General features: G+C 35.1%; 9 protein-coding genes and 2 pseudogenes across 14 annotated transcripts; 6 read left to right on the top strand and 5 right to left on the bottom strand.

The window, feature by feature from the left end:
* The first annotated feature begins 511 nt into the window (after positions 1–511).
* Positions 512–6,599, top strand: LOC140805912 (plasma membrane ATPase 4-like; annotated as a pseudogene).
* Positions 6,600–12,011: 5,412 nt separating this feature from the next.
* Positions 12,012–14,259, top strand: LOC140805910 (uncharacterized). Its single transcript, XM_073162276.1, has one exon. The coding sequence runs from the start codon at positions 12,143–12,145 to the stop codon at positions 13,943–13,945; it is 1,803 nt and encodes a 600-aa protein (XP_073018377.1). The 5' UTR covers positions 12,012–12,142; the 3' UTR covers positions 13,946–14,259.
* A 530-nt stretch (positions 14,260–14,789) lies between these two features.
* On the bottom strand, positions 14,790–19,255 carry LOC140805909 (VIN3-like protein 2). Of its 5 annotated transcripts, none has more exons than XM_073162273.1 (5): positions 18,948–19,255; positions 18,776–18,862; positions 17,100–17,778; positions 16,175–16,479; positions 14,790–16,071 (listed from the first exon to the last, which is right to left on the bottom strand). In XM_073162273.1, exons 2-5 carry the CDS (start codon positions 18,795–18,797, stop codon positions 14,912–14,914), a joined length of 2,166 nt encoding a protein of 721 aa, XP_073018374.1. In that variant the 5' UTR covers positions 18,798–18,862; positions 18,948–19,255; the 3' UTR covers positions 14,790–14,911. The 5 variants fall into 5 exon arrangements, with proteins under 5 accessions (XP_073018374.1, XP_073018373.1, XP_073018376.1 ...); XM_073162272.1 differs by having other exon boundaries at positions 18,969–19,254; XM_073162275.1 differs by having other exon boundaries at positions 17,100–17,750; positions 18,776–19,255.
* A 5,806-nt stretch (positions 19,256–25,061) lies between these two features.
* On the bottom strand, positions 25,062–28,740 carry LOC140804677 (uncharacterized). The gene is made up of 8 exons (XM_073160766.1): positions 28,522–28,740; positions 27,947–28,325; positions 27,619–27,857; positions 27,425–27,513; positions 27,198–27,271; positions 27,068–27,118; positions 26,792–26,868; positions 25,062–26,063 (listed from the first exon to the last, which is right to left on the bottom strand). Exons 1-8 carry the CDS (start codon positions 28,664–28,666, stop codon positions 25,594–25,596), a joined length of 1,524 nt encoding a protein of 507 aa, XP_073016867.1. The 5' UTR covers positions 28,667–28,740; the 3' UTR covers positions 25,062–25,593.
* Positions 28,741–31,276: 2,536 nt separating this feature from the next.
* Positions 31,277–35,611, top strand: LOC140805619 (NADPH--cytochrome P450 reductase-like; annotated as a pseudogene).
* A 606-nt stretch (positions 35,612–36,217) lies between these two features.
* Positions 36,218–38,549, bottom strand: LOC140805908 (uncharacterized). 2 transcript variants are annotated; one of them, XM_073162269.1, is made up of 2 exons: positions 38,408–38,549; positions 36,218–38,327 (listed from the first exon to the last, which is right to left on the bottom strand). In XM_073162269.1, the coding sequence occupies exon 2, from the start codon at positions 38,251–38,253 to the stop codon at positions 36,445–36,447; it is 1,809 nt and encodes a 602-aa protein (XP_073018370.1). In that variant the 5' UTR covers positions 38,254–38,327; positions 38,408–38,549; the 3' UTR covers positions 36,218–36,444. The 2 variants fall into 2 exon arrangements, with proteins under 2 accessions (XP_073018370.1, XP_073018369.1); XM_073162268.1 differs by having other exon boundaries at positions 36,218–38,549.
* A 1,009-nt stretch (positions 38,550–39,558) lies between these two features.
* On the top strand, positions 39,559–40,825 carry LOC140804594 (DNA repair protein XRCC3 homolog). The gene is given in 3 exon segments (XM_073160655.1): positions 39,559–39,994; positions 39,996–40,437; positions 40,439–40,825. Coding segments are annotated over 3 exon segments (843 nt in total). The 5' UTR covers positions 39,559–39,623; the 3' UTR covers positions 40,469–40,825.
* A 660-nt stretch (positions 40,826–41,485) lies between these two features.
* On the bottom strand, positions 41,486–44,283 carry LOC140805907 (protein YIP4b-like). The gene is made up of 3 exons (XM_073162267.1): positions 43,610–44,283; positions 41,972–42,046; positions 41,486–41,859 (listed from the first exon to the last, which is right to left on the bottom strand). The coding sequence occupies exons 1-3, from the start codon at positions 44,111–44,113 to the stop codon at positions 41,599–41,601; spliced, it is 840 nt and encodes a 279-aa protein (XP_073018368.1). The 5' UTR covers positions 44,114–44,283; the 3' UTR covers positions 41,486–41,598.
* Positions 44,284–45,134: 851 nt separating this feature from the next.
* LOC140805618 (uncharacterized) lies at positions 45,135–45,509 on the top strand. The gene has a single exon (XM_073161877.1). The coding sequence runs from the start codon at positions 45,135–45,137 to the stop codon at positions 45,507–45,509; it is 375 nt and encodes a 124-aa protein (XP_073017978.1).
* A 4,106-nt stretch (positions 45,510–49,615) lies between these two features.
* On the bottom strand, positions 49,616–52,471 carry LOC140804633 (CASP-like protein 2C1). Its single transcript, XM_073160707.1, has 3 exons — positions 52,250–52,471; positions 51,988–52,132; positions 49,616–50,015 (listed from the first exon to the last, which is right to left on the bottom strand). The coding sequence occupies exons 1-3, from the start codon at positions 52,414–52,416 to the stop codon at positions 49,749–49,751; spliced, it is 579 nt and encodes a 192-aa protein (XP_073016808.1). The 5' UTR covers positions 52,417–52,471; the 3' UTR covers positions 49,616–49,748.
* A 1,819-nt stretch (positions 52,472–54,290) lies between these two features.
* Positions 54,291–56,277, top strand: LOC140804593 (small nuclear ribonucleoprotein SmD3b-like). Its single transcript, XM_073160654.1, has 5 exons — positions 54,291–54,587; positions 55,552–55,604; positions 55,672–55,738; positions 55,825–55,881; positions 56,066–56,277. The coding sequence occupies exons 1-5, from the start codon at positions 54,429–54,431 to the stop codon at positions 56,126–56,128; spliced, it is 399 nt and encodes a 132-aa protein (XP_073016755.1). The 5' UTR covers positions 54,291–54,428; the 3' UTR covers positions 56,129–56,277.
* The last annotated feature ends 4,671 nt before the right edge of the window (positions 56,278–60,948 follow it).

Genomic DNA, 60,948 nt, shown 5'->3' with positions numbered 1-60,948 from the left:
GCTATAACTTATCGGCATTTAGTTGGCGATTTGAGATTTCATGTCCATTTTATTACCATGAATAATTCACATAATTTTTTTTTAAATTTTTTTTCTTTAGTACTTTTAATGGTGTTAATTATCATTTTAATTAATACAGGCCGTGTACTTTGTATTTAGCATTCTTAATTAAAAGAATAGTAAAGATATCTATATTTCTATATATAATTCAAATTAAAATACAAAATTATTTTCGTCGAATAATTAGCAAGTTATAAAGTTGAATTATCAGTGAAAGAAGGCGTCGATTGAATTTAATAATTGCTAACGACTATTCATATGAATAATTAAATTAATAGACAAGAATATATATATATATATATATATATATATATATATTTATATATATATAATAAGCATGCATGCATGAGTATTGAAGGCATGATCGAGGCAGGTAGGTTTGAAACATAGGGAGGGTAATATATTCGTAGAGTGGTACTAATTGTATATAAATACCAAGCATGCCTTTACCCCTTGCTTCACATTTTTCTGGGATTGAAACATATATTCATCCCATCTTATTCAATAAACCAATATGAGTTAAGCATTTTATATATATTTTCATCTTTAATTTGTTTTCTCCTCTCTCTCTTTGTTTCATTCAAAGGTCGATATATAACCGAGGAGGAGGTGATCTACGGCCGCCCCGCGGTGGTGAAACATGGGAGGCCTTAGTCTTGAAGAGATAAAAAATGAGACTGTTGATCTGGTAATACTTATACACACACACACACACACACACACATATATATATGTATATATATATATATATATATATATATATATATATATATATTTATGCAGTACTGTAATTAATTACGATTTTGGTTTTAGATAGCTTGATCTTAATCCATCTTTTGTGTGCATGTAACATTTGAATTTACTCGATTTTATGGGAGTCTACAAAGATTACAGCCATGTTTTAAAATCCGTAACACTCGACGTAGGAAATTATTCCATGGTAATTTGCTTCGAAACATACTATAATAGATTGATTATTTTCACAAGACATAAATCATATAAAATACTTTTTAAAAACCAAATATATTTATTGTTGGATGTAATAATTGTCCTTTTAGGTAGAACAATCAAAACCTAGTGTTTGAGCTACTATACGGTTTAAAAATATTTGAGTTACATCGTTACTATCAGCTATAACTTTTAGTAAAACGGTAAACTTTCGGTCCTACAATTGATAATAATGTTACATGTTCGATTCTCATTGATTGCAAGGAGTACAATTATTGGAAGAGACAATGTTGGATTCAATAATTGTCCATATTGGGTAAAACAATCGAAATGTTGTGCTTGAACTACTATATGACTCCAAAAAAATTGAGTTGCACCATTACCGACTATAAAAGTGGCAAACGTTCGGTCCTATATTTAGGACGCACACAAACACACACATATACAATACATGCATAATTTCTAGCTACATGTGTAGTGTAAAATTGAGAAGTCCTAGATTTTAATTTTAAGTATTTACAAAACTTGGCTAACATCAATTTTTTTAAAATAAAAAATCGAGATTAGTCGGGATTATAATCTTAAATAATATGTGATGGTGTCTAATAAGCGTCCAATTGTAATGGTAATAAAGTATGATTATTATTGTTCTTCATAAAAAAAAAGTATGATTATTATTAATGTTATTAATGGGGGTTGGCTCCTCATTAACTGAATATTTACCAAACCCTAATGTTTGACTGCATAGAGCTCGTAGTTGTATTAGTATATAAAGTCTTCCAAATGGGATTTTTTTATTATTATTAAAGTTTATTTTTCTAATGGATTTACGAATTTATTATAACTTGTGATGTTTATTATATTACATAAAATATATATAGAATTTTTAATTTTTATTTCGTCACTGATTATTTCGACGATTTTTATTAAAAATTTATTTTATTACGCCCTTGATTAATTGAAATACGTGCGTACATACTATTTTTATATATATATATATATATAAATAATATTGTAGCCCAAAGAAACAAATTTACCCCTTATATTAAATGTATGATTACTAAAATAAAAATAAAATTATAAAAAGGGAAACTTAATTTTAATAAGAATAACAAGAACTATTAAAAAAATGTGGGCCTAAATGGCCATGATATTAAATTAATACGTGTAGTACAATGCTTTCTTATCCAACAATATGTATGTAATTAGCATGACTCTTAATTTTTTTTAATACATTAACTTTCAATAATTAATTTTAACTAAAATAGTTAAACCTAAAAGAAGAAGAAGAACTTCGACATATACATGCATGCAGTATATTACATCTAACTAAAATGAAATATAAATATATGTATACACATATACTTACAAAAAAGGGCTTATAACAGGAAAAAGTTCCGATTGAGGAAGTGTTTCAGCAGCTGAAATGCAGCCGTGAGGGATTGAGTTCCGATGAAGGAGACAACAGGATTCAAATATTTGGACCCAACAAGTTGGAAGAAAAGAAGGTCACTTACCTCTTAATTTTGATCGTATATATTTACGCCAAGAACATGCAAAAGTAGTTAAAACTTAATTAGTAATATCTGGATGATTTTGGTTCGCACAGGAAAACAAAATACTCAAGTTTCTTGGGTTCATGTGGAATCCCTTATCATGGGTCATGGAAGCCGCAGCTCTGATGGCTATCGTGCTCGCCAATGGCAACGGACAGCCCCCAGACTGGCAAGACTTCGTTGGGATCATTTGTTTGCTGGTTATCAACTCAACCATAAGTTTCATCGAAGAAAACAATGCCGGAAACGCTGCTGCAGCTCTCATGGCTGGTCTTGCTCCCAAAACTAAGGTATAAGTCACAGAATAAACAGCTTCAAATAATATTACAGCTACAACGTCTGAGTTTCAAAATTCTTCGATGGTTGGTTGATGTCATGATTATAGGTCCTAAGAGATGGCAGATGGAGTGAGCAAGAAGCAGCCATTCTAGTTCCTGGGGACATTATAAGCATTAAACTCGGAGATATTATCCCTGCTGATGCTCGTCTTCTAGAAGGCGACCCCTTGAAAGTTGACCAATCAGCCCTCACTGGCGAATCCCTCCCGGTCACCAAGCATCCATATGATGAAATCTTCTCCGGTTCGACTTGCAAACAAGGCGAGATTGAGGCAGTTGTCATCGCCACCGGAGTGCACACATTCTTTGGGAAGGCAGCACATCTTGTGGACAGCACTCATCAAGTTGGACACTTCCAGAAAGTACTCACTGCGATAGGGAACTTCTGTATCTGCTCCATAGCTGTTGGCATGCTTGCTGAGAATAATCGTCATGTACCCAATTCAGCACAGGGCGTACAGGCAGGGGATCGATAATCTGCTCGTTCTTTTGATTGGAGGGATTCCAATTGCTATGCCTACGGTTTTGTCTGTAACGATGGCTATTGGATCCCACAAGCTGTCACAACAAGGTGCTATTACGAAGAGAATGACTGCCATTGAAGAATTGGCCGGGATGGATGTCCTGTGTAGTGATAAAACCGGGACTCTAACCCTCAATAAGCTGACTGTTGACAAAAGCTTGATTGAGGTATTTGCAAAGGGAGTCGATTCGGATCATGTGTTGCTTCTTGCTGCAAGGGCATCGAGAACCGAAAATCAAGATGCTATTGATTGTGCCATAGTTGGTACACTTTCTGATCCCAAAGAGGTATCTGCTATTTCAAATGTAGCCATGTAATAAATCAGGCTCCTGCATAACGAGTGTACTGATATGACTTGCATTTGATTTTAGGCAAGAGCTGGTATCAGAGAGGTGCATTTCTTTCCCTTCAACCCTGTGGACAAGAGGACGGCTTTGACTTACATTGATTCCAATGGGAATTGGCATCGAGCTAGCAAAGGCGCCCCTGAACAAGTATTCTCTCATTTTCTCAGCCTTCTTGACCCACTGCTTCTCAGTCTACAAACACTGATTACATCATGTACTTTCCTCTTGATTTGACTCAGATTTTGACTTTGTGCAACTGCAAGGAAGACTTCAAGAAAAAGGTTCACTCTGTTATTAATAAATTTGCTGAACGCGGACTTCGGTCATTGGCTGTTGCTAGACAGGTTTATGTCGAAACATTTGACAGATTTTAAGTATATTATAATCAAAATATTTGTTTTTGAGGTAAACGTTTTATGTTTTTAGGAAGTTCCAGAGAAATCGAAGGAAAGCCCTGGTTCTCCATGGCAATTTGTTGGACTTCTGTCCCTATTCGATCCTCCGAGGCACGACAGTGCAGAGACGATCCGTAGAGCTTTGCATCTTGGCGTGAATGTGAAAATGATTACAGGTAAGTAAATGTTTCATCACCTTTGATGATTTGGTGCAACTTCAGATGTACCATTTCATATATGTGTATTGAATTCTAGGTGATCAACTTGCCATTGCGAAGGAGACTGGGCGCAGGCTTGGAATGGGAGTTAACATGTATCCATCAGCTTCTTTACTCGGCCAACACAAAGATGAAGCTATAGCTGGCCTTCCCGTGGAAGAACTTATAGAGAAAGCTGACGGCTTTGCTGGTGTTTTCCCTGGTATGTTGGTATTCAGTTTTTGAGACACGTTCTTTGTACTGAAACATGAAATCCATACGTTTCTTATTGGCAACCAGAACACAAATATGAAATTGTGAAGAAGTTGCAAGAGAGTAAGCACATTGTTGGAATGACCGGAGATGGAGTTAATGACGCTCCCGCTCTAAAGAAAGCAGACATTGGAATTGCTGTTGCTGATGCCACCGATGCAGCCAGAGGTGCTTCTGATATAGTGCTGACTGAACCTGGTCCTTAGTGTTATTATCAGTGCCGTGCTGACAAGTAGAGCTATTTTTCAGAGAATGAAGAATTACACCTGTTAGTTATCTTTTACGATTAAACTTGTTGGTCCACGAAATTGCAAATGTTTATATCTTAGTTCTTTTTTCTCCCACAGATTTATGCAGTTTCTATCACCATCCGCATTGTGGTAAGTTAACTGTGGCTACTTGCAAAAACATAAAGACAGTAGCCACTTGCCATATGGCATTTGATGGCTCAATGTCTTGTGCACTTTTTCATGTTCTGTCGGTTTTTCGCAGTTTGGCTTCATGCTTATTGCTTTGATCTGGAAGTTCGATTTCTCTCCATTCATGGTTTTAATCATTGCCATTCTCAATGATGGTGAGATTCAAGCTTTTCGAGTTTGGTATCTCATTATTTATCTGCAACCACCTTCTGGAAATGTCTTCTGATCGATCACTAAATGAATATTCCCATTTTTTAAGGTACAATTATGACAATTTCGAAGGATAGAGTGAAGCCATCTCCATTGCCAGATAGCTGGAAACTCAAAGAAATCTTTTCAACTGGGGTAGTAATCGGAAGCTACCTTGCAATGATGACTGTTATATTCTTCTGGTTGATGCACAAAACGAGCTTCTTCCCGGTAAAGTTTGCACCGTCTATTTGTTATAGGTATGCAGAAGTAACCGATCGAATAACATTCCTGAGACCATGATACCAAATGCAGGACAAGTTCGGAGTAAAAGACATTAGAGACAATGATCATGAAATGATGGCTGCTCTTTACTTGCAAGTGAGTATTGTTAGCCAGGCCCTCATATTTGTTACCAGATCACGAAGCTGGTCCTATTCTGAACGCCCTGGTCTCCTGCTGATGACTGCTTTTGTGATCGCCCAGACGGTATCATAAATTTTCGCTTCACCCTTAAACTCGAAACCGATTAAACATTAGGTGCTATTGAGTCACTAGTGTAACTTGTGTAGGTTGCAACTCTACTAGCTGTATATGCTAACTGGGGTTTTGCGAGAATAAAAGGCTGTGGCTGGGGATGGGCAGGTGTGATCTGGATTTATAGTGTGGTCTTCTACGTGCCACTAGACTTCATCAAATTCGCTATCCGTTACATCTTAAGTGGGAATGCTTGGAAGAACTTGTATGAAAACAAGGTATGCTAAAACTTCCCTGTTCAACTTAGCAAACACGTAGCAAGATTTTTCCTAACCTTTTTTGATGAAACAGACTGCTTTTACAACTAAAAAAGATTATGGGAAAGAGGAGAGAGAAGCTCAATGGGCTCTGGCTCAAAGAACTTTACATGGACTACAACCACAAGAAGCCACTAATGTGTTCAATGAGAAGAACAATTATAGAGAACTGTCCGAGATCGCAGAACAAGCGAAAAGAAGAGCCGAGATTGCAAGGTAAATGCAAATTTTGCTTCTGACCAATCTCTAGTTAAATCTTTCTTGATAAAAAATGAAGAGTGTGACTCGATACAAAACATGTTTTCATCCTCGTTTAGGCTTCGGGAGCTGCATACTTTGAAGGGCCATGTCGAGTCAGTCGTGAAGCTTAAGGGGCTCGACATCGAAACCATCCAGCAGCACTATACCGTCTAAAAAGAAGGAATTTGATTCAGAGCATGAACATGGCTGGAAAAACAAGGATACTATGATTTTGAGAACATAAAAAGAGCCTTTCACTTGAAATATGTTGTCTACTCATCTATAGATATGCTTTCTGATGTATTTGAGAATGACTGTTTGGAGCCTTTATGAAAGCACACATGTATAATAAGATGTATCATCTGTCAGGTTCATATTATAAACTAAGAATTTATCTAGTCCATATTCATTTATCGTTAAAAATTATAATAGGTTTTTCAAATTTTTATCAAAATAAATTTTCTTGAAAAAAAATAAATTATGAGATGTATTTTTTTTCTACAAAAAATTTATTTCTGGGCTTTTTGATTAAAAAAAATAAAATAAAAATTGTGGAAAACTATAGGAACAGTTAAATATTGAAAATTTAGGTGAAATCAAAGGGGATTTATGTAGGAACGTCATTATATTGACTAGAAATCATTGCTCACACGTTATATGTGCATCACAGATTATAATTTTATATAACTTTTTTAGTAAATTAATTTTTTAAAAATAGTATAAGTTCACTAAAATTTTCGTGACTAACTCATAAAAACAATATGAAAAGAAATGAAATAGTAATACTGATAATAAAATATAACTCATAATATTTAATTTAACTTTTTATGGAATTTTTTTTACTTTTTTATTTTTAGAATTTATATCATAAATAATAAATTCTATATATCGATATTTTGTATACTAATACTGATGACTATTAATTTCTTGTTAAATACAGTTTTAGAATAATAAATAAATCAACATATGTAATGAAATACATTCAAATAAGATTATATAGGTAAATATCAAATAAACTCGTATAATAACTATTAAATATATATTTCAAATTATTTGTATGATTTTCACCTATTAAAATTTGAGATATAACAAAGAGATAAACTTTCTTAAAAAAATAACGTTATTTTTGTATTTATTTAATTAATTTTTTTGATTTCAAAGTAATTAAATAAAGATATTAAATATCATATGTAAAAACTCTGACACTTTGACAGATACTAATCAATGATAATTATATTTATTATAAAAATTATGTCGTATATTGTTTTTACAGTAAACAATTTAATGTTTTTTTTATTGCTCATTAAATCTTTTTTCATTAATTACATATGCAGCGTTTTGATTGATGGTTGATTTTACGAGCAAATACATGTAATTTTAGTCATACAATTTAATAAAATAATCATGCTTATAATATATATATTTGTTATAGATAATTTTTTAAAATAAAATTTCATATTTTTTGAAATTGTATTATCTTTTAAAATCAAAATCAAATCAAAATCAAAATTATATATGTATTACATTATAAATTTTCGTATGGATATTTATTATCTCATTTGAAAAAAAAATAGATGCGACTATATCATTTTTTTTACAATAAAGTAATTTTCATATATATTAGGTAATGAACGATTTTGGAAAAAAAAAAACAATTTATATATATCATCAAGCTTCTAAATACGAATTATTGTTATGTTTTTTTTTATGTATCTTATTAAGTTGGTAATCCAATAGGGAAGCTCCAAAAAATGCTCCTTCACCACGAGGTCTTACCGATATAAGGTAGATTGAACGCCTTCAAATCTGACATGCAGTGAGGAATGTTTGTTTTCTAGTTGTGCTCCAACTTTATAATATCGTGTACATGGGAAATCGCTTATTGTCCACGTCAACACAATTCTAAGAATGAAAGTTTTCTGGCCGTGAATGTCGTATGTATCAGTACCATTAGACCAAAGTGATTGAAGTTCGATAATTAAAAGCTGAAGGAAAACATCAAGTTTATCTTTTGGGTTATTCGGGCCAGGTTCAATCACAATGAAGAACATGTACTCTTCTTTCATACACATCCAAGTAAAATGTTATATGACGTCAAAATCACAAGCTACGATGAATATTGTTGACCACTTTGACCAAAAGGTTGGAATCAATCAATTGAAAGTACTATTTTTACATTTCGAATCTATGATGCAAAAGATAGATGTGTGGCTTCAAAATGATGTTAGGCTGCCAAATTGGATATGGGTGTATCATTGTTTCACCATCATAATGATGGTCGTGGGGACATCACATATGTGAGGTTGTAGCGTTTGAAACATATAGCCTTTGTAGAAGAAGGTGATTTGAAAGTAATATATCTTCTTGCATGTAGGGATGTAAATGAACCGAACTGTTCGCGAGCTTTTCGGATCTCGGCTCGTTAAAAAGCTCGTTCGGGCTCGTTCGTTAAGCTTATCGAGCCAAGCCCGAGCCTTATTTTGGGCTCGACAATTTTGTTGAGCCGAGCTTGAGATTAATGATGTTCGGCTCGTTAGCTCGTGAACATGTTCGATAATAGGTTCGTGAGCCCAAAATTGAGCTCGGCTCGTTTAGCTGGCTCGTGAGCTCGAGCTCGAGCTCGAGCTCGGCTCGTTTAAGTGGTTCACGAGCTTGGCTCGTTTAGGTAAATCGTGAGCTCGAATTTGAGATAATTAATGAGTTATAATATTAAAATAATTATGTATGATAAATAATAATAATAAATTAAAAATTATTAAAAATATGAATGTTATGGCAATAATGGCATATTCCCGTAACCTCATCCTCATATATTCCAAATCCCAAACCCTATTCGGCTATTCCCGTAACCTCACCTATTCTCCCCGAATCCGCGCCTCCCGACCTCCGCCCGCCGTCGCCGAGGGTCTCCGGTCGTAGCCCAGGTCCGGTCGATCATTATCGAAGCAGAATCGGTAGATTTGAGCGTGTATAGGTAGCGAGACCCCTTTCCCGTCCACCTCTAAACTGCGTACGATTTCCGACGATTCTCCGTTCTTTCGCCGGCGTCGAGGGCTGAAAATCCTTGTACCGTCTGGGTCGACTTTGATTGAGACGTGAATCGAGAGTTTGGAGATCGTATAGGTCGCGAACCCTAGCTCTGATTCTGGTTTGGTTTCATCTCCAAATACAGTGGGCAAAACAATTAGAGACAAAAGTTCAAAAGTTTCAGCCTCTCAGGTGTGTTTGAATATTGCTGCTACGGCAATGAATTTAGTCTACTTAAGAAACTCATATTTGTTGGATTGTTAATGCAATGATATAAATATCTGTTAATGCAATGATATAAATTAATTCTAGCGTATGCACTCTCACTCCGTAGAAATTAATTATAGCGTATGTAGAGACAAAAGTTCAAAAGTTTCAATCTGTTATTGCTGCTACGGCAATGAATCTAGCGTATACACTCTCACTCCTAATTAATTCTACATATGATTATAATATATAATCTTATTATTTAAAAATATTATGGTTTGAAAATAATTATACTTTAAAGTAAATATATAAAAAAATTAAAATATTTTAATATAATAAACTGAATATCAGACATCAAAGACAACCGACTAGATATCTAATGTCGCCGCATAGAAGAAACCTTAGCATTGTGAGGTCCAAAAATACAAGGTCACGTACGTGATACATTATATAGTATCATATTATAATATGATATGGTTCAAAATTATATAGGCACACGTAATTCATTATATTTATATATATATAATATTCATTTATTCAAAATTCTAAAGTGTATCTACAGAAATTAGAATGTTATAACACTAGTAGAAAAATCAGATTTTACTTCGGCAGGCTTTACTTCGGCAATAATAAATTACGAAGTAATACATTACCAATAACTTCAGTAATAACACAAGCGAAGTAAAATAATATATTTTAATTCGGATGTTTAAAAACACGGGCTTCACTATATTTTTTTATTATATTTTACTTCGGCATATCAATGTTGACGAAGTAAAAAAATAAGAAAAATAAGTTCATGCTGAAATAATAAGATTAACCGCGCAGATTAACAAAGGAAAATAAAATATACTGAACATTTAGCGACGGTTTATCGCTAACAAACCGTCGCTGATTTAATCAGCGACGGTTTTTAAAACAATCAATCTGTCGCTATTTTTTTCGCGCATATGCGCGCACACTTCAGCGCATATGCGCGAGTGCCAATGTTCTCGCATTGTAGCTACTGGCCTCCTCACGTATATGCGCGTGTTAAGCGAGCTCGTTTCTGTTCAGAAGACCTCGCACATATGCGCGCGACAGGCGCGAGGTCTTCTGAGCAGAAACGAGCTCGCTTAACGAGCTTGTTTGACGAGCCGAACCCGAGCCAGACTCATTAAACAAGATAAACGAGCCATTAACGAGCCGGGCTCGAGCCAAGCCCGAGCTTCATAACTTTCGAACGAGCCGAGCCCGAACTTCAAACCAAAGGCTCATAACGAGCCCGAGCCGAGCAAATAGTTTAACGAGCCGAGCCCGAGCCTGATATTGTTCGGCTCGGCTCGGCTCGGCTCATTTACATTCCTACTTGCATGGAATTTACTTCTTCGCATTCTGAGATCTATGCCTACTATGTTTATATCGCGGATGTTCACATATCTTCCACTTATTTAAAGCATTCTCTACATCCCAATAAATCATGCAGTTATTATTACAAGCATCAATCTTCTCGGCCGGTAATATGAGTTCTTTAATAAGTTTATTTGTAGCGTAAAAACTCTCAGGAACGTTGTTATTAGCAGGACATAATTCTGACATTAATTTACACATGCCATTGAAAATTTTTTTAGACATATTATGTTCATGCTTCATCTTTAATTTAATAACCTCGCCGAAACGAACAACAAAGAGTGGCCGTGTGAATTTCCATCTCAGATCTCCTTCTTGGCTGATTTAATTATTTCATACAATGATTTTGTGTAGTTGTTAGGATTTTCTGGAGCATCATCAATATGGTTTGATGGTTGGTTTTCTTCATCGAAGTTGTAATTTTCATTTTAAATTAGTTTCTTCAAAATTAAAATTATCTTGAAAATTATTATCGAGCACAACAAAATCATCAGCTGCAATCATTCCTAAGTGAACTTTAATTGTATCGTCATATAAATACGTTTTGTTTTGGATATTTTTTGTGATTGCACGGACAAAGTACTTTGCCATTCAATGAGCACTCTACGTGACTAAAGACAAACACAACAAATGACTTTACATCAGTACAATAATTTCTAGGTTAAGAAATAAATTTGAGTATTTATTTAGATGACCAACGTCCCGACATAAGAACTCCAACAAAAGCAAAGCTTGAAATATCAGATCCATAAAAAAACATCAATGCTAAGATCAGTTAAATAAATCGATGGCTAAAAGAAATTAGTGGGCACATAAAGTGAATCTATTGTGAGACAGTTCTTTATCTGTGAGATGGGTCAACTCTATCGATATTCACAATAAACAGTAATAATCTTAGCATAAAAATTAATATTTTTTATGGATGATCCAAATAAGAGACTCGTCTCACAAAATATGATTCGTGAGACCGTCTCACACAAGTTTTTCTCAATTAACTTATGTGACAAAATATTAAAACGGCATCATATAATAGGTGAATTATAATAAATAAATAAATTATTAAATATTTATATTGTAAAAATGAATAGTTTAGAAATAAATTTGAGCATTTATTTTAGATGCTGTACGCCGTCGTCTCCAAAGTTCTCAATTGTGGTAACAAACCCCAGATTGTAACCCTAACAAAACCCTAAACAACAGTCTCTCTGTGTCCTAGAGCAGATAACCACCTACCACCTCGATGAAGAGACCCCGAGAACCCAAACCCATACTACCTGCCCTTGCATCCGCCAGTGGCCCTGCCTTGATCAAGTATTTGGCTTCGTGCAACACCACCGTCAGATCTCAATCCCTCCGCCTTATCCAAACGTGGCTGGAATCTCAACCCCACCAACTCTCCGACTCTGACATCAATAAGCTATGGAAGGGCCTCTTTTACTGTATCTGGCACGCTGACAAAACACCTAACCAGGTCGCACTAATTGATAGACTTACTTCTCTGTTTTTGTCGCTCCAACCCTCGTTTTCTTTGAAATTTTTTCGTGGTTTCTTACTTACCCTTCGCCGCGAGTGGTCTGGCATAGACCGCTTGAGGCTGGACAAGTTTTACTTGCTGATACGCCGCTTCGTGAGGGCGTTGTTTGAGTTGATGAAATTGAGGAAATGGGATTGCGAGCTTTTGGGGAAATACTTGGGGGTTTTGGAGGATGATGGGTTCTTGGCGGAGGATAAGTTGCAGGGGAATGGGGTGAATTATCAAGTGGCGTCTGTGTATCTGGAGGAGTTGAAGGGGATGAAGTTTCCGGTGACGCATGAGGTGGTTCATTTGATTTTCAGGCCTTTTTTTGCAGTTATGATGAGAAGTAAGGATAGAATTCTGTTGGGGAAAGTGAAGAGTTGTGTGTTTGATGAATTGGTGAAGGTAGGAAAGGGGTTGTTGGAGAAACAAACGAAAGGAGTTTCTTGCAAGGAGGATGACGAGGCTACGTTAGGTGTGGTTGCTCTGAGGATGGGATTATCAGGGAGGTTATATGAGATTGGTTCATCAGTAGAGTGTGTTCAGGGGAATAGGAAGATGGTTTTGGGGTTGCATGAAGAGTATCTGAAGTTGGAGAAGGAGTTAGAATTGTCTGGGATTGAAATTATGATACCCGAATTCAATAGACTTAGCGGTGCTGATGGTGATGATAATGATAAGGTGCCTCAGTTGATTCCAATTAGCTCTAACAGTAGGAAAGCTAATGGTGAATTGAGGGAACCAGACAGGGTTGAGGATTCACAAGAAGTTGGGATTCACTCTGATGCTAGAATCTCGAAGAAGAGTAAGAAGGCAGGAAAAGGGATGAATGGAAATGGTAAGAAGGCTGAAGGGAAGAAGAACAAAAAGAAGAAAAGGGAAGAGGACACATCTATTTCTGAATTTGGATCTATGGTAGCTGAACATGTCCATGTTGTTGTTTCTAGTGACATGGAGAAGAGGAGTAATATTACTGATTTCGAGGATAGTCGTCTGAGTGATAACTTGGAAACTGATGAGGCAGCAATTAATATGGATGAATCCGTGATAGCAAATCTTCAGAAAGAATTTGAGAAAATTGCAGCTGAAGCTGGTTTTGACGGTGATGAGTATTCAGGTCTGTCTGATACTCCCCTTATTTCAGCTGAACATGGTACACCTGCAAAAAAGAGGAGGAAAAGATCAAAAAGTGGAGAGGGTCCGGGGTCTGGTAATCCGAATGAGGCTGGAGATGCAGAAGCTGATGCTTCTGGGAAGACTGTGGGGAAGAGTGCCAAGAAAGTTAGATTTGCCATGAAGAATAACTTGGTGTGGAAGACACATAACCCATTACCTCCAGAAAGCTTGAGATTACCTCCAACTGTTACTCCAAGGGGTAGTGCGTTAAAGAAGGGGGTCCCTCCAGGGCCCATTATAGAGATGCCTCCTCCCAAGGAAAAGGCAAAGAAGAAGAAGAAAACGCAGAAGTTATTCAGGAGTGCCACACTGGCAATAAAACGGAAAAAGATGCAGACTGGTTCTGCTTGATGGCAATTCAGGTTGGAGGATCATGTGGCGGATTGATTTTCTTTTTTCCTTGATTTAATCTCTGTTGGCTTGAGGATTAAAACTGGATTCAGCTTTTCTGATACTCTTGTGTTTGTATTCTTTAATTCTGTGATTCTCTTATGCTACCACCTTGACAATTCATTAGACCACAAGTCTGGTGTCATGGTTCGGGATATAAATTATTGTTTATTTTCGATAAATTTACTCCATTTGCTAAGAAACAAGCAGTAGATTAATTTTCATCATTGAAACATAGTTCCAGAAACATGCCCATCTGGATTTACATGCTTCCACATGCCTGTTATTTTCTCTCGTGTTTCCAGATTTTACGCGCATTAGCTATAGTTTAGTCGGTCAACTTCTAGTTATTGATTGGGCTCAAAAAGAGAATGAGGTTACCGTATGTTATATCTACATTGTGTTTTTGAACCGTTTGAAACGGCTTTATTGTTCCAAAAATCATTCTTCAATAGACAAAGATTCAGGCTGTTCAGTTGTGTCCCTACATGGCTTAATGAAGCTACAGACGTTGAGAAATTTGCAGCTGATTGATTAATGCGAGGATTGTATATCCGGCAAGAATTAGTGTTTTTTTAAAGATTGGATTTTGATTCAACCCAAAAAAATTAATTGACAACCTTTAATTTTTAAAATGCGCTTCCAAGCCTTAGAATCTAATACACGCAGAGGTGCCAAAAACCATTTATAGGCCTATATTTCAGAAGCCAATTACATAACGATGATGCAACGGTGCAACATTCTATAAAATGGCAAATATCTATAAAGGCGATGGAAGAGTATAAACTTAAAGTGAACATGTAGAATGAATAAAATCCTAACCACCAAGTATGAATCAAGGTAGTTCAAATGAAGAATGATAAATATTTCTAAATTAGAAGAATACTGTTATAACAAATTTGGCAGTAGAATGACATGTTGAACCTCTCAGTGCCATAGCTTCAAGCAAAATCCAGTCGGTACAGTCGAGCGTCTCTTGTTTGAAACAGCATCAGAGAAGGTGTCAACAAGTTGCCCAGCTAGAGATGCGGGATCTTCAACAAATGTATCTATGAATACCTTCACAATTCGTATCTCTTGAGGGGTTGCCCTCAGACTGTACCAAGTCAAAAACTTCTGTCTAAATGTTGTCTCGATATGTCCATCACACTCCAGCCATCGGATCACCTTCACATAATACTCAAAATCCTTGTCTCCAACACCTGTGCCATCCTCATCTCCACTTTCGCCACTTTTCTTCTTTGATGAGCTGCCAGCTTGAGGCTCCTCGGCCCTTGTGGACTTAATCTCAATATTCTTGTCGCTAGTTTTAAGTCTGTTGTTTCTTCCAGTTCCATCCTTCACGTTCTCTAACTTGCTAGGAGTGACAGGTAAACCAGCTTCTGAACTAGTATCCACGTAAGGCACATATTCTAAGCCAGTTCCGGAAGGAATATTGGACCCATTTTGCACATGGCCGTTGCACAATTCTTTGTTTTTGAGATTCAAAGCAACACTGTCTGGTATGCTGTTGATTTTGTCCGCTCCATGATCTTGATTCAACAAAGAGACTGCATCTCTAGTAGTTTCTTTTGTGTACATGCCAACAGAATTAATGGAGTCTCCGTGTAAATTCGCAGAAGAAGATTTATGACCATTCCCACAAAAAGGCAAACAATTATCCTCTCGATTCTCTACACTGCTAGGAATGCCGATACAAGTTTCATCTTCCACCGAGGAAGGATTGGAAAGACTGCTACAGTTAGTAGCTGGACTGAGACTTCTATCAACGTCCAAGCTCTTTTGCACAGTTCGCAACTCATCTTGTGAACTTATAGTTTGGAACTGGAATTCATCAAACCCCATCTCTTTATCTGTACCAAGTGTAACGACCTTGAGAAAATAAGGAGTACCAGGGCTAAGACCAGAGAGCAGAAACCTTGAATTTGGCACTGACAATTTGCAAGTAGGTTCCACAGGATAGGCTGTATCATTAGCTTTCCGATGCCACAAGGTATAACCCACTACATTTTCCGAATTTCCATTATCAGAATTCAAGATTACAGCAAGTGATGAAGTATGGAAGTCTTCGAATCTGACAAGGTTTGCTGCAAGGGTAACACAATGTAGATATAAGAAATCGATGGTTATCTTCTGCCTCGAATGAAGCTAACATCAGAGGAAGATAATATCTTTTGGAGGAGAAAGTACCAGAAGGCATGTTAGACGATCGGTCGGAAAGTATTGAGTCCAGTGATTCCACTGCAAAAGCACATAATCTCTGAATATCTGGTCCTGTTGAGAGTCTGTTCACAATCCCACGAGCCATCTTTACAGGTAAACCTGTTAAAGGACCCACATCTTCTTCAAGCTTCTTCACCGCTTCATCAATGATTCCGAATAGATTTTGATACCGTATAGTACCAGCAAGAATTTTCTGGCTTAAAGAGAGCCTATAGCACAATATGTCCACTCGCCTGGTCTCCTTTGCCACCACAAGTTGCTTTCTCCAGGAGCTGCATTATTTTTTATAAATCGTCACTATTTATCATTTTCCTTTCCACCTTCTTTCTTGGTTTCTATTCTTTTTGCATAGGATAGGTTGGAGGACGCGTGAAACAAAAAATCTAAGATCAGGTTAAAGACGTAACACAATCATTTGGAAAGGACAAATTAAAAAACTAATAGAACACAGAGAGAACGCAAAGGCATGTGCCCCATCTTCATGTGACCAGATCATTTTTTACATCAAAAAATTTTTGTTGAACAAATAATATCCTCACTTGGAAGGCGTGCTGAATTACAAGATGGACAAGTTAAACCACTTCAACCTCTACAAGGAAGCTTACAAAGAAAACAAAGGGCTCCATTCCACCAAGTATGGAGACAAACTGAATAGTTCCAACCATTTACTAAAAAATAGAGCATTAACTAGAAAATAATCCAATGATGCAAGCATGACGCAGAACTCAACAAAATACCAATCACACCAGCCAGAGAATTCAGAGGCCTCACCATTTGAACTAATAGCAGTTGAATATTGATGATGAAGTACTGCAACCTCATTACGGTTGAATATAAAAATCCTATAATTATACAAGAAACAGAAAAGATAGAAACAAGATCAGACATTTACCTTAGTAAATCATTCACTTTTCCACAAGATACGCAAGAGAAGCTTCCATCAAGCCCCTTATCCCTCCTACCAGTAGAGATGCCTGAATTTTCATGGCTGAGAGCACATTCGAGGTGACATGTCATACCACATGAAAGACCATGAAAGGGTGGGTCAGAAGAGCAAATCAACCACAGGCTAGGGTCCTTGTTGTCATCATACTGGTGACAAATACAGCATGAACACCGTTTGCAAAACGAATCTCCGCTTCTTAGTTTAGCCTTGCATGCCGAATTCTTGCAGTATATGGTATTACCTGAATTGATCTCAAGTGCATGGGTTGGGGAAATATTTGCTGCAACGACCAACCGATTTGGGTGGTCGGCTTTTCTTTGCCTCTTGGGGGTTCTTTCACCATTTTCTGATGAGAGCTGCACTCCAGAAACTTTTGCACTTCCATGCTCCTGCAACTTCTTTTCGTGTACAATTTTCAGAAGGTGTTCTATTATTTTTGACTTCGTCAAGCCTGTGTACTTCCTTTCTTTTCCGAGCTCAGCACAAAGAATCTGTAATATCTCCTGGCGGCTCCAAGCCTGTAGCATTTCAGGGGCAGTGTCTGTCCAGTTTGACATTTCATAGACAAGTTCTCTCTTTTGCTCCGAACTCAGTTTACTGCAATTTGATGGATCAAATCCCAATGCTGGATCCAAAAGAAAAGGCTTCTTATAAGTGGCACTCGCATAACATGCCATAATGACATGAGAAATATCAAACTCCAAGTAACATGAAACTTTATGATATTAAGTCAGGCAGAGATACTTCAATAAGATCAATTACACAACATACTTTGCCAATAGCATGAACTCTGTTTCCCGAGATTTAGTCGAGACTAATCTCATTGTCATATTTAGTAATTATCCAGATAAAAAAAACAAGTGAATTCTGAGCCACACAACTGTCTTTGGGGAAAAGAAAAAGCTAACACTGGCAATAATCTTTCTTAGACCACCCCATTCCAGAGAGAATGGCCAAAAGACAGAATAATGGAAGTCAAAATTATTAGCGTATAGCAATAGAAGATTAAATGAATTACAAAGACTTTATAGATCCAATCAGTCATACATTTTAAAGACATGCGAACAACATATCCTCATCATTGACTTCCTCGATGCCCCCGCGTTAGCTTGAGGGGTGCCACGTTCATCATTCAGAACCAATTGAAACGCAAAATATTTCAACGAATTATACGTACCATACATTTCAAAACTATAAGGTTACCATCTTCCTCTTTTGGGTAGACAATAATCAACCCAGAAAAAGATTGGTGGCATTTCATTAGCACTTTTTAGTCCCATAACGTTTTTATGAGAAGGATGTAGACCCACAATTATCACATGTTCATCATCAACTTTGTAAAATTAAAAGGAGAAAAGAATAAAAGACCATGTATTCATGTGCTTGAGTCATGTATGCTACTCCGTCGGGAAAAAAAATACCCAAACATTCAATCGATTCACAAGGCACAAAATCACTCTGAATCAGACAAGCAAACAGATCAACCATGAAATGGATTACCCATTATCCAAACAATCAAGAAATTAAAAGATTCACTATTTTAGCATGAAAAGCGTTGAAATCAAAGGAATATGTTTCTTTTGGCTGGAGAAGAAACAAAACCAAAAAGAAAGAATCTTTACCCTCCAACGAAGAAGCATCCATGGCTAATATTTTCAACAACAGAAAAACTATACCCACATTACCACCAAAAGGTCCGTTTCACAAACCTGAAAAACAAATTTTTTTTCTTTCAACCCCACATACTGACATAAAGAAACCCATTTGTTGCGAGTGTATGTATTATATAAATACAAAAAAAAAAAAAAGAGATACAATTGCCAAGACGAGTTGGGGTAGAAATCGAGGGCAAAAGCAAGGAATCCATGAAAATATGAGTCTTTAACGTGGGCCTTTCAGCATCCGAATCACCACCATCAGTGTACATATACATACATCTATGCACACATTTATCGTGTATATGGAGTCAAGAATGAAGGAGAGAAATCGAGGTCCCGGCCGTTGAACACAGATCAGAAGAATAAAAAAATAAAAACAAAAAATATATAATAAATAAGAGTGCAAGCCACAGCAAAGCAAAAAAGCGGCTTCAAATGGATGCCCTTCTACCTAATCCCGCGACTGTAAACTTTGGTGGTTATTTCTTTTAATTATTCCCAATATTACTTTCCATTTTCTAAATAAAAAATATTTTTTTCATTTTTACTAATAAAAAATTAGATTTTTGTGTTTTCTAACCCCAAATTTTGATTATGATTTTGCTCAATTTAATTTATATCCTGAAATGTTGATTCAATTTCTTGATTACGATATTTTAATAAATAAATTAAAAAAAAGTTTGGAGAATATTTGTGTATAATCCAAAACTACATAATCAACCCTTGTATGATTATTCAATAAGGATATTTTTCCTGTTTTATTAAAAAGCTAATATTATCGCATTAAAATTAGGGATGTCAATAGATACGGGTTTTACCTAGACCCGCAATAGACCTACGTGTATAGGATAGGTTTGAGCATACTAAATGGATCATGGGACGGATCTCAGATCCAATTTTTCAGACCCGTTCGGTGGGTCATGAGTCCTATAATACCCGCTCATACCCACCTCATATATTTGGATATAAATATATAGGGTTTTAGTTTTATTAATTTTCATTTTTTTAGTAGCTCACCTCAATCATAACGATATTATTCATATGTCAACTGTTAATCTGCTTTTAGCAATAATGGAAAAATAGTTGGTCATCATCTTAGTAGACTCAATCCAACGACCTTGAAAGCATTGATGTGTTCGCAAAGATGATTGTGAGGTGAGGTGAAAGGTAAATAAGTCACAGTGTTATTTTGTTATGAACTTTCATTTAAATTTTTTCATTGTACTTTCTCTCTTTAGATTATATTTTTTTTTACAATTTGGAATTACAGTTTTATTTTTTCAATGTACTTTATCTATTTAATTTTGTAATTAATTCTTCAAGTAGTTTACCAACTTGTCCCACCATTCTTGATGAAGAGGAAAATGATCCCGAAGAATGTGTCTGAAATATTGTCTACTCGCTGATTTTATATTGATCTGTTTAAATTATGTTATGACTTATTTTTGTGGATGTCAAGATTTTTTTGGAGAGCTACTAACTCTTTTTTTATGTAATTATTTATGTCGTGAAAATATTTTGTTTGTTATTATTAAGTGTGATCAAAGACATGGATTAATTTTCCACAATGTTGTATTTAGACGCTTGTCTTTTCATAATTCAGTCATGTGAGAAGAAATATTACTTTTTTATTTTAAAAAAACTCGGGCCTCACAGGTCTACCTGGTCCCGTTTCGTATTCGAGGTGGGGTGGGATCCGAATAATATTTAACCGGGGTTGGGCGAGTAATGAGTCAAAGCTTTTTTCATGACGAAAGTCTTGGTTATTACTTCTCCAGGAGTTTGACCTCGTTGATATCTCTAATTAAAATCACTTATTCACAAAACATTTATTTTTCAAAAAAATTAAAGTTTATAATTATTTTTAAAACTTTAAATATTAAAGAAATGATCCTTTTTTTTTTTATCATACCATGACATAACCAGTGGTTAATCTACGCCCTTCATCTATTATATCATTTATAATAAGGATGTCAAAAACTTATGTGAAATGGTCTCATAGTTCGTATTTTGTGAGACATCTATCTTATTTGGGTCATCCATGAAAAAGTATAACTTTTTTGCTAAGAGTATTACTTTTTATTCTGAATATCGGTAGGGTTGACTCGTCTCACATATAAGGATTCGTGAGACCGTCTTACCAGATACGTACTCAGCAAGGATTTAACACATAGGAGGTCTTTTGAAAATTTTACTTCATATAATTTCATCCAAATATAACCTTAAAAAAATATTTCAAATAAATAATATTGAGTATACTAATTAAAAAAATATTATTTTCAACTAATTTTTAGAAATTATTAAGCTGCGTACCTTGAGTATTAATTATCCGGCAGGTTCAACTTTCACGACTTTAATGTTACGAGTAATAAAATCTTAAAATAAATAGTTTTGTGGTTAAATATTATTTGATATTTCAAAATTTAGAGCCGTAGGGGTGTGGTATTCGAAGAAAAATCGCAAAATATAATAGTTTTTTTTTCTGATTTTGTAAGGGAGTGGCCTTTTTCTGTGGCATGTTCCAGAAATCATTGGTCCTTCTTTTATATAAATAACCATATTCACTTTAAAAAAATAAATAAATAAATAACCATATTCAATAATTTTTAAAAACAAAATCTAAAACAATTATTTTGTCTTATTAATAATACACCGTATTTGTATTAATATTTAATATATTTTAAAAATGTGATATTTATGTATATTAATAATTGATTGACCTTGGAACAATTGGACCATCACCTTGGAAAACGCAGCTAATAATTAATTTCGATTAATCTTTAGTCAACTTAAAACTCATGCATCACATTCGTGGATCTAAATCAATCTTTAATGCAAAATATAATTGTATAAATAGTAATTTTTTATCATATAAGATTTATTTATAGTATAAATATGTCACAACAATATTTTGTTATTTTTGCAAATTTTGTTCTATATTTTGTTTTATGGCAAAAAGAATAGTTTTCAGGAAAATGATCATTTTTTGGAGAAAAAAATAAAGTGAGTTTTATACTTTTAGAGAGTATACAAATATCATAGGAGTATCTGATATAATATCATACTAATAACAACGTGTACATCTAAATTTTTTATATAATCTTTTTTGTATTAAGTAAATATCGAGTAGATCTCTTGTGACATAGTTTCACTGATTTATATGTGTGAGGTACTCGATCTGATTCATATTTATCATGAAAATATCATGTTATGTCTCGTATTTTTTATAATCTCGAAATTTCTAGAATCTATAGGTACCATTTTATTTACAATTTTAAAAGAAATTCCGATATAATAGCTCAAATATTAATTCTCAATCGAAGAAGGGGCCATTGGCAAAGCAAGTCTCATTCATAAAATTCGTCGATACTAATTATCCAAACAATAATATATAGGAATCTCTCACGCATAATTTTGATAGGGAGATTTCACATTTATTTATATTTTATTTTATTTTATTTATATTATATTTTGTTGTATTTGTTGCCTCCGATGGACCAATAGGGCGTGGAACCTTGCTTTTGTTATCCTTTTTATATTTGATTATAAGCGTGGGACCTTAATTTCAAAGATTCACCATCCAATATGCATACTTATCTAATGTGTCATATCTTGTTTATTTCTTTCGACGTCTCTTCTGGTTTTCGACTTTTCTCCGTCTTTTTTCATATGAATACTATGGTATTTCACGAATCTTTATTTGTAAGACAGATCAAAATCATATTGATATTCAAACTATTATCATAAAAAGTAATATTTTTTCATGGATGACCCAAGTAAGATATCTGTCTCACCAAATACGATTCGTGAGACAGTCTCGTACAAGTTTTTGCTCGTGATTTATTGTGTTTTGTTTATATATAAAGTTCAGTACGTTTAATTTTTAATAATTCGTACCAACGAAATTTATTTGAGCAAAATATAATTAGAATTTTATTATCAAGTGAAGTAGAGATTCCGTATGGGGTTTTATCGCCCATTCAGCCGTGGACAGATGGCCAAGTCTCATTTTCAAATAATTTTTTGAATGATTCTTTCTTCCAATTAAATCACGATACGATATTTTAGATAGAACTTTGAAGAACCAAAGACTTTTAGCCATTAATTAGTTAACTTGCCAAACTGTTAGATGAACTAATTTCCTCTAATCATTAAACTTACTCGCCTAACTTTTAGATGACTATATTTATTACATGGAGAGACAACATTTTTTTTTGAAAAAAAAAATTTATAAATCCATCTACTTTATCCTTTCAAGTAAATAAAATTTAAAATATCGATTTTCAACCGAAAAATCGAAAGAAAAGATAAAGATACAATGTCTAACTTAGGATTCACAAGAATAAGTAAGAGTATGTCTCTTGTGAGACGGTCTTACGAATCTTTATCTGTGAGACGATTCAACCTTACTGATATTCACAGTAAAAAGTAATACTCTTAGCATAAAAAGTAATATTTTTTCATATATGACATAAATAAAAGATTCATCTCACAAAATACGATACTAAGCTCAAATTTTAACTTTTTTCCTGAGTCAAATTCTTTTTTTATATTGCTAGTAATGGATACGTGACTCCCACTGAGTGGAAGAAATCATTTATGAATATTTTAATTAAGGTATATGTAGTTGCGGCGTTGCTATGAAAGTTGAATAGACCAAAGAAAACAATACTAAATTAGGACCAATACAATTTAAGGCTATGCCCAAAATTCTGACAGAGTTGGAATTTGACAAGCAATTTTTTTTTTTTTTTATAAGACGATGAGTTTATTTTTTGACAAATAAAATAATGGATTTTTCTATTCTACGTCCGAAATGTTTTTCTTTTCTGTTGTGGCTAAATTTTAGTGTATGAATCATTAAGCATATCATTAATATGTGAAAAACTAACGATATCAAGACTTGAGATACAAGGAGAGTTATTTCGATAGAGCATTAACTACCTCTTTCTTTTCCATAATAATAGAATACAATAGAAACTGACAAAAGCTTGTGTGAGACAAATATCTTATTTAGGTCATCCATGAAAAAGTATTAATTTTTATGCTAAGAGTATTACTTTTTATTATGAATATCAGTAGGGTTGACATGTCTCACAGATAAAGATTCGCGAGACCGTCTCATAAGAGATCTACTCAATAGAGATGCATTCCTTGGTTTTCCGTGCAAGACTCAACAAAAATATTGGTCAAATAAATAAGCTTTGATATTGGGTTCCTTCTAAACTCGTGAAAGTTCCACGATTTTGTCAAATTCAAATATAACGAAAAAAATAATAATAGGAAAAGCGACTGGTAAACACTCACCGAGTCAATTTAGTTCCAGTCTGACCCAGTTTGGTCACCCAACTGAAGGCTGAAATCCTCCATGAATTAAACAGGAAAATCTCAAATTTACTATGATGTTTTCATAAATAAATAAAATAAAGATTTATTTCTCTTATATTTAAAAGTTTTCATACGTAATTTATATTATGAATATTTAGATTTCGAAAACACGAGGATGTCTTAATTTGACTTTAGCAAGCTGGATTGTCGTTGAACAGAAGCAGAGCCCAAATTCCATTCCAGCTTTATGGGAGAATAAGCAGGTCGGTCCAAATAGTTTTTGGGCTTGTCGAGCTATCGTTCAAATCATCCTATGATAGTACTAAACTCAAATCTCTCTACTTTAGAACAATTGCCTTTTTCCCCCACTTCATCACACCACTCATACTATTTTGGGTTTTTTCTTCTTCTATTTATAGTTAATTAGTTACTCTGCGTATGTGATGTGTTTGTGCACAGTCTTGTTTATTATTATCGATAGATTAAAGTGAAATTTGACTAATTATGGAGAGACTAAATTGATATTTGAGTTGTTGAAAAAAAAGTGATGTTAAATTTGTTGAAATTAAAAACCAAAATGTAATATTATTATCATATAAGAGTAAAGTTGGAAGAAAAATTTGATTTCCTTCTTAAATGGTTACTATTATATCTTCAACTTTAATAAAATAGAATAGATATTATATTATTTTTTTATGACTGGAAAACTCGCAATTTATATAGTTCGTTGCGGGATAAGTGAAATTCTAATTTTTATTACTAAAACACGATAGAAGCGCCGAAAGCACCCCATTGAGACAAGAAAACACAAGGCTAATTTGAATCCCTTGATCGATTCAAGAGAGACAAAAAGTTTGGAATTTCTTCATTGAAATTTTTTAAAAAAACCTTCACTCATCAATTAAAAACCATGCAAAACAAATTATTTCTTCACTCGTACGTTTTCCTCTCAAAATCGAAATCCAAAACAAACATTGAGAAATACTAAAAAAAGATGGAGAGAAGTAATATTCAAAACAGAACTCAACGACCAAAAGATTCAGTCATAGTACAGTGGCAGTGTGTATCCACTAATTATTTGCTGTGAAATGATTGTCAATCCCATCGTGTTTACCCATGCATCCCCATGCAAAAAGCGAAAGTAAATCAATTCCATCTTTTATCCTTTTGACCAATCCACTTCTCCTTGTATTCCAATCAAACAACACGCTATTATTGCATCCTTTTGAAATTTCTGAAAACCCCACCTTCCCAATTTCCGCTCTCGAGTTCATTCCAAGCCAAAAATCGGAGTTTGAAAAGCTGAGATGTTTGGTTTTGCTTGCTGTAACAGATGAAGGGATTGATTATTTATCCAACTCCCTGTCCCATTTTCGTAAACTGACGTAGTTTCTGTTGTACCATTGTTCCCATTTCCAGCAATACGTGTAGGATCCGAAACTGAAACTGGATCATCAGTTGCACCATTGCCGGCCGTGATAGTAGTTACCTCCGCTGACATCGAAGAAACCCTCGTCGTTGATGCTGACGAGTCCTCCAGGGTTCAACTCTTGACAAAGGGCGGCAGGATTAGGGTTTTTGGAAGGATTTTGGTACCCCAAAGCAGTCCATAAACTTGATGGTTGATCTTGTTTCATGGGCAATGCGAAATTTATGTTTGGTGCTGAATTATGGGAATTTGAGAAAGAGGTGAAGTCCCTGTTGTTGGTGTCTTGATCTGATTGTAATACTCCGTCGATGATTTTCGGATCGGACAAGGAATCCGACGAGGATTTAGACTTGTTAGCTACGCCTCCGACAGGAAGACTGCAGCTGGCAATGCTCTGGACATCATATCGACTCATGTCGAAATTTGTGACTGCGTTTAAGCCTCTGAATTTTATTGCAGCAATGTCGTATGCCTCTGCCGCTTCTTCTTGGGTACCTTCAGAATGCATGCATGAAGAAAGAGTTTAGAGAATAGTAAAATATTCTTAAAACAATAATCACAACAATAAAAACTAATAATAATCAGACATGATTCATATTTCATACTAAGCACAACGTTAATCTGGTGATATTTTTACCTTGTTCGCCTCGATCATAATTCAAACTGATCAATCGAGGTTCGAACACACAGAGATAAACATTAGCTAAATAAATATTTAATATGCCTTAACCACAGTAAAGAATACTATTTCACGACTAATAACGACTCATCTTGTTTATCAATTATAAATAATAGACCCATCCGGTCGACAGAAAAAAAAGATTTCAGACATATATATTTAATTTTAATGAATCAAAAGCGTGTACCTTTCACGAAAAAACACAGAAGGAAAAATTTGAAAAAATTCCTTAATTTATTGGTCTCATTCAAAATTATATGGCTGCACCGTTTTGTAGAGCCAGGTATTGATTGCCACGTACATATCATTTTACTATTAAATAATAAGGATAATAATTTCGGCTCTATATTGCAGGCTTTATCATCTTTTACGTAGCGGCCATCCACCGCCGTGACAACCAATGACAAACACCGCGAGAATTAAAAGTTCGGTATTTATTAGCAACTTGCATGTGCCATTCAATATAATATATATATATACACACGTAAATAAATATATTCTTTAATGGAGAAAATTAAAGAAAAAGTAAATTAAATGAACGCACTGAAGGTTCCAAGATAGAGATCTTTATTGCCTGCAACTCTTCCGATACGTGCTTGCCACCGGCCATGCTGGTGGTGCCTGAAAACCCATAATTTCCGGTCACGAGAATTTACATGTCGCAAATGTAACTAGTTTATCTAGTTTTCTGAGCAGATCGACGGTGGCAATATGCTCAGTAGAGTCGTTAATTAGAATCTCACGGTACGGTGCAATGCACAATACCAGATCCATTCTAGCAATACAAGAACGTACACATTTATGCAAAAAATGAACAAACCTTGTTACTCCTCTGTACATGGAGGCGCCCCGTGAAAACCCACTACTTCTTCTGTAAAATATGCAGCTGATCAAGCTAAGCAATGGTGAAAAGATTGAGTACTAAAAATGATTCTTATAATCTTTCCAACCTGCGAAGAGAAGCAACAAATTCTTGCCTTGTCATGCTCTTCATTTCATCAATTTCCTTCTCGTAATCTAGTACCTGCAGCAATCATGAAAAGATTAAAGTTAACATCAAGTAACAGTACGTCCTTTATTTTCATTGCGACAACTATAACTATTCCAATTGGGGTAATAAATCAATAATACAGTCTTCATATCTAAGATGCATGTGAAATGATTTTTTTGACTTAACTGGAAAATTGGTGGTGGTGGTCGGACCCCAGTACTTAATGGCTGCAAGATCGTAAGCTCTAGCAGCTTTTTCTTCTTTATCATACCCACCTTTGCCAAGTAAATGATTCATCAGAAAATATTAGTGATAACGTAACATGAAAAATAATTGCAACAAGTTAAAGTTGAGAAAGGGGAATAATGATGAAAACTTACCCAAATAAACTGAAAATATTGCAAAATCACGAACGCATGAAGCATAGCCACAAAAACGAAAAGCCATTAAAAAGGGAAAACAGAAAAGGTGTACATAAATTAAATAATAATCTGTAGATAATAAACGTAAAACCCTAACGACGAACATAGACACACCTTGTCTTCCTTTCCGACTTTGTCCTTGTCTTCTGCAGCTATTGTCCCACAAATGAGCTTCGTATCTACCAGTCCATCTATGCCTGAAAATGTCAATGTACAAAACAAAATCAGATCGTTCTACATGTGAATTCAATTCTTTAACCTGATACGCATGTGCGCGCTCGTTTACCTAGTGACTCCTCTATAAATCGACGTGCGCTGGCTGAAAGTATCAACCGCCTTCTTCATCGGAGGCTCAGGCGGCGGCGCCACAACCATCTGCCAAGGCTTGTGTGTGTCGGCGCTGATCCTTTCTTCATCAGAAAACCCACGTAAGTAACTGGCAGCTATATTCTTGAAGTCTAAATCATCGTACATCTGATCTATCTCCTGAGCTCCATCGCCAAACTGAGGCACATCGGCACCAGCAGCAGAAGCAGCGCCGCCAGAAGACCCGCCCAAGAAATCCTCCAGCTTGGGTCCGCCGCCTCCAAGCACTGACAACTGATTATCTGATGTTGCACCACAGCTTCCATTTTCTTGATCACTGCTAACCACAACCGCGGCACCTAAAAACCAAGAAATAACAAAGCGTATATGTAACAAAACACAATCAAATAAATGGTTGTCACTTGTTCTGATTCATTCTCGTCTAGTTTAATAAATAAAATAATTATTTGGCACTGGTTTTGAGGGTTCATATTTTATGCACATTAAGTATTTAAACTAGAATACATATATATATATATATACACACACACTCACTGCTGCTGATCAATAAGGGTTGGAAAAGGGAGTTGTTGGAAAGAGAGAAGGCAAGCCAGTTCTGATGATCATCGGAATTAGAATCCATATCCATTATTAGCAGAGATGATGAATGAGATCTCTTCGGGAAATAGCGTAGACACATACCAATATTGTAGAGATGGGGAGATATAAAGAGGGTGTCTCAGGAGAGATTCGGACTGTGTGAGGGGTTCATATGCAAATACGCAAAGATCGATATAAAGGTGGTGAAAGAGAAATGTGCACGACCAACGAGGCTCTCTGGTATAAAATTCATCTCCCTTTTTTGCATGAAAATTAAGGGGGCCGACCCCACACGTCTAAATTCAGAAAATTAAATTTTATATAAATTTAATTGTCTATCTCGGATATATATTTGATTTTATGATTATCGATACACAAAAATATTTAAAATAGATAATAACTTCGTGCCCTAGTTAGAATTCGGTGCTACTGCAAGGCCTTAAGTTGTAGCTAGCCTGCTACATAAGCATATGAATATATATATTTATGAACATATATATATATTATATATATATATGTATGAAAGAAAACATGTTTGAAGCGTGACTTAGAAAGTTAAAGTCGAGACATAAAATTCAAGAAATTTCGGAAAAAAATACAAAAAAAAGGTCCATACGCAAAAACCGGTAAAAAAGTAAAGTGGAATGAGGTTATAAATAGGCAATATGATTTTCAAAATTTAAAATCGCTAGCGACATAATTATTGGCAAGTTCGATTTATCATCGCTAAATTAGCGTTTTTTGTAGTGATAATATCAGAGTGATTTGAAAGCTTAGCATATTTTTTTCTCTATTAGTAGAAGAAATTGTTCTTGCTTTCAGCTTATACACACACATATATGGGTTTAAATTTTGCGGGATAAATGATATATTTTAGTATATATAGATCCGAACAAGAGAGTGATGGGTCGCAATATATTTTAATGGATATATGAAATGCCAGCGGCCTGTTTGTTAGTGGGAAGCAAGAATGAACAAGGGAGACACAATCTCCAATTATTTCCGCCTCTTTATTCCACCATTCCAATCTTTCCTTCTTATTTTTCTTTAATAAAAATAATAATAAAGGAAATGGATTTTAATAATGAATAGGTTTTTTGTGAGATGATCTCACTGATTTTTTATTTGTGAGACGAGCTAACTCTATCGATATTGATAATAAAAAGTAATACTCTTAACATAAAAAGTAATATTTTTAATGGATGACCCAAATAGGAGATCCGTATCACAAAATATGACCCTTGAAACCGTCTCACACAAATTTTTATCCTTAATAATTATTCTTGTTCTTATTTGCAATAAACTAAAAAGTAAAACCTAAAATACCATTTTTTTCCAAAATAAATTAATATTATATTTTATGTACCGTAGAAAGTGAAATTTGAAAGTAAACTTTGCCCCAAGATTGATGAGAAAGCTCAACAACAGATCATTGAATAAACGGGAATTTGGTCTTCAGTCCCCAGTCGTCGATTTTTTTTGTGTTCAGTCCCTGGATACTTTTTTAGTACCTACATTTCCACATGAAGTGCACCACATTTCCACATGAAGTGTACTACATTTTATGTATAGACATAGTACCACAATTTTGTGGATAGAGAATGAATCCAAAGAAATGTTTTGATTGGAGATTTTTCACCAACTTCCTCTTGAATAAACTAATTTAATAATAATTTTTTTATTTAGAGCTGGGCTTCGAGAGTCCAGTCCTTACTGGGCTTTAATGGCCTTAAAAGTGTAATGGACCATTTGAGTGGGTGGATAAGTAGCCCAAATCTTCTATTTCAGAATGGATAACATATAGAAGCCTAAAATGTATCTTTCAAGGTTCAAACTTTGATTAATATTTTTTTAATAAATAAATTTCCAATTAAATACCACTTTTGTAGACAAAAAAAACTATTTTTTAATACCCTTTACTAGAGCCGGTTGTTCATGCAAATATACGCTATAAATTTATATAAAAATAATAATTTTCAAAGGTGAAGTTGTTCGATATATTATTCATAAATGAGTACTCAATTTTTCTTTTTCTTTTTTTTTTTTTTGAGGTAAAAGAGTACTCAACTGAATTACCAATGAAGCGGCAGATTTCAGTTTGAAATGAAAACCGCGGGTAACTGTTGAACAAAAGAAACTCATTATCCATAAATAAAAAGAAAAAAAAAAGGTCACTCTTATTCTCTGCCAATTAGCCATTAAACACTGCTGGAAGGGAACTCGAGTCTGCCCATTTTCAAAACATGTCATATCTTTAGAAGCTGAAATTGGTGCACAACAGAATTGCAAGAGGCGTGAAAATTAATGCACCATCAGTTGGCTCAGATTAGATGTTGACTTTGCTCATAATGTGAACTCCAACAGCTATACAATCGGAGGAATAGTAAGAAACCATGAAAGACAACATGTGATTGTGTTTCGATAAAATCTCCATTAGTTGTCTGAGCTCTCTAGTGGCAGTGCTAATGTCATACAGTTAGAAAATGACCCAACGACATTTATACTATTATGACGAAAATCAGAAGACTCTTGAATTATTACTATCCTTCGATAATAAGTCATATCTTGTGATTGGCTACGTTCGCTATTTTTTAACATCTGAATCGACAAGAATATCGTGCCCTAAAATATCGTTTTGATGTAAATGGTCGTACCTTAACATCTGAATCGACAAGAAGTCAAGAATTGTCCCGTTAATGCTAGAAACAAGATGAAGGGCGTGAATTGGTATGGGAAGTTCGGCTTGTACAGTTATCAATTTGTAGTCTTGATCTTTTTGGTTATGGTAGGATGGTTATGCAGCCGATGATGATGAATATGATGAGAAATTCAAGAAGGAAACTTTAGCATTCTTTTGCCTGGCCACGTACGTGGCTTGCCATATTATCCTTATCAAAGATGTAGTTGTGTTATGGTGAAAATATTGCTTGTTTGACATATAGTTGTCAATGGCGCAAGATGCACCGAGGCGCACAAGGGCCATGGAGCCTGAGCCGCGAGGCGCAAGTCGAGGCATGCGTCTTAACGAAGCAAGGCACACATTTTTTTAAAAAAAATATTTATCTTAGAACAAAAATATTAAATATGAAATAATTAGGTCATAATGTATCACAAATCAAAAAACAATTAATAACTTCATAATAATTAGTAACATCATCCAAATCAAGTTCATCTTCTTCCATCGAATTATCAGAGTCGTCAGAACTTTTGGATTTGTATTCTTTTGGTCTTCTTCATTTTCTTGATGAACATCAATATTTTCTTACTCTTCATCCAAAAGATGCGAAATCAGTATTTCTGGTTGTCTTAGATATAAATGTCTTCACTTATTTCTTTTGTTCAGAGCTCTCTTCTTCTGATTCCGACATTGGGGGCATTTTGTTGCTAGGGTTTGGGTTTGAGCTTTTCGGTTTAAACAATTAATCAAAAAAAAAAATTCACTCAGGCGCGTATACTTCCAAGGCTAGTCCAGGCAAGCGCCTGAGCTCGGCTCAATGAATCGCTGTGCCTGAGACCCCAGGCACATGGTCCTCGTCTGGTGGCGTCTCTTGTCTCGCCTTTGACAACTATGGTTTGACATAATCCATATCACTTGGTATGATTGCATTGAGATGGTTAAGGATTTATTGGTTGCAGATATGGAGACGGTGAACCTACGGACAATGCAGCAAAATTTTACAAATGGTTTAGAGAGGTATAACATCCAAGTAATAATTGATGTTCATGGATTTCTCACTTTGGCTTGAGATTTTAGTCTTCGTTTCCGAGTTTGCGGCACAAGGAAATGATAGAGGTGCCTGGCTGAAAAATTTTAAGTATGGTGTGTTTGGTCTTGGGAACAGACAATATGAACATTTTAACAAGGTTTGTCCAATGTATACATGTACATGTGCAGATGCTTGCGTCAACTTACAGATTGTTTGTGTATTATACTTATTGCACTTTAATTTGAAAGTATTCATTTAATTAACAGTTTTCTGATTTTGTTTTTTTATGTTTGGATATCAGATTGCTAAAGTGGTCCATGAAATTCTTGCTGACCAATGTCAGTTATTCCTTTCAGATTTTTTTTCTTGTCTTATAGTTAGTAACAGGCATGGAAGGTGCTCGATCTAACTTCATAATTTAGACTATGAAATGTGTTGCCAGTTTTCTATTTGAGTGATTATGGTGCTCTTTCAAGTAGATAAGTTGTTGCATTCTCTGCACTTATATTTCTTATTTTTTAATACGTGTTAATAATGTTATTTTTCTTTAATCGTTTGAAGGACATTCTTATAGTGAGTTATTGGGAAATGTAGGTCATTACGCCCGAGGGAGTGTTGTATCCAAACTAAATACTGATAATTTGTGTGATACTTAGGTTATGATATAAATACAGTCTTGCGAGATTTGAAGAGGAGACATGTCTATGCGAAGAGATGATGTACATGTAGAAACTGAAACTTGTCTTGGATTGATCATCAATAGAATTTCAAAGATCATTCATCTCAAGTGGGATCTTCAATGTCTATATCAGGTGGGAAGCGGCTTATACCTGTGGGTCTTGGAGATGATGATCAATGCATTGAAGATGACTTTACTGCATGGTACTGGGATGTGGATTACTATTTCATTATGAAACAGTTTCATCTCGATTAGGTCATATCTTGAACAAATTGCATTCACAATTATTTTGTAGGCGTGAGTTATTGTGGCCAGAATTGGATGCAGTTCTTCGTGATGAGGATGATGCAACTGCTACGACTCCATACACTGCTGCGGTTTTGGAATATCGTGTAGTGTTTCATAACCAACCTGATGGATCAATTCTAGAGAATAGCTCTATTCAAGCCAATGGTCATGCCAATGGCCACGTATTTTATGATGCCCAGCATCCCTGCAGGTAACAACAGGGCATTTGTTTTCCTTTTCTCTTTCCCTATTTATTGGAGTTACCAACTTTTTGTTTTTGCTGTCCTCGAAGAGCTAATGTTTCTTCTATGAAGGAGCTCCACACTGCCGCATCTGATCGATCGTGCATTCACTTGGAATTTAACATATCTGGCACTGGACTTGTGTAAATTTCTGTCCAACATTATGTATCCTATTAAATGTTCTGGATATTATTTGTTCTACTTCTACCATAGCTACTTGTTAGCTTCTTTTGACTCTAAAGCAGTAAGCAAAAGCTCGTGGTTATTCTATATATGTACCTATCACCCTCAGGTATGAAACAGGCGATCATGTTGGTGTATACTGTGAAAATTCAGTTGAAACTGTCATGGAGGCAGAGAGGTTACTGAATCTTCCATTGGATACATACTTCTCACTTCACACTGATAAAGAGGATGGAACACTGCTCGGTGGAGGTTCATTGCCACCACCCTTCCCGCCTTGCACATTAAGAATGGCACTAACTCAATATGCAGACCTTTTAAACTCACCTAAGAAGGTTTGCTGCATCCCTATGTTTTGCATTTATATGCAATTCACATGGCCAGACATTAAGGTACTAATGCATATATTTTCCAGTCTGCTTTGGTTGCATTAGCGGCTTATGCTTCTGATCCAAGTGATGCCGATAGACTCAGACATCTTTCATCCCCTGCTGGAAAGGTTTGTGATTGATGAAGTCTCATCTTTCCTATCCAAATCGAGTACTTGTCATGAACATGTGTCATTTGCTTCAGGAGGAATATGCACAATGGGTTGTTGCAAATCAGAGAAGCCTACTCGAGGTCATGTTGGAATTCCCGTCAGTGAAGCCTCCACTTGGCGTTTTCTTTGCAGCAGTTGCTCCACGCCTTCAGGCCAGATTCTATTCAATCTCATCTTCTTGAGGCTAACAAGAGTTTAGAGACACTCGCTGAATTAATGTTGTCTCTGCAGTTATTGTTGGTAAAACCTTCTTTCTAAATTTTGGATTTCGTGTATTATACTCTTTGTGATGAAACAAGATGTTGCGATTCAAGTTAAAAAAAAAGGAAATATTCGTTATGACTCAAGCAACCTCACATTTACTTCTACCATTTGCCATTTTTACCAGCTTTTACTTTAGTTTACTAATCATCTCTTATTGTTCCTCTGCAGGATTGCACCAGCTAGAATCCATGTTACTTGTGCGTTAGTTTACGAGAAAACACCTACAGGACGAATCCACAAGGGTGTCTGCTCAACATGGATGAAGGTATTTGTTCTCTATCCAATTGAATTTCTGATTAACGTTTTTATCTTGATAGGTTGAGTCTTTGAGATTCAAAATAATATAATAAGCAGTATTTATTTGATTCTGTCGTTTAGAATTTGTAAAAACCTGAGTTTGCATTAGGCGATTAGAACCTTTACCATATTATTTGATATTTTATCTTACTGTATTGTGATCAGCTCCATTTTTAAATTCTCTCTCATGCCTCAAATCTGAAGTTGGCTTTTTCGCAGAATGCGATATCATTGGAAGAAAGCCATGAGTGCGTTTGGGCACCAATTTATGTTCGGAATTATAACTTCAAGCTCCCTCTGATTCTAGAGTACCATTAATAATGATTGGCCCTGGTACCGGCTTGGCTCCTTTGAGGGGTTTCCTTCAGGTTTGAGTAAATTTGTTTCATTATCACACATACTTAGTCCTATTGTCAAGGGTCGCGACCTATGTCAAGAATGAGTGACCAGGCCATGAATAATTTTTTTGTATTTTCAGGAAAGACTAGCTTTGAAGGAATCTGGAGCGGAACTTGGTCCTGCCATATTATTTTTTGGATGCAGGAACCGCAAAATGGTTTGTCACCCGCCAAATGTTGGTGTGAATACTGAATATTATTAATATTTGTGTTGTGACATTAAGTTAGCTTTGTTTGTGATTCTTTAGACTCAAATATTTTTGGCTCAGGTAATGTGTTGTATGCATATAGAAACAGTCGTTAATATAATGATAGGTATAGTCTTTGTAGGCAACCTTGTGAATCTGCAAGCTCTATAGTTCTGATTTGGAGTTATGCATTCTGAACTTTGTGTAGCTCTGCATCTCTCTTCATAATTGAAATTTTGATGAAACAGTGGTTTGGCCAATGATTTGAGCTGCTATGACACTCATATCAAGAAAGTTTCTTTCTTTTTTAAAAAAACTATAAACAAGTTGATATTTCTGTAGGGAAAAGACCTACTTCTAAGTTATATTTGCTTATTATTTCTACTAAATAAAATACTTTCTGATTATTTCTGCATAATTAATATTTCACCTTCTGTTATTACGTGCTTATATTTTATTTTTATTATTTTAGTGATATGTACTACTAAAATAAAATTAAAGAATTGTAATTCTTTACGTTTTCTTATAAATGCCTCCATACGTATTATTGGTTATTGATTTGTTATTTCTTTTAACTATTACATATATTAATAAATTTTTATTTAGTATAATCAATTTTTTTGTCAGCATATTTAATTATATAATCATTTTATATATTTAAAAACAAAGATAATATAATAAGATTTTTATTAATCAATATTCAGCTTAGTCATTTTCACAATTAAAAAAAAAACCACACCAAATCAACATTTGTTTCCGTTTTTAATTGAAAATATATTTGACCTCTATAATAAGCTCGTTTAAATTTATCAAAAACAAAGGAGGAGCTACAGCACAATTTGTTATGCAGGTGGCAAAGGCACATTGATTCACATCAAGTAAAATTCACATAAAATACAAAATTCACGATCCATTACATCATGAAAATGGCTCATAACAACTATAACGGTATAAAAAAATCATACAAAGAAAATCATGCTTAAACGAAAGTCTAAAGCTCAAAGAATGCTACAAACTTTCTAAAGAACAAAACTCATCACAGAACAAATATTATCGCACCATCATGTAAATGAAAGGCCAAATGTTCATGCTTAATTGCAAATATAAACGCCACTTCCATACCTGTGCTCAACCTCGTAGAAGTCAGTTTTTCCCTCAGAAGCAGGCCTTAAAGAAACCCCAGACAAAGATCTATATCCTTGGGCGGAAAACTTGACATAACCGACTATCTCAAGATCTGATCCATCATCATCCTCGCCAATATCCACAGGCATTCTCACTCGCAGCCTGCCAGGCTTACCCTTCAGTGGAATCTCGTCAATAAGCCATTTCAATTCTCTATCAGACCTGTTCATCACTGCTTTTGGCGACACTTTTAACAGAGTTGGGTCTACAGGTAATTTCAAAACGATTGTAACGTCTGTCAAGGGTGCTGGCAATTCTGGATTTGACACGTACTGTATCATGATCGAGAGTAAAGTCCCAACAAGGCGTTTGACAAGTCTAACCCTTACAGGCAAAGGAGTCAAGCGGGGCTGCAAACTGTACTTCATAATGGGTAGAGGTTCCTTTGAGGATGGAGTCCTCACAAAAAACAAGCCATCACCGAGGCTGCTAACCCTAGAGCTTTGCATTACTAATCTCTTTACACCTTCTGTACCTTCAACCTTAAAAGAGAACTCGGTTTCTTTATCATCTGTAGAAGATATCGGTGGCATTGTCCTCAGGTACACCACGCCCATCAACCCAACTCTAGCAAGAAGTGATTCCCTAAACTCAGCATTTACTTCTTCAACTATATACATTTCCGGGCCCCTCATTTCAGTCTTCTTCACCAATATATCTTCGATCTTATCCCCAGCACCGTCACTTTTAGCTGCACCAACAGCCGGGGGCTCGCTAGTCGCCAGCAATTCCAAGCCACCAAGACCCGTATCCTTCTTGATTTTCTTCGGGCCAACAAACTCTGATGCATCCAATCCACCACCCCAAGCATCATTAATACCCTCAAAATCCTCCGGCAAAGTTGATCCATCATGCCCAAACTCGATTCCACCATAATTCCCTTCAAATCCTTCTACACCTATGTGTGTTGACTCGGTGGCCGCAGCAGGAGGCAATGAAGTCACCTCAAGTCCTGCAAGAGCCTTACTCACATCCGAAACACCCAATTCTTTATCCTTTTTAAACCCTTCCATCAGCATTTCTTCTGGCTTATTTAACCTCTCGCTCGCCGCAAAAGGATCCTTTTCTCCTTCATTCTCCTCAACCTTATTCAACTCCTTCTCCTCACCCTGATGGAAAAACCCTAAAGTTGCCGTAGCCACCTCGTCTCCTGCCACCAATGTCTCAGAAGGTAATTCAAAAGACACCACTGAAAAGGACTCCACTCCGGCTTCATGATCCAGCGAACTGGGCTCCACATTAACCCAACTATCTGCCCCACGAATCTTACTCTCAGTATGAATAGCAGAATGCACCATTTTTGCGATGCCATCACCGTGCATCGATGCCAGCATAGTGGCAAGCCTAATGCTACTAACACCCCTCAAAACTATATCTAATGCCATGTAAACCTCAGCGTATTTCTTGCCCAATTTCTCTGGGGTAACATCCACACCACGACATGCTGTAACCACAACTGAAACAGCTTGATTAACAATATTAATACAATCGAAAACATTATTATTAGAATCATCAATAGTAGTCACAGCAAGAACGTAAATGGAGTTGACGAGGCGGTACACAACACGGTAGCGAGTTTCAACCCCGACAATAACCTGACCGGAGGACGCCGCCAAAGGATCATCGCCAATGGAATCAAAAGGGGTATCGGCAGTGGATTGTTGCAGATTCTTGGCGAACGAGATGCGTGTTTGGCGGAAGAAGGAGAGGGCCATCAGAGCGCGGGAAGGGGGGAACCATTCGCGAGTTTGGAGTAGGATATCGGGTCCATTTGTGGGTTGAAGGGAAACTGCCAAGCACGACATTATGGTCTTCGATTTGCAAATCAATAGAATCCAGGTTTTATTTAGAGGAATTGATAATCCTTACAGATTGCGGGACCTCGAATTCATGGAGCTTGCTTCGAGATCTCTTGGATTTGCTGCAGAGATCGGAGAAGATGGAGGGAACTGAAGATGAGAAACGATGTACAAGTTTCTACTGCCCAACGTACAATTTTGAAGATTCTTTCAATAATACTAGTGACTATGCACACGCGATGCGTGTGTACAATTTTTTTTATCATTATCAATGAACTAAAGTGTAATTTGATAATTTATGGGGTGACTAAATTGATATTTAAATTGTTGAAATAAAAAAAATAAATAAAAGTGTGTGTTGAAATTTGAAAAAAAAAATAACAAAAAACAAAAGTGTAATATTAATATCATGTAAGGGTAAAATTGGAAAAAAAAACTTGGTGTCCTCCTAAGTAGTTACTATCATGTGCTCATCCTTAATATAATAGTATAGATACTTAGCTAAATAAAATATTCAAATAAACATCCCACCCAATCATAATTGGCAAAAACTTATGTGAGACGGTCTCACGGGTCGTATTTGTGAGACGGATCTCTTATTTGAGTCACCCATGAAAAAGTACGACTATTTATGCTAAGAGTATTACTTTTTATTGTGAATATGGGTAGGGTTGACCCGTCTCACAGATTATGATCCGTGAGACAGTCTCACATGAGACCCACTCATCATAATTTCATTTTTAAACTTTATGTGAAATAATTAGGTTTGTTCATAGGTTGATTCGGTTCGATTTTCTCTTTTTATTTCGATTTTATAAATATATAATCTAATATCCGAATCATTTTTCTTCGGTTCGATTCAATTCGATTTTTTTATTGAAATAGTTCGATTATTTCGATTTTTATATAATTATTTAAATTAATAAAATAAATATATTATAAAATATAATATATAATTCGGTTTTCTATGAAAATAGTTCGATTATTTCGATTTTGATATAATTATTTAAATTAATAAAATAAATATATTATAAAATATAATATATATTATATTTTACATAATTTCTTAGTAAAATATTTAAATATACAATTTAAATAAATTATATAAATAACAATCAACTAAATATTATTCTAAGTAATTTATCATTTACGTTATTTTATGAATTTTCGGTTTTTTTGAGTTATAATTCGAAATCGAACCAAATTTAACATTTATATTTTATTAGAATTATCCGTTTATTAAAATACATATAGGTCTTCTTCACCGCCCAAAAAGCGACAACAGGATGAAACCAGAGGACCTCCTCCGCCACCCTCTCTCCACCGACAACCCAAAGCTCACCCTAGGTTGCCCACTACTCGACCGTTTTCTCCACGGTGGCATTCCCTGCAGCTCAATCACCGAGATTGTCGCCGAGAGCGGCACCGGGAAAACCCAACTCTGCCTCCAGCTGCTCCTCGCTGCGCAACTTGTCATCTCACGCGGAGGCCTCTCCGCCTCATCCCTCTACCTCCACTCAGAATTCCCCTTCCCCATCCGCCGCCTCCACCAATTATCAGCACGTTTTCGACCCCATTTTGCTCACAACCCTTTGGAACGCATTTTCGTCCAACCCCTTCAGTCTGCAGACCACCTGCTCGACCTTTTGCCATCGCTTAGAGTTTCTCATACCGAGATTAAACATTAAGCTTATCGTTGTTGATTCAATCGCTGCTTTGTTCCGTGGGGAGTTCAATAACACCCCAGTTGAGTTGAAGCGACGATCAAACTTATTCTTCAAGATATCTTCAAAATTGAAATGGTATGCCTGGAAATTCGGTATGGCTGTTGTGGTGACCAACCAAGTGGCGGATGTGATGAAGTCCTCGGATAACGTGAGGATTGGGAATTCGAGCATTTTGCACTCGTCGGGAAGGAAGGTTTGCCCTGCTTTGGGATTGTCGTGGGCCAATTGCGTGAATACAAGGTTATTCTTGTGGAGGGAATACGAAAGGGTTGGCGAGGAAGGTGGGAGTTTTGATGATACCAAGACGAGGAGGTTCGCTGCTGTAGTTTTTGCTCCCCATTTACCGGATTCTTCTTCTGAGTTCGTAATTAGTACGAGAAGGGGTTTTTGGGGTTGATAAATGACTGAGTTGCTTCCACATTTTAGGGGCGTGAAATGGTTTGGTGCTGAGAATGGGTGGATAGATGCTGGCAATGATCCGTCGATACTACATTAGATAGTCTCACCCTGCAAAACTCCTCGCAGTCTCCTCAAGTAGAAGGAAGCACCATTTCTCTATTTTGAAGGAACTCCGAAATGCAAGGGCACGGAATTCATATGGATTTTTGTCTAGAAGAACTCTCTGGCCGGAGGAAGTGCTGCAATTGGATTGTATATGGAGACATAGGTTTGGCCAACAACCCACTATACTAGCAAACTAGAAATTTGTACGTATATATGGTAATGTACGTTATATCTCATCGGCATCTTCACTTTGGCGATCTCTCTCTCTCTCTCTCTCTCTCTCTCTCTCTCTCTCAATATATACACACAAAAAAAGAATGCCAATAAGCCTAGTGCTTTCTTTGCTCAAATTCTCCAACTGCACGATATAACATGATTTTTGACGGGTTCAATGATGTGAAAGTGAAATGACCAATGTTAGATGTACTTCGAAATCAACTTGGCAGAAACTTGTTGAATATTGTTTATGTAATTAAGAATCACTAAAACTGTAAGTATAAACTGTACAGTGTCGAAGAAAACCAAAGAATATCCCATAAAACTCTTACAATTCCCGTAAAAAACAGATCCAAAACCAAGCGCGTGCGAGTAAAAACTTAAAAGGGAGAAGAAGAATTGGGACGCAAAAACTGTTCAACAGATAAATACATGAGCAAAACAACAACGTACATGAGTTTATTTCCGTCTTTTTATATAGGTTTTACATAAATTCGGTAGGCTTGCGATGAACTCCAAGAAAGCCTATTTGAGTCAAAATCTCCACTGGAATCAAAATGGTTAATCAACACATCGACATGCCAGTACTATTGCAACCACTCCAAATTACATTGTTCCATTATTGTGTTTACAATTACATTTCAAGCTTACGGATTGATGACACGTTCATTACCGAGTTTTTTTTATATATAATAATAATATATTATGACGCATGTCATTCATCCATAAGCAAGAAACACAAGATTAAACACTACTTGGAGCAAGAGGTTTAAAGTGATATCAAATGTTGCTAGAAATACCAACAGTTTCTGCATCAGTCGATAGCGACGATGAGAAAACCGACAGATACGTACATAAGGAACACAGGATACAGTGCAAGTGCTTTCCTCCGTGGATTGACAGCAGTACTCATGAATGGATATGCAGCCCATGAACTCCATGCCAATGTCACAGCAACCACCACCACTTTAAGTATCACATTGTCTTTTAGCATACAGATCAAGGCACCGACGTCCAACGGGAATAGACAGTATCCTAGAAGGCTCAAACTCTGGAAGAAGATAATGTGTCCACCCTAAAATAACGTACACGCATATAAAACAATGTGAACCAACGAGCTTTTGACATTGTGGTCGTATAAAAAATTTGAAGTACATGGGGGGAGAGAGAGAGAGAGCGAGAGTTACCAGCAGCAGCACGTTCAAGGTTAGAATAACAGCACCAGCTGCAAGAAGAGCAAATGCAACAGCAAAGACCTCGGACTGGACAAATATGAAAAAGCAATTAGGGGAAAACCAAGTTATAAGTTGAAATGTCTGCATTGAAAGCAATTTTAGAAGCAAATGATCGGTAAACAAACAGTATATATTTAAATAAGTATTGTTCACTTCTAACAGAAAAAAAAGGTTGATGCAACTGGTTTCCATGTCTGAAACAGAATCAAAATCTTCAAGGTGACATGAACGTTTCATATACGAAATTCACATTCTCAGAAATATTAAAATCTAACAGTCATGAAAGCCTAAAAAACAATGTGCCAGAAGTTGAATCAAGACACCGGTTTATATCTCAAGGTCTTTAGTCGTGTAAAATCTTTAGTGTAGCAAAACAATACCTCAAGAGATCTTAAACAACTCCTCTATGATTACTCTTTATAGGTAGAGTTTCGATAATCACAAGAATTGAAATAGTGAAAAATGCCGAAGAAACATTGTCGCCCTTTGACTAGCTATAATAACAGAAGTCTGTTGTTTTAGGTGCACAAGCACAATCCGTATCGACTTGTTCTGACAAAGATACTTCCTGATTTCACACTAGCAAATTATATCTATTTTATGAGACAAGAATGACAGTGATGCAATAGTTACATATCTATTCAGATATTTAGCTAATTTAATTATAATATTATGAAATCCAAGGGAACAGAGTGAGCATAGAAAGATATGTTCAAAAAGAAAAACACTAAAGGGATTTTATAATGTGTATGGATGTGCGTCCCTCGATAAATGAGAGAGACAAGGGTAGGCAGTGGTTTGTCATGTTGAATCCAATGAATCAATTATGTGCCCATGTGAAAAGGATAGATCAATCTGTATATCACTAGTTTATATTACTCCGACATGTGACAGGCTAGATTAATTTTATTTATGCTTTTACATACAATCTAAAATGTTACATTGGCAATAACATAAATAATTATTCGAGGCAAGCCATGAACAGTATTCATAACTAGGTAGTCACAGCACGAGTCTACTCTGTGCATGCTGAATCGCGTGAGGATCTAGACCATCTTATACACTTGAAACAAAGTCCATACACAAGAAAGAAAGAGTTCTTGACCTAATAATAAGAAAAATGTCTGGTTTTAGCATTGACCTTCATTTCTTCTGCCGAATACGTGACATATTATGTCAGCCAAGGGTTTTAGTACCATTAATCCCAAAGGATTCATGATAAACCTATTTTTTCTCTGAATTTTTCCATCGGCAGCAATCAATAAGATATGTCACTTAGTATTTGCTTACGATTCATAGGAGCAAGTCACATGGTCAGATCCAAAACTATAAAACTTGAACCAATAAGAACGCATACGAAATCAATTCAAATCATCAGGCCTTGTCGAGCAAAGGTGCCATTCACCAAAATGTACAAGAATGTTCGTCTTATCGTTTTAAGAAAAAAAATAACAAGCCTATTTCACGTCATTTAACATAGTTCAGATAGCCAAAACATAAGCGCAATAACATCGCATATGTAAACAAGGGAAAGATCAGCTAAATGTATTTAAAAAAAAACTTGATAAAAGTAAATTACATCTGAATTACCTTCTTAACGGAAGCAGACCAAGAGAGCACGAGTCCAAGAAAAACAATGAAGAAGAAAGGCCCCCAGAGATCCCAATCCCTCAACGCCTTCCCAGGTTCCTCCCTGAACGGGTTGGGAAATACCACAAGTTTCAAATTGCTAACGATCCTCGATAAATCCCGCTTAACGGTATCCCAAACGGGCTCAGTTAAAGTGTTCGGAGGAGAGCCGAACCCTGTGGGCGCAATGGAGGAGGATCCAGCGGTGGTGCGTGGAGGAAGAGGGGGCTTCCCAGAGGAGATTGAAGGGGTGGGTTTGGGGATGGAGGGCGGTGGGAGATTTGAGGGGATGAAAGTGGTGGGAGGCGGGGGCGGTGGCGCGGATGAAACTGGAATGGAGGCGCGTGGAGGGGAAGGGGGTCGAGCAGGGAGTACGGTGGAGGGATAGGAGTTGATGAGGTTCTCGATCTCGTCTATGTCGGATTGGGAGCTGGAGTTTAACGGGATCGTGTCACTGTGAGACATTGCACGTGTCTTCTGTGATGATATTTGTGGTGGATCACGGAGAATTGGTGAGCAAGGTGGAAGAGAGTGGCCGTTTCGAGGTGGCGCGTTGAGTTGGGACGATTGGGGGGCAGTGGTGGAGCTGAGGGGGTGTTTCGTTCGCTCTGATTCAGTCAATCAAAAGCGTGTTAAATTGTTTTTTTCTCTCTCAAAAACTATGGAAAGCGTGTTGTCGTATCAGAAACGTTGTTCCACGTACTTGTGATATAATCGTTTTTTTTATCATTTAAACCACGTCATTTATTTTTATTTTTATCAATACTATATTATTAAATTTAACATATTTAAAATAACTAAAATTTGGTGTAACTGTGTCACTGTTTATTTTAATAAATATATATATATAAAGTAATAAAATTCTGACGTAATTTATTATAATTTAATGGATAAAGTCTTTATTCTTTAAGCATTAAGTTACAAGATCTATTCATATTTAAGCTTCTTTTTTTTTTTTGTTTATTTATTTTTAAAATTCATATATCAAAATGACAGTGTAATTATTTAATATAAAATAAATATTTTTTTTCGAAATTATAAATATGAAATAAGGGAGATTTCCAAATATTCAAACAACATTTTAAAGTATAATAAAATATTTATAATCTGGTTATATTTTAATTCAACGACAACCAAAGGATAAGCATTCAAAGGATGATCATAATAATGAACCCACATCGAGCCTTGCAAGTCGCAATGATAAAATAAATTTTGATTTTATGGATTACAAAATAAATTGTTTCTTTTTTAAAAATAGCAAAAGGACATCCTACATTATTTCTTCAACGGAAAGAATTAAAAGTATTAATTTCAGAAAATAAATTAAAACATTTAGCCAAACACCCCATCTTTTTAGCTGTCAATCAAGCTGAAGAAAGTTGTCCACTGATTTATTTTTTTAAGCCAACATATTTACAATCTAATATAATACTTGGATTCACCTTTTGATTTTATATATCTGAAACAGCTCCCAGCTGGATCTACAATGGCGGGGAAGTCGTTGATGGATCGGCTGAAGAAAGCGGTGAAGAAGATCAAAGTTTTACTCGATTACAACGCTAATCGATGGAAAATCGCATCCTTGATCGGCAAGTCATCGGGCAAGAGATCACGATTGAGCTTCAAGGTGAAGCCAGGATTGAAGGAATATGCGGAATATTCGGAATCGAGCGATGATCACCACCCCAGATCAAGTCCCCAACTCCATCGAACTCAAAGTCATCCCGTGGAATTTGATATCGATAAAAGAGCGGATGCATTTATCGAAAAATTCCGTAACCAGCTCAAGTATGAAAGACAGATTTCTTTGCAGTTGAGATATTACAGAGGTAACAGTTTTGAGTCCGTAACATCTCCATGATTTTTTTCCTCTACTTTAAATCATTTACATATGTAACTTGTTATGAATATTTTTTGAGTCATTTCCGATTGAAAGATGCAATTGATAGTTTGAAAATTCAGATTCAAGGAAGAAGAAAGAACTAGTCAGTTTCTGTATACTCGTCTTGTGGATGAATTTTTGAATCATAGATTTCTTTTTTTTAAAAAAAACAAAAAACAAATTGAATTATTTATGCTGAAATAGGAAAACTCTGTACTTATTAAGTAGTCAGAAATGCATTGGGTATCTTTGCGGACTTGGATTCTCAGCAGTTGATCACCTGATGCTGTGCATTTTTTGTACGAGATCATCAGATAGATCTCACACTACGGCAAATAATTTTAAAAAATTGTCAGATAAAACGAGATGATTAACTGATCATCTCGTTTAAAAAAAATATATCATCGGTGTTGTGTTTTCAACAACAACAGATGATCCAAATCCGTATATTGGCATGCATCTAACGACCAATTCTCCAGCGGATGATACAACACATTCGGTGGAGCGTAGATTTTCTCACCCCTTATATAATATAATAAGAAATACATGACTCGGAATCTGAAGACTTGCCAAACCAAATTTATTGGTCATAGGGAAAGAGCTGAATGCATGGACTAGTTGGAAGAGGCCCAGTTTGATTTTGTTCCTCGTATGTTAGAACTTAGAAGGAGGCCTGATTTTGTATCTTGATATATATATATTATATATATATATATATATATATATATATCAATATTCTAAAAAGCGAGAAGCGTCTCGAAGCGCGGATGTCGAGCTCCAAGCTTTTCAATGTTAAGCAAAATTAACACGAGCTTAAGCATGAAAAAATGTTTTTTATCTTTAGTGTAATTATAATTATATCAAATCAATAAATAAATAAAATAATACATAAATATGATAAATTTAAATCTGATACATTAATTCTCATATTTATAAAAACATAAAAATCTCAAAATTACAAATACATACCTTCAAAATAAAAAAAATTAAAAATTAAACAGATACGATTAATTGTGCTTAAGCACATTTAATTAAACACCTTAATTACGTTTAATTCGGTCAAACTACAGTTTGACCGCTTTTTTTCCGCTTTTCTCCGAAACGGTGCGTTTTTGTCGAGCTTCAAGTTTAAGCGTGCTTTTTAGAACACTGATATATATAAAACTCTTATACTTATAATATTAGGTATGAACCCCTAAGAATGCTTATTTCGGGGTCGATATACTAAAATATTCCATATTTATTTAATAAAATCCTATTTTATAATAGCTATGATATGTAATAAACGATATAATTAATTAGAATAAAATCACATAACTAATCATTATGTTGACGAATTGAAATAGAAACCTAAAGATAAGAAAATATAATATAAAACTGAAAGAACTTGTAAATTTTTCGAAAATTTTTCTTTTTTGAATAAGAAAAGTAAAGATTTTTTCTTCTTTACTACGAGACGATGGATTGTGGGCACAGAAATCTCCACCTCCCACAGTTGGGAGATTTGACGCCACTTTGGCCAAAAGGCCAGTTTAAGAAAAGTAAAGGTTTTATATAAAGTAACAGAAGGTACAAAAATAATGATGTTAAGTAACGGCTAAAATAGCCGCTAGCACATGCTATGTTGCACCTTTTTTTTTAGGGTGAAGTATAGATTAGTTTTGAATAACTTTATTCTTTCATCTTCGCATTATTTATTTGGGCTAAACCGTTCATTTATGTATATATAGTTTTGTTATGCTGCTCACTCATCATTCACACTTATGAGTATATCGATGAGGTGATACTCAACTATTATATGAATATATGACACGATATTTTAATGATATGACCAAATAATGTTTTTATTATACACATTACTATGTAATAATTTAAAAAATCAAGATTATTAATTTAGTAGGCTATACGTACACAACACGTGTAGAGTACACTAGTGTGTGTGTGTGTGTGTAGCATTCATATAAAGTCTTTTTTTAAAAAAAATTGTCCCTCACTGTACCTTAGTAACTTAGTTAGATGTCAATTGCAAACAAGCAGCAGCACATCGAGGGATAAATTAAGTAATGGTATCCAGTTAAATCAGCACAAAAAGTTGGGACCATTTTCAGATCAATAAATGTATCCATGCTTTAATATATTTCACACCAATCAATTATCGTCCAATCTCTACACCTATAAACCCAAAATTTTATACAATGAACACCAAACATTAAATGTGTGATTTTTGATACATTCCATCTATCGAGTCATGAATTATGATATCATGTGATATAAGTCGAGATTATTGACAATTATTTTGTATCCATTCATATTTTACGAAAATAATTAAATCAAGTTATTGGAATATTGATAGTATGAACCTATGAATCTATTCGTTTTATCTCAATAATACGATGTATAGCGCATGTATAATCAATAAGTATGTACGTGTATTATTTTTATATACGTAGACTAAATAACTTAATGAAGTGAATTATTACCAGTGTTCTAAAAAGAGCTTTTTTAAGTTGAAGTTCGATAAAAACGACCTGTTTCAGTGAACTGTAGTTTTATCGAATTAAGCGTAATTAAAACGTTTAATTAAGTGTGCTTAAGTACAATTAAACACTTTTTTTTAAAATTTTATTGTATGTCTTTTTATTTTAAAATAATAAATTAGGTTTATAATATATATATATATATATATATATATTTATTTATTTTTTAGTTTTAATTATTACTAAGCATGTCTCATAATGATTAGAAAACTATTTAGCATTTTTTAATGCGGTCTAGTTGCAAAAACAAATAAAGATTGCAATTTTGAGATTTTTATTTTTTATAAATATGATAATTAATGCATCAAACTTAAATTTATCATATTTATGTATTATTTTATCTATTTATTGGTTTGAGATAATTACAGTTACATTAAAAATAAAAAACATTTTTTCATGCTTAAGCTTGTGCTAGTCTCGCTTAAACTTAAAAAGTTTGGAGCTCAACATCCGTGCTTCGAGATGTTTCACGCTTTTTAGAACCTTATTTCAAAAGATATGATTTATTTGGGATGAATGAATGAATTTCCTAACCATTCATGTAAAATAATAGAACGTGATTTTTAAATGATAATGAATGCCTTAAAAAACTGACACTTGAAACTTCCCCAAAACCAGACAGCCACAATTAATTAATTGAGTGTTTTTTTCTTTTATTTCGGGACTATGACACTGACAGTAACGAACATGGGTGGATCGGAAAGAACCTTCGCAAATAGGGTAAGTGATGCCAGATTCTTCATATAGATAAGGACGGAACTAGAAAATAAAGATTTGGGGGCAAAAATTTTTTAAAACAAAAATTAGGGGGACAAAATGCAAATATTAAGTAGAAAAATAAAAAATATATAATTATTTTAGGCACTTAATCAATAAAATAAAAAAAATGAGGAAGAATCTCGCACTCATTCGCCTCCCATTAGCTCCATCCTACCGGAAGGAAAGAGACTTTATAATTTTGTTATGCTTCTCGTCTACCGTGTCTATCAATAAAGTAACACCATTTCATTAGATTTGATTGAGCATATCCAAATTATAAATCCAATATGTGGGCGTCACTTCATTAATAGACACGGTGTGTGCAACGTATCAAATATATATATAAGCATGCTGTAGGACCGAACGTTTGTCGCTTTACCAAAAGCTATAGCTAGTAGTATTAGTGCAACTCAAATCTTTTAAATCGCACAGCAGCTCAAGTACCACGGTTGGATCGCTCTACCAAGCAAATACAATTATTATACCCAACAATCTCTCTCCCAATAATTGCACTTCTTGTAATCAATGGGAATCGAACCCATGACCTGGCTCTGATACCAATTGTAAGACCGAGCGCTTGCCGCTTTACCAAAAGTTATAGCTAGTAGTAATGGTGTAACTCAAATATTTTAAATCGCACAACAGCTCAAAACTGCTCAAGCACCACGGTTCGATCGTTCTACCAAGTAAAGACAATTATTGCACCCAACACATGCAATAATGGAAATATTTTTTGAAGCGGAATAAAAGATAAATTGCCCATTGAGGTTACTAACACCTTTGATGTAATTCACGGCATAAAAACATATAATTGCATAAATACTTCTTCGTTTTATACATTACAAACCAGTTTAAATTAATTTAATCCACCACATGTTCACAACATAAATATAAATTACTGACGATAAATAGTAAAGTTTAATTAATAAATTCCATGTCCCTTAGGTTTGGGCAAGAGGAATTGTTTGGGAGAATAGAGTCTGAAGAGATTAAAAGCAGATATAAAAGAAATAATCGCCATTAAAAAGATGGCAAAAAACCCACACACCAAACCACCGCCGATTTGGAAGCAAAACCTGGTGAATTTGTCGCAAAGCTTCATCCACACAAATCTTTTCTCTCCGGTCACCGCCAACATGGAACCCTGAACCGCCGATGAGGCGGCGGCGAACACCATGTACACCACCGCCTGTCATATTACATTATAAGTAGTGAATTTGTAGATAACTAGTACATCAGTTTCCATGCACATTCTTGATACACTTCCAAGGTTTAATTTTCATAATAATTCCTAACTAAAAAATATAATTATAATAAATTAATTAAAATTTTAAAAATCTAAACATAATTTCGATTCGTGTGCGGATGTTTTTTTTAAGTAGGCAGAAATTTGTGTGAGACGGTTTTATGAGTCGTATTTTATGAGACAAATATCTTATTTGACCATCCATGAAAAATTATTTTTTATAACAAGAATAATACTTTTTATTATAAATATCAGTATGATCTTTTTCGCGCTCTTTTTTATAACAAAAATATTGAGTTTGGATATAATGTTGATTCAGAAGATGCAGTCACTGCCAGACCACACCTGTAACCGTCTCACAGATAATGATTCGTGAGACTGTCTCACAATATACATATTTTTTTTAAGTAAAAGGCTTGCTAGCTAGGTTTATATTTAAATAATACATATAATTATTTCCCTGTGACCTATCAAATAGACGAGATGAATTGTACCAAATTCATAAGTATTAAATAATTACCAACTTTATTTATCGAGTTGTTACAACTGTTTCTTATCACATTAATTTATTAGCCACATTTGATTTGATAGACAACTATCGAGCCACCAATCAGTAAACTATATTATCCATAATTAATTTTGTAGGCCAAATGAAAATGCTCACATACACCTTATCATAATTTTTTCAAATCTTATATTATATATATAAAAAAAAATGGGTCTCATGTGAGACCGTCTCACAGATTCTAATATATGAGACGAGTCAATCCTACTCATATTCATAATAAAAAGTAAAACTCATAGCATAAAAATAAGAGTGGGTCTCATGTGAGACCGTCTCACGGATCCTAATATGTGAGACGAGTCAACCCTGCCCATATTCATAATAAAAAGTAATACTCATAGCATAAAAATAAGAGTGGGTCTCATGTGAGACCGTCTCACGGATCTTAATCTGTGAGACGGATCAACCCTGCTCATATTCACAATAAAAAGTATACTCTTAACATAAAAAATAATATATTTTTATGGATAACTCAAATAAGAGATTCATCTCACAAATACGACCCATGAGACCGTCTCAAACAAGTTTTTGTCTAAAAATAATTCTTTTTCATGGATAACCCAAATAAGAGATCCGTCTCACAAATACGACCCGTGAGACCGTCTCATACAAGTTTTACCAAAAAAATATTGGATATATTTAATTTAAACACAAATTCTTAATTAAATAAATTTTATCCAATGGTAGGAAGGAAATAACGAGCAAGTGACATCGATTTTTCAACAATGTTTATATTTCGTTATACTATAACGTAAATTAATTTTTCAAAATTTTAAATAACTAAAGTTGGTTTTATCTAATAACTCTACTATTTTTTTGGTTTTTTTTAATAAAAAAACTATACTCTTTCTTGGCTCAACGAGTATTAATTAACACAAAAACTATTGTCAACACAAATCAATTTTGTGAGATATCTTTCTGATCTGACCCAACTCATGAAAAATATAATTTTTTATATCAAAATATTAATTTTCAAATCAGATCAACCTGTTTCACGAATAAAAATTCGTGAGACCGTTTTCACTATTCATTTTCCAATATAGCAGTGGATTTCTAGAAACTTTTGAGGCAAATCCATAATAGGATGAAAGAAATTTCTTCATCATTTAATTCCATTTTTCACAATTTATTCCATAATAGTAATTTTTTCACAATTTAATTTCATTGTTTTGAGAGAAAAGATCTTGAATTTCACCCTATTCCTCGTTTATTATTTAATTAGTTAATATTCTCAGAATGGATTCATATCATAAAAATTAAACAGTAATAAATACATACAAATTATTAATAAAAAAAAAAGAGAAATTAGAAGCCAAATGCCAAGCTCTAAAGCCAATTCATGGAAATTACCTGGTCTAAGATGTAAAATCCCCATGTCAAATATAAGTATGAAGTCCTGCTCAAATCTTTATTCGATCCACACATGAAATAACCTCTGAACAACAATTGCATCATGTTGTAAGCGGCAGCAGCTGTATCAATCCATACCAATACACTATACACCAAAAACCCAAAAAAAGAAAAAAAAAAAAAGAATCATAAATAAAAAAATATACAGAAGATTGAATGAAGTGAATATAGTAAGCATTATTACTGTTTAATTTATACTTACAACAAGGCATTCAAGTCTCTGAAAGTTGCCTTCTTGGTTACTACATTGAAGAGAAGCTTGGTTTGATGATTAAATCCCATAAGACATGAAGTCAGAACTAAGAAAACTATTGCACCAGTTCTAAGTAAAATTTCTTTCCTGCTCATAATAATATTCATAGTGCCCATCAATAATTCTGTGAGGAAAATATGTATTTAGATACAGAGGAAGAGATATATATATATATATATATATATATATATATATATATATATATATATATATATATATATATATATAGATATATATATTGTATGGATTCCAGCGTTTATAAAACACTATTTTTGGGTGCATATATAGGGAAGAAGTCAAGGGGGAGGGGGTCTGGGAAGGGCCATATTCATTAATTACAGTGATAGTTGCTTTGAGGATAATACATCAAACACCATCATTAAATACTCTTGGTGATGCGATTGTTCGATCACGAAAAGTAAACGCACTCAAAAACGAAGTTACGCCCTCGATTCGATGAAATAAAGAAAAGATTGTGTTGTCTCGATTTTTTTGAACAAGTAAGTTTGTAATCTTCACGTCTAAATTATGAAAAATTTAGCAACAAATATTAACGAAATAAACAATCGAAATTCAGACGAACATTCAAAAAACTCGTATTTGACAATCTGAATGAATAACAATCGATAGTTGTCACAAAGTGTTAAGCTTTGATAAGTTTGATTTGAGAAACACACAAGGATGTGTACAAAGCCAAGCTTTGAAATTGTGAGAAAAACTCAAGAATCATTCAAAAGTAACTTACAATGACAAAATTTCGTGTATATATTATTTACAAAATCTAAAAGATATCAAAATCTAATTACCTAATTAACTAGGACTCTAAACTAGGTAAAAATCAAATCTTCCGCAAGAGGGCGTGCTCGGGCGCCAGGTCTTCTGGACAGGGCGCGCTCGGTGGTAAAATGTTACCACTCGGGCGTTGAGTGTTCTGGAATTCTCTTCTTGTACATTATGTTTGATGTTCGGGCGGTAGGATTTTACTGCTGGCGTGCGGAGTGTTCTGCATTCCTCTTCATTTAACACTCGCACAACGATCCTATGACCCTCAAGCTCATTTCTATGCATCACGAATCTTTCGAGGCTTGGAACATTGCTTACAAGCTTTTCTCGATTGCTAATGAGTTGATGCAATGCTTCATGAACTTCCTTTCAATCATTTGTACACTATGCTCAGCCAAATTCATATCACTTTGCAATCCGATAGATTAATGCAACTGTATATATATCATATGGATGGAGGCATACGGTGGCTAGAAGTCTTATTTATATTTATTATATCTTATCTATACACACACACACACACATATATATATATATATATATATATATATATATATATATATATTTTTTTTTTTTTCAAGGAAAAATTTGGGGGAATAAGACACAAATTTCATATTGAAAATACACAGTGAAGATCATGAGTTTATTATATTGAAGATATCTCAATTGGTACGAGATTTTGGTTATAATCGGAAAACGAATTCATGAGAGCTTATGATCAAAATAGACAATAACATATCATTGTTGACATATGTGAATTTTATTATACAATAAAAAGATATATTGATAATAAAATAATGGACGATATAAAATCATATGGTTTAAATTTTAAATTTCACATGTTGAAATATCTTGTTTTTATTTAAATATCTGCTAATCACATTACTCGATTGTTTAAACCAAATTCAGAGTAAAGTCAAAAAATTAAAAAATAAGTTTTTAATTTGTTAATCACATTAAAATAAAAAATTAAAAAGTCTTCTTCTTGATTTGATGTGTTATTATTTTATTAGTTATAAAAACATGAGATTTGCAATGGCAAAGGGGATGCTTTATTTCAACACTTTTGAGCTAATGAATTTTTATTTCTAGCACGATTTTACTTCCGATATTTGACAAAGAAAAGGGGTGAATTTGTCAAGAGTTCAACAATCAAAGGATCGCACTGAAAATAGCTTAAAGTTCGGGTGCCGTTCTGTTTTCAATTTGAATCGAAAGAAAGAATCAGAGGGGCAATTTTGTCCGCACGAATTCATCGACCCTCGGCCTCGCACGGTTACCCTAGACTTTCAATCTTTCTTTAATCTCGCACCAAATTTGTTCAATATTTCAAAGAAGTTAAATCATGAGTCGGAGTTTGGGAATTCCGGTGAAGTTGCTGCACGAGGCGTCAGGGCACATCGTGACGGTGGAGCTTAAGAGCGGGGAGCTTTATCGAGGTAGCATGGTAGAATGCGAGGATAATTGGAATTGCCAGCTTGAAAACATCACTTACACTGCCAAGGTTCTTTTCACCAACTTCGCGATTTTGTAATTAGAATTGCCAGCTTTGCTCTCTTTTTTTTTTTTGAAAAAAATTGTTAAATACCTTGCGATATAGTATTTGTTGTTGCAGTTGATTTTGATGCAGGTGTTGAACTCCTAGAAAGATGTAAAGTTGATTAATTTAGTTAGTATTTATGCGAATATTTCTGCTGTATTTGTTAAAAATCTATAACGAGTGCACCGAGCCTGATTGCTCAAGGAGCCGCGTACCTTGCTTCTTCATAGGAGCAATGGCTATTTGATGATGCATATTCTTTAAGTATGAATCCCCTTAATTGTTGCGCTTCAATGGTTCAAGATGATTTTAATCCTGCCTTAAGTTTATGGTAGTGTTCCTGTGTAAAGAGAATGACTGCCTTTGTCTTAGCTTAATGGAAATGTCGTCTCGTTAGCTTTTGAAAGGAGGAAAAAAAGATGCTGAAATAACTTTGCAGATTTCCAGTCATGTTGCTCCACTTGCTTTTCTTTTTTATTATGATGGGATTTTAATATCTTTTAGAAAGAAATTTTTCAGGTTCATTTATTGATTTCATTTTTATTCATGTTTTTATTTTCATTAGATAATGGCCTGAATGAATATCTTAAATTCTGGATGGTAAGGAGTGATTCTTGCTTCTCGGCAACCTCTTCTAGTTTATAATTTGGTTGGTTTAGAAGTACATAATATCTTTTTTTACGTTTTGTTACATGCAAATACTTGATGTGGTGAAATTTGGCTTTCTGAAATCTACCTGACCCTGTCTGATAATTTATCGATAATCGACTTTTGTAAAATGAAGGACAGCTAGATAACAAGAGTTATATTATATAAGCAGGAAACCAATTTCCTCATTAAGTCTACTTCGTGAAAGCTCTTACAGGTTTCGATATCTCATTTTCTCTTCACTTGAATTTGAATTGCTGATATGCTCTCTATGTTGCAGGATGGGAAGGTCTCACAACTTGAGCATGTTTTCATTCGAGGCAGCAAAGTCAGGTTTGCCTATTCTATTTTGGAAGTCCTGTTATTGCATTGTAATGTTACTAATTCTCACTTTTGCCAGGTTCATGGTAATTCCAGATATGCTTAAGAATGCTCCAATGTTTAAACGTTTGGAAGCAAGGATCAAGGTATCATTCTGTTGCTGTAAGGTTAATTCTTCTTATTGGTTTCCTGCTTACCAGTTTTCCGATCAATATAATTTCCATCTCTGAAGGGTAAAGGTTCATTACTTGGAGTTGGACGTGGACGAGCTGTTGCCATGCGAGCTAGGGTAAGTGCTGCTTCCTTCTCTGTTTGCAACTGTCGTATGAGTATAGACATTCATTTTTATTAAAAAGTTTTAATAGCCCATTAATATCTTTGCTTATTCACCAATAACACATGGAAAGTGAATGCCACTTTAAAAGTTACGCATAGCTTATTAGATTGTTCTGATGCTCGAAACTTGTTGGCAGGCTCAGGCTGCTGGTCGTGGCGCAGCACCTGGTCGAGGTGCCATACCACCTGTGCGGAGGTGATAATTTGAAGTGCTGTGCTTCGTGTTGAGATCTTTGATGTAGAATGAGAACTTGGTCCTACTGTAGCAATTCAGATTTCGTGAAAATAACTTTTCTTGGAACGCTACTTCTGAACACATTGACCTTATGCATTTCGCTGTCTTACATTTTCAAGTGGTCTTACTTTAAAGTAAAGGCCGTTCATTCACCTCGCCGCGAGGAAAGAAAGAACGCTTCGAGAAACAAAGCATACGTTGGCTTCCTTAGTTCTGAAACAACCTACTACTCTTTGGAATTATTGGACCGTGAATTCGACATTTTACCAAATAACAAGTGGTGTCGAGAAAATCGATAATAATTTGCTTACCACAATAGTCATTCGCACATCTTCATCGTGCCAAATCCTCCCCGTAAGCACATATGGTTTGGTCGATTATCATCTAAACCCGGTTTCGGCACATTTTATTCATCACGAATGGAGCTTCTAAATAGTCCTAGAGATGATTAGGACCGGTCGATTGGATCGTTTGTGTCGACTTTTTGGTTATTTTAGAAATTTCTCTCTTTGCATCTATAAGGGGGTGTATTCAATGTAGGAGATTTATTGATTTTGTAGATTTTAAAAGTCTATATGTATTCAATTAAGACTTTTGCCTACTCAAATAGATTTTCATAGAATTTTAAAAAGTCAAGTGGTATTCAACATTGACTTTTTAAAACTCTATAAAAGTTTAGAGTTATTCAAATTTTCAATAGACTTTTAATAACATCATGAAATTCATTAATATATAAACATTAAAGTCTATAGTACAACTATAAATTGTCAAAAATTGTATTAGGTTCAACTCAAAGATTTGGATGGATATTTAAAACTTCTAACTCGTACACAAGTTATTTATTTCTCCCTCTGTCGCTTCACATCTCTTCTTATCTTATCTTCTCTCCTCTCATCAATCTCTATCGCTCTCTCAGATTTTCGAAATGTTTAGTCTTCCTTAAGCTTGTGAAGCTTAAGCTGAGCTCCTCCATCCATAAAGATTAGTCTTCCTTAATGATGCGTGATATGCAGCGATGATTCTGTCCTGGAGACCAAGACAAGAAGAAGCGTGTTATCAAAATGTTTATTTATTGGTAATATTCTGTTTAGCTTTTTAAATTTTTGGTGGTATTTGTTTGTAATCTCTGTCAAAGCGCGGTTGTGGACCGTCCTTTTCATTTTACTTTAATTCATCATAAAGATTAAAAAATAGTATTAGCCAGGGGATTACAAGTTTTGATAAGATTACGATTAAACAGTTTATCATTTAAATATTATATGATAAATTAAAGTAGTAAACAAATTTTAAGAATGATTTAGTCATACTATGTAATGATCATACGCCAATGTCGTGTTAGTTGTTATAAATTTTTTTTCTTTAAAAAAATGATGAATATTTCTTATCTGGTGGCTACACTGCCTATACATCAGGACCGGATAACCAAAGTCGATAGGTCGTTTTTTATTTTTTTTTTGGGTGGCACGACTATGATTCCTTAATACATGCAAAACATTAATCCATAATTTCGTGCTGTGTTTTGTTGTTGAAAATTCAAATTAAATGATATCACCACGTATAAAAAAAGAGATTTTTTTTCTTGTCCGAATTAGTTGAAGACGAAATGTAAAGGTAAAAGTTAATCACATTGAATTCTCGATCCAATGTGTCATCAGAAAAGCTTGTTTCGAAGGCAAAGTGTTTTGGCTTACTCGCATTGTATGGCAGTCGGCACATAGGACTATGAAGTTTGAACTCCATCATCTCATTCGATATTTGAAGTTCCACCAATTAATTACATATTTTTTTCTTTGCCATTTTTGTCAGTCTTGACCATGTATATTCAAATTTTTAGTAATTTAGTCATTTTTATCAGAACTGCCGATGTACCACTACAGAGACATCGTCACGTCATAAAAATAACTAAAATTATTAAAAAAAGGTCAACAGACTAAAGCTGAAATTTGACAACATGGAGAATACAAATGAAAAAACAAATAATATATTGGAGAAAAAATGCAGTTTTCCATAATTTAAGTCCTTACAATAAGAGACATCACCTAGAAAGCAAATACCTATCACTATAAAATATGATCACTTGGGAGAAATTCAGGAAATTCTTTGTCAGTTTTCGTAGACAATTATCGCATATATTATTATCTCTCAAACAATCCAAATTGATGAGAGAAAAGCCATGACTGGAGAAACCCTAGCAGGAGAATGTATGTATCATCATCTCCTTTACCTATAAAACTAGGTCCATCCCCTTCTGACATTTATCCACACCAAATTTAAATTACACAAAGAAGAAAGAGAAGAAAAAATTAGTCTCATTTTCCAAATGGGAAAATCTCCATGCTGTGACAGAAATAATGTGAAGAAGGGGCCATGGTCTTCAGAAGAAGATGTAAAATTGAAAGCTTAATTGAGAAACATGGCACTGGTGGGAATTGGATTGCTCTTCCTCAGAAAATCGGTCTGTGGATATCGACTATTTTCGCTCCTGGCTGCTAATTTTACTTTGATTCGACGTTGTTTAATAATGACTGTATGACATATAGGGTTAAAGAGATGTGGGAAAAGTTGCAGACTAAGATGGCTGAATTATTTGAGGCCAAACATCAAGCATGCATGGCGATTTTACGGAAGAAGAAGACAACATAATTTGCAGACTCTATATTAGTATTTGATGCCACCCGGGCGAAATGGTCGAGTCGGGTCGGGAACTCTACCGGGTAAGCTATCAAAAAATATTGAAGGAAATATGAGTTAGACGCTGGATCTGGAGTGTGACTTCTCGAATACTCTAGAGGATCTGCGAGCAAGAAAGATAACCACGTGAATGGGCGCCGGAGGGGTGTTCGGCGTGGCCACTCCGATGCTTAAGTCAGTAGGGTACTCAAGCAAGAAAACCAATGTAGCCAAGTGATGGCTGTGATGATTGGTGTTTAGTAAATGAGAGTATTAAATGTTAATTAATGTCTGAGTTGATGATAAATGCGAATAAGAAACCTGGTATTTATAGTAGAGGAAGCAATGATGACCTCGTTTTTTGTGTGTGGGCATTAAATATAGTAGGGTGGCTGATTGTATCCCTATTATTCTGATACGTCAATTCATATACTAGTCACATCTCATCTGTCCTGTCAACCATTAATATTAACCAGGGATAGGCCGGCTGTATGCGTGATCTATCAAGTCAACGCCATTAAATGCTCCCCCCGCATCGAGGTGACAGAGGAGAAAACTTCCCGGGTAATCTTGCCAGAACTCGGACGTCACATCCTAGGCGACCCATAACCCAGGATATGAGTGTTTATTGCCATATTCAATTTTGAAAATATTCTGCCCTGACCCGGGCACCGCTTATGGGCATGCCCCATGACCCGAGAGATCCGGGATCCACCAATGACCCAGGACATATCGGGGCATCACCACTCCCTCCTTAAATAGTCGGGCTAGAGTCTACTCGCTGTCCCGATTGGTCCCACGTGCCCGGTCAGGAAAGTCATTTTAACACGCTTCCTAGACTGACTGTACTGTACTGATACTTGTACGTCGTTGAGACATGTCTTATACTGCAACCTTATCCAAAGCGTTTTATGTTCTCGAGGATGATTTATCGTAATATTTCGATATCTGTGCACGTCTTTTCAACTGTGGGGTACAACTTCCAACACTCCTCTTAACCGTCCACGTATTAAGAGATCAACGGCTGTGGTTAACCCCTCACTCCTATATATAACAACACCTTTTCTCTAAAATTCCATCAGTCAGCTTACTATTCGAAGAATCAAATGGCGAGTTCAAGCAACCCGAAGGCTCTTGTCACGGAGGAAGTTTCGCAAATATTCCGAGAAGAGAAAAGCTGAGATGGAAGATGAAGTGTTCCAGAAGATTATTCGTTACTGGGAAAAGCTCCAGAGATTACAACTTCTTTACGAAGCCGGGGAAGCTAATGCTTCTAGACTGGTGGTAAAGATGAGGAAGTACCAGGATCGCCTGAATGTGACCGAGAGGGTGAACATTTTCGAAGGCGACTATGTATACCAACTGATGCTGTTCAAGGAGAGGAAGATCTTATCGAACGTCACGGGCTCCGATAGCTTCCTCAAGACGTCCACCAGTGAGTTAAGAAAGTGGAGGACCATGCGGACACTTTTTGTAGAGGAAGAATACTTTAATGTGATCCGCAGAAATGCACTTAAATAAATAAAATTCGTATTCTGTTCATCTCTGTTCTTTACTTTTGTGAGGCCCGGGTTTAATTTCCACCATTGAGTGCACATTATTAATTTAAATAAGATACCTGACTAATAATGGAGAAATGATTGATTAAAAGGCTGGCTCTTAATATACCGGGCTTAGAACATCATGTCGGGCCTTCATACTTCCCGAGAGGGTGACGAGATGTCAGGGCTTTTAACCTTCCGAACCATAGTGCTGTCATAATTATGCGTGAATCATCATTAAATCTTGGCTGAGAAAACTTCTCATATTCTGAGACACTTCGATAACCGCATACGCCCTTTTGCCTACCTGATGCAACTTCCGAGGCATTTACTGATCGTCCACGTGTATGTATATTAGTGGTCTTGATGAAGTCTCTCTCCAAATAAATGACAGTATGCTTTGATTAGCTCGAGGCCCTTCGAATTTCCTCATATTAAACGTCCTCCCCCCCTCTATAAATAAACCTGTGGACAAAATGTATCGGCATTAGCAGAACAATGTCGAGCTCCAGCGATTCTAGTACCTGCAGCAGTGCCGTCTCCTCCATTGGTGCGCAGAGTCAGATACCGGCTG

This window comes from Primulina eburnea, chromosome 11, assembly GCF_022965805.1.
Source record: "Primulina eburnea isolate SZY01 chromosome 11, ASM2296580v1, whole genome shotgun sequence".
Lineage (NCBI taxonomy): Eukaryota > Viridiplantae > Streptophyta > Magnoliopsida > Lamiales > Gesneriaceae > Primulina > Primulina eburnea.
The sequence above is the reverse complement of the archived record's forward strand: the minus strand, read 5'-3'. Positions and strand labels throughout refer to the sequence as shown.

Excerpts from the sequence above, each read along its gene's own strand:
- LOC140805910 (XM_073162276.1), top strand. The coding sequence starts at position 12,143 with ATGAAGAGACCCCGAGAACCCAAACCCATACTACCTGCCCTTGCATCC.
- LOC140805909 (XM_073162273.1), bottom strand. The coding sequence starts at position 18,797 with ATGGATGCTTCTTCGTTGGAGG. Across the intron at positions 17,779-18,775 it reads GGATGCTTCTTCGTTGGAGG|CATTGGGATTTGATCCATCA; the intron begins GTAAAGATTCTT and ends TTTTGGATCCAG. Across the intron at positions 16,072-16,174 it reads ATCGTCTAACATGCCTTCTG|CAAACCTTGTCAGATTCGAA; the intron begins GTACTTTCTCCT and ends TTACCCTTGCAG.
- LOC140804677 (XM_073160766.1), bottom strand. The coding sequence starts at position 28,666 with ATGTGTCTACGCTATTTCCCGAAGAGATCTCATTCATCATCTCTGCTA. Across the intron at positions 27,119-27,197 it reads TTTGTTGCTTCTCTTCGCAG|AAGAAGTAGTGGGTTTTCAC; the intron begins GTTGGAAAGATT and ends CATATTTTACAG. Across the intron at positions 26,064-26,791 it reads TCTCTATCTTGGAACCTTCA|GTACCCAAGAAGAAGCGGCA; the intron begins GTGCGTTCATTT and ends TGCATTCTGAAG.
- LOC140805908 (XM_073162268.1), bottom strand. The coding sequence starts at position 38,343 with ATGTCGTGCTTGGCAGTTTCCCTTCAACCCACAAATGGACCCGATATC.
- LOC140805907 (XM_073162267.1), bottom strand. The coding sequence starts at position 44,113 with ATGTCTCACAGTGACACGATCCCGTTAAACTCCAGCTCCCAATCCGAC. Across the intron at positions 42,047-43,609 it reads GGTCTGCTTCCGTTAAGAAG|TCCGAGGTCTTTGCTGTTGC; the intron begins GTAATTCAGATG and ends ATATTTGTCCAG. Across the intron at positions 41,860-41,971 it reads CCTTGAACGTGCTGCTGCTG|GGTGGACACATTATCTTCTT; the intron begins GTAACTCTCGCT and ends ACGTTATTTTAG.
- LOC140805618 (XM_073161877.1), top strand. The coding sequence starts at position 45,135 with ATGGCGGGGAAGTCGTTGATGGATCGGCTGAAGAAAGCGGTGAAGAAG.
- LOC140804633 (XM_073160707.1), bottom strand. The coding sequence starts at position 52,416 with ATGGGCACTATGAATATTATTATGAGCAGGAAAGAAATTTTACTTAGA. Across the intron at positions 52,133-52,249 it reads AGAGACTTGAATGCCTTGTT|TGTATTGGTATGGATTGATA; the intron begins GTAAGTATAAAT and ends TTTGGTGTATAG. Across the intron at positions 50,016-51,987 it reads GATTTTACATCTTAGACCAG|GCGGTGGTGTACATGGTGTT; the intron begins GTAATTTCCATG and ends GTAATATGACAG.
- LOC140804593 (XM_073160654.1), top strand. The coding sequence starts at position 54,429 with ATGAGTCGGAGTTTGGGAATTCCGGTGAAGTTGCTGCACGAGGCGTCA. Across the intron at positions 55,739-55,824 it reads GTTTGGAAGCAAGGATCAAG|GGTAAAGGTTCATTACTTGG; the intron begins GTATCATTCTGT and ends CCATCTCTGAAG. Across the intron at positions 55,882-56,065 it reads CTGTTGCCATGCGAGCTAGG|GCTCAGGCTGCTGGTCGTGG; the intron begins GTAAGTGCTGCT and ends ACTTGTTGGCAG.